We start from the raw sequence: 72,089 nt of genomic DNA, 5'->3' as shown, positions 1-72,089 counted from the left end.
ATGATTGAGGAAGAGGTGTACATAGATCAGCCCAAAGGTTTTGAAACCTTGGACCCTGAGTTGCATGTGTGCTAACTCAAGAGTGCATTGTATGGGCTGAAGCAAGCATCCTGTGCTTGGTACACCACGATAGATAGCTACTTCACTGGGATGGGATTCATGAAGAGTGAAGGGGATGCGAACCTATATCACGTAGTGGTGGAAGGTAAGTTGTTGATCATTATATTTTATGAAGATTATCTCATACTGACAAGTGAGGAGAAGCTCATAAAATCTTGGAAGGAGGGACTTGTAAGAGAGTTTGAGATGAAGGACATGGGTCTCATTACTTTCTTGGCATGGAGGTATGGCAGGGAGATGTGTAGTTGTTTGTATCTTAGGGAAATTATGCTAATGAGATACTCAAGAGATACCGCATGGAGAGAAGTAAACCCATGGATACTCCTCTATATGGTAATTGGACAAAGGAGGATGCAATTTTAGGGGAAGTAGTGGGAGTTATTGTTTACAGGAAGCCTGTGGGTTCACTCATGTACTTGGTGAACACACGACTAGATATGTGCTATGCAGTTAGCCAACTTAGTCAGGCGATGGTTAGGTCTACCAAGCTATATTGGAAGTCCAAAAAGCATGTATTGAGATACCTCATAGGCACTACTCAGTTTGGGTTATGGTATAGATGGAATGATCCAGGTGGATCTTCAGATATAATGGCATGGAAAAACTTAGAAATCAAAGTGATTAGAATGAAGTCAAATCAGGACCCAAATGTAGATCTCGTCTACCTAATTCCAACGGTGCAAAAGGTACTCAATCTGAGTCCAGATGATGAAGTTATCGCCCGAAGAAGGATGCTTTAGTCCTTAAGAAAATGAGGAATTTCCTTTGAAAAAGGAGTCTTAAGCCTTAAGGCCAAATTGCAACCGGAGGTTTCATATGAGTGGACTTAGGCTTTGAGCTGTGGAACCCCCGATCGCCAATCTCCGATTAGATTGGATCGGTGAATTGGAGACAATCGAAATCGGAGGTCTTACGTATATGGATATTGGCGAGCAGACAATGCGATTGGTGATTAGCCGGATCGGTGGAACCCTTATCAGTCACCTGGGGCGACATATGTGGGGGATGCCGACACCAATATCGACGATTGGCAATCGGCAGTCAGTCATTCCTGATAACCAGTATAAGGACACCCCCGATAGGCCAATTGCGACCTCAGCGCGGACCCGATATGGAATATGAGGCCGATTTGATGTTTTTTGAAGTTTGATAAATGGTTTTGATCAAATTTTTAGTGTTTTCTGGGATTTTGAGGTCTTATCGCCTCAACGATAAAAAGACCATTTTAAGAGATGGTTCACCCGTCGACCCTTCCACTCTACCAGCCTCTATCATAAGCCATACAAACTCCAATTTAAATGGGATCCTGTCCAAGAATCCATTATAAAAGAGGGTCGTTGGAAAGAGTGAGGGGAGGCATTGTTTTGGTGGCAGCACGCTGTTTCGTAGAAGGCCGAGAGCATCTATTGGTATGTTTTGAACAACTTACATACTCCAACCCCTTTTATTACTGCGGGAAGCTTTGGTGTTACATACCACTCCATATTAGGCATTCATTTCATAGCCATCTTGCAGATTGGAGGTATAAGCCTTGTATAGACAGTTTGATGAATGTAATTCTATTTATTCATGCCATTTAATAAGAAAGGCCTCCCCATTGTTGAGCTGGGCCCGGAGACACAGTCTAAATTAGAAAAACTCCGTTATCAAGCCTTGATGTCTTTTTTTGTGCCTTTTATGTGTTTCCTTCTTCTCTTCATATCTACACATTTATGTGTTAGGCTATAAATTTAATGTGATTCTTTTCTATACATCTATAAGCGAAAACATCCTAGATCAAGTGGTATCAGATAAGTGCTTTTTAGATGTGAATTACATGTTTGTATGCTAACAAGAGGTGGGCTTCAAAGAGGTGAAGGGAATCTAGAACCTTTTGATCCAGAGGCAGGGCGTGCACCTCGAAGAAGAAACATGGCTGAAGAGGAAGTTCGTATTGAAGAGGAGCACAATTTCAGAAAGACTTTCTATTCAATGGCAGAGAATATTAGTCAGCTGGTTATAAGATTGGAAAAAGCTAAAGAGAGGAATCCAGAAGGACAAGGTTCAGCACATGGGAATGATGGAGAATAACTCCCTCCTTCTCCTTCTAGTGGTGAAGGTTATTCTTCCCCTCACCACCATAATCAGAGAAATACAAAGGATGCATCTAAGAAACCTTTTTTTAAATTAGATGTTAAATTTGATCTTCTTGTGTTTAATGGTGAAAGTAACACAGAAAAGCTTAACATTTGGATCAAGTAGATTGAGGTTTATTGCAAGATTCAACAAATCGTAGAGGATGAGGCGAAAATCTAGCTAGCCTCTCTACAGGTGGGCAGCATAGCTCTCGTCTGGTGGGAGAGTAAATTGCAGAGCAGTAAAAATGTGGGTAAGCTCTTTTCCTCATGGTCTGATTTTACTTCTGCGTTAAAAGAACAGTTTTATCCCTTAGGATACAAGCAGAAAGCTTTGATGAATTGGCAATATTTAAGGCAAGGGAAAGGTAGGATGTTGAGAGTTTTACAAAAGAATTTAGGAAGCAAGCACTGAATTTGGGTATTGCACTTGATATACCTGAAGTTTTAACTAAGTATATTGGCTCACTACATATTTATATTTGGCATTCATTATTATTGTTTGAACCAACCACTATTGACGCAGCTAGTGTGAAAGCAATTCATATTGAGAACAGGGGCAAGAATGAAAGAGAGGACCAGTCCAGAAAGCCACCGTTCAAACCTCCCAATGGAAAATCCAAAGCGAAATGGAAATGGAAGGAGAAGAAAACAACAACAACCAAAGAGGGAGAGTGGCCTTATTGCAATCATTGCAAGAAAGAAGGCCACGATGATGATCACTGTTGGAAGCAACACCCAGAAAAACGCCCAAAGATGTATGGGGGAAAAGCAAAGTAGAAAATATTGGTAGTGGCACAACAAGACCTTGGATCAGATTTGGGAGATGAAGCACTGGTCACAGCAGCAGGAACAAAAGGTACCCTTACACCTCCTGTTGATTCTAAATCACATAGAAGCACCAGTTCCGTAGATGAGTCCCTTTCAAATGATAGAAAAAGAATTGAATTATTTCATATAAGAGTTGTAGTAAATCACACCAAAGTAGAAACTCTGTTTCATACTAGGTCCCAAGCAAATTTAATTGCAGAATCGCTGGTAAAGAATCTTGGCTTAGAAACAAAACCACACCCAAAGCCTTACCCGCTGGGATGGATACATGATAAAGCTAAATTGAATGTAACCCAACAATGCAAGGTAAAATTTGTGATTGCGTCTAAGCTAGTAGACAAAGTAGAAATGGAGGTAATCCCATTAGATATCTGTGGCATGGTATTAGGGAGCTCGTACCTCTATGACAGGAAAGCAGTCCTTTTCCACCATGAGAATAAACACCACATCACCAAGGATGGGGTAGAGTACATAGTGCAGTCTCATCAAAACAATATTAATGCCAACCTCATAAGCGTTGGGCAGATGAAATGGCTAGTGAATTCCAACAAGACATGCATGCTTATGGTTGTAAGGGAGAAGGAGGCCCAATTCACAGATGCGTTCCAGGGCTGCGATGGGTAGCGTAAACAGTAATTAATGCAATTAATTTTTGATTATATGGAATTGTTTCAGGAGTCGTAGGGACTACCTCCAAAGAGGGAAATCCAACACGAAATCTAACTGTTGCATGACGCCCCACCGCCAAATATCGGCATGTACAGGATGTCGGCAGTTGAAATGGAGGAGATAAAATGGCAAGTACAGGAACTGTTGGACCAAGGCGTAATCAGGCCAAGCTCCTCCCCATGCAGGTCACTGATTGTGCTAGTGCCCAAGAAGGATGGCAGTTGGAGGATGTGCATGGACTACTGCGCACTCAATAAAATATCAGTAAAAATTCGCTATCCCCTCCCACTCATAGATGATTTATTGGATCAATTAAAAAATGTTGTATATTTCACAAATTTGGATTTGTGCAGTGGCTATCACCAAGTTAGAATTACGAACCAGGACGTGTGGAGAACCGCTTTCAAAACCAAGTAGCGGTTGTTCGAATGGATGGTAATGCCATTCGGGCTTTGCAACACTCTAGCCACCTGTAGTCAAGTTATGAATAATATATTTCAGCCCTTCATTGATGAGTTTGTTCTTGTATATTTAGATGATATACTAGTTTTCAACAAGATTTGGTTTGAACATGTGAGTCATGTAAAGAAAGTGCTTGATGTGCTGAAAAAAGAAAAACTCTTTGTAAAATTTTCAAAGTGTGAGTTCGGAAACACCTCTTTGGGTTAACTAGGTAATATTGTTGGTCATGGTCAGCTAAAAATTGATCCCACTAAAGTTAAAGCAATTGTAAATTGGCCTAAGCCTACTAGTGTAACTGAGGTCCGTAGCTTTCTAGGCGTAGTCCAGTATTGGAAGATATTTATTGCTAATTTCTATGTTATTTCAGCACCCTTGCACACGTTGACAAGTGTGAAACAGGGCTTCCAATGGGGAGGAAGATAGCAAAGGTCCTTCGAAACATTGAAGGCAAAAATTAGCACCACGCCAGTCTTAGCCTTACCCAATCTCCAACAGCTATTTGAGATCAAAACCGATGTCAGTGGTTATGCCATGAGAGCTATACTGATCTAGCAAAAGAAGCCAATTTGTTACCATTCTGAGAAGTTTTCTCAAGCTGTGATAAAATATCCTGCCTATGACAAGGAGCTTCATGCCTTTGTGCAAAGTGTGAAAATGTGGAAACACTACCTGGTCGAAAAGGAGACCATCATCTATACAGATCATCAGCCCTTGGAGTACCCTTCAGTCACAAACCAAGTTGCAGCAAACTTGTCATTTCAGGTGGATGGGCTTTCTTCAAGAGTTTCATTTGGTAATAAAGTATAAGAAGGGCACTAGCAATAAAGTGGTCGATATGCTATCTCGCCCTCCTATTTCTGCTTCTGTTATTTTGAATAATTCTTCGTTGTCCTTTGAAAGTTATGCTAAACAATATGCTAACGATGATGATTTAAGGAGGTTTATGCAAAACTATCCCATGGTTCACAGGTGGAAAACTATCACTTGCAGGGGAAATTGTTGTATCACCTTGGTAAATTGTGTATTCCCACAGGAGAAAGAGTGCATGTAATTCGAGAGGCCCACACCTCTCTTGTGTCTGGACACTTTGGTGTCGAGAAGAATTTATGTCATGTACAAAGATTTTGCTTTTGGCCTCATATGAAAAACATTGTGACTCGCTATGTAAATGGTTTTGTGATGTGTTCTATTTCAAAGCCCTCTAATAGAAAACTTGAGCTCTACACACCACTCCCTATTCTAAGTCATCCATGGGAAAGTGTGTCAATGGACTTTGTAGGAGGTTTACCTTTGTCTAGGAAGGGTCACGACTATTTGTATGTCGTCATTGACCGTTTTAGCAAAATGTGTATTCTTATGCCTTGTAAAAACAAGATTATTGTAGAGCAGACTGGTTCTCTTTTCTTTCAACATGTTTGGGTCCACTTTGGATTACCCACGTCAATTGTGTCAGATCGAGACTCTCGCTTTCTTGGGGAGTTCTAGACCAGCTTGTGGAAGATGATGGACACCAAACTGAAAAGAAGCACGGCGTTTCACTTGCAAACCGATGGGCAAATAGAGTTTGTTAACCATACCGTGGTACACTTATTACGAGGCTATTGTGGGAAACATCCCAAGTTGTGGGATGAACATCTCCCTTATATACAACATTCCTACAACCAAGCAGTGTATTCATCGACAGAGAATTCACCATTCGAGACATGCTTTGGTTACCTACCAAAGGACCCTTTAGACATGGTCTTTGGAAGGGAGGATGGCTCCAGTGGACGTAATGATAAAGACAAAGCTCAACAATTCATTCAGCGAATCCAAATGATTCAGCAAGCAGTGCAATAGCACTTGGAAAAGAGTCAAGCCATTACAAGGCTTGACATGATAATCACTGAGTTGACCATCAATTCCAAGTGGGCGACAAGGTGTGGTTCCACATTAGTAAAGAATGTTGGCATTATGATACAAGTGTTGTCCTTGATGGCAACTCACTCAGAAGTAGGTACAAGTGATGGCAACTTAATCAGAGGACAGATCTTAGTACAGCAGGACAAGAAAGAGATATACGCAGGTTCATTAAGGAAAATCAGCGTATACACGCAGGTTGGTTTCCGTAAAATTGCGTACATGTGAAAACGTACCTTTGGTCCATGGCGGTTAGTCCTTGGAAGTTGTGCCTATGGTTTTGGACCATGGTGTCTCGACAGACGTGTCGATCCCTAGTTTTGAAGTTGATGGTATTGTGTTACTATGGTTTTGGACCGTGTTATTGTGAAGGGCCTAAGGCTATATAAGGAGAAGATCATTAGGCAAAGGGAGGTAAGCAAGGTGTGTCTGAAGAAGTGAGAAGATCTGGTATTGTTGGTTATCTATTCGGGACGCTTGGCAAGGGTCGGATCTGACAGCGAAGGTATAAGTAATTATCTCTAGATCTGCACGCGGGTTGCCTTTGGAGAAAGCGCGTATACACGCGGTTTTGGTATAGTGAAGTAGTTTATGCATAATAAGATTTGATATTTCAGGTTGTTGTTGATTCTGGTGGTCGTTGCAGAGTTCTGGGCTCTAGTTTGTGTTCTATGTTCTTGATGATAGGGTTTTAGTGATTCAGTATTGGGTGATCTAGAGAATTATGATGCAAGTATAAGTTGGTGATTGTATTGCAGCAGTGTTTGTTTTGTACTCATGGATCCAGTCTGAAAATTGATGAAACGTGGTCCCTGAAGGAAAGAAGGTTGTAGCCTTCTGTAGGGTCAGCACCTATGTACTAGTAAATGGATCGGCTAGTACAAGAGCTGAGGGGGTTGTAGCTCCCTTCCAGGAGAGACTAGAAAACGAGAGAGGGTTGTAGCACTCTGCAGGTTGTAGCCTGCGTACTGGTAAAGGACTGCACCAGTACATTGTAAAAGAAGTTTCTTATTAAAGAAGAAAGAGACGAATTGCAGCAGGTGGTTTTCACCCACATTGGGTTTCCACCTTATATCATGGTGTTCATGTGTGTGGCTTTTATGTGATGATCTGTTCTGTTATACTGCACATGTTTACTGTCAATGTGTTTAATAATGTTCTGATGCATTTACTGAAGATAAGCTAACTGAATCATAAGATTTCTGGATATACGCTAGTTGCTTTAGACACAGTAGCGTGTACACGCAGGTTCACTTAACTGAAGTAGCGTATATGTTTCTGAGCATGAAATTTGAAAAGTTTTATTGATCTGATAATACTGATTCACCCCCCCTCTCAGTATTATTTCCAACAATTGGTATCAGAGCAGGTTCTTCAGAGGAAGCTTGATCGCTTGAAGGAAAAGATCCATCAGAATGGCTAATCCAGAAAGAGAGGCACACATCAGGCCACCACTCTTTGATGGGAACAATTTTACCCACTGGAAGATAAGAACCACTGCATATCTACAATCACTTGGAGCAGAAGTTTGGGGAATCGTAGAAGGAGGATACAAATTCCCATCAGCAACTCCTACAGATCCAGCAGAGAAAAAACAATATGAGCTCAATGCCAAAGCTGTTACTGTCCTATTGAGTAGTTTGACACAATCAGAATTTATGAAGATCATGCATTTCAAATCAGCTAAGGAAATATGGGACAAAATCTTTACAAGCTACGAAGGAGATGATCAGGTAAAAAGAGCAAAGCTTCAAACTCTCAGAATCCGGTATGAAACTCTTAAGATGCATAGTAATGAAAGCATAGCTAATTATTTCCTGCGTATGGATGAGATTGTAAATTGTATGAGGGATCCGGGTGAAGAATTTGAGGAAGTTGTCTTAGTTGAAAAGGTTTTGAGATCTCTGTCTGCTAAATTTGATTCTAAAGTATCCGCCATAGAAGAAAAGGAGAATGTGCAGAAAATCACCATGTCACAACTTCACGGGATCTTAACTGCTTTTGAAATGCGACAAGAGGTACCATCAAAAGCCACATTCGAAGCGTCAGAGGAAGAAGATGAGGTAAATTTTGTCAAGAATCTTGAACTGGGAACTGGACGGTTCAAAGGTAAGCTACCTTTCAAATGTTTTCTATGTGGTAGAGTTGGTCACTATGCTGCTAGATGCCCTCATAACAAAGGAAAAATATCTGAAGAAGATGGTAGAAGCTATTATACCCATATTAAAAGTTCATTCAATGATAGTGAAGATATTAGAAGTCTCATGGCACATGAAAAGAAGAATGCTTCATCCAATAATAGTGAAGATATTAGAAGTCTCATGGCACATGAAAAGAAGAATGCAGAAACTGAAGAAGTTACCAAATTAAATGAACAATTGGAGACAGAAACCAGGGTAAGAGAGCAATTGCAGGATATAGTAAAGGAGCAGAGCATAACAATTCAGAGACTTGAATCAAAGATCCTCTCTCTAAAAGAAGATCTTAAAAAATCAAGAGAACAGGATAGAGAAGCTCTTGAAGATCAAGAACATGAAGTGATCAAACTAAAGTGACAAGTGGAAGAAGGAAGAAAAGATGAAGAAGACCTAAGGAATCAGTATCTGGAAAAGGAAGAACAACATCAAGTTGAGGTAAATATCTTGAAAGGTAAACTAGAAGAAAAGGATAAGCTTTTACGATTTCAAGATAGTACTAAAGTCTTGGATGATATTCTTAATAGTCAAAGGTCTCCTGCTATCAAAACTGGTCTTGGTTTTCATGAATATGTTGAAGGTGAATCTAGTTCACAAGGTGAGGCAAGAAACTCTAACGAGAAATCTGAAATGCTCAACAAGGAACAACCAAGGAAAGAAATTCCTCAAGGAAGATCCTTTACTCCTAACTATGGACGTGATAGACGATTATTTCCTCCACTGAATAATGTTGAATGTTATGTATGTCATAATCTTGGACATGTTGCAGCCAGAGGTAGAAGTAGAATGGTTCAAGACCATTACAAAAGATCATCGCATCCCAGGTATTTCAGAGGATATTGCTTTGCCTGCAATGAATATGGTCACAAAGCAATTGATTTCAATAGAAGGAACTTGAAATATGTAAGATGTTATACATGCAACAAATATGGGCATAAAGCAAGGGAATGCAGGAGCAGATTTCAAAATTCAAAACAAGAGGACCATACATCATCACAGTTCCAGGAATTGAAGAAGACAGAATTAGAGACAGAAAGGTGTGCCATAACTTAGTCAGCTGACATAACAGACACAGGGGAATCTGAAAGTGATGAATTTCAGTATTCCATCTTGCATACGCTGATATAATGAAGACAAGTCACGTATATATGCGAGTTACAGGCTGTAAAGTTGCGTATATGTAGAAAGGACAGCAGAACAGACCCAGGAAATGGTTCAATCATGGTTGGCTCAGGCTCAGGGGGAGCATAAAGGGCAGCAGAACAGACTCAGGAAATGGTTCAGTCATGGTTGTCTCACGCTCAGGGGGAGCATATACCTCAAATAATTCATTGTTGGCGTTATGGTTAGAAGTTGCTGATGAAACTAAATGATACATCTTGTTGTTTGATCAAAGGAATGGTACTACAGGCTTATGCGTATGGTATAGATCATTTATGATAAATGATAGTTATTGCTGGTCTTAGAACCTGCATCTGCTCAGGGGGGGCATGGATGGATTGATACAACTTGGCATATACAAAGGGGAGCCAAATCAGAAACTTCAACATGTACTCAGGGGGAGTATGGACAGCAGAAGGTATACCAAAGAAGAGAATATCTTGGTCCGCCCTTTGCCATTGATGTCAAAGGGGGAGAGTGACTTGGTGTGGTGGTTGCCATCAAGTCCAAAGGAGTAGATTGTTGGCATTATGATACAAGTGTTGTCCTTGATGGCAACTCACTCAGAAGCAGGTACAAGTGATGGCAACTTAATCAGAGGACAGATCTTAGTATAGCAGGACAAGAAAGAGATATAAGCAGGTTCATTAAGGAAAATATGCGTATACATGCAGGTTGGTTTCAGTAAAAGCGCATACATGTGAAAACGTACCTCTGGTCCGTGGCAGTTAGTCCTTGGAAGTTGTGCCTATGGTTTTGGACCATGGTGTCTCGACAGACGTGTCGATCCCTAGTTTTGAAGTTGATGGTATTGTGTTACTATGGTTTTGGACCGTGGTATTGTGAATTGTTGGAAATAATACTGAGAGGGGGGGGGTGAATTAGTATTATCAGATCAGTAAAACCTTTCAAATTTCATACTCAGAAACATATACGCTACTTCAGTTAATTGAACCTGCGTGTACACGCTACTATGTCTAAAGAAACTAGCGTATATCCAGAGATCTTATGATTTAGTTAGCTTATCTTCAGTAAATGCTTCAGGACATTATTAACCATTTTAATAGTAAACAGGTGCAGTATAACAGAACAGATCATCACACAAAAACCACACACATGAACACCATGATATAAGGTGGAAACCCAATGTGGGTGAAAACCACCTGCTACAATTTGTTTCTATCTTCCTTTAATAAGAAACTTCTTTTACAATGTACTGGTGCAGTCCTTTACCAGCAAGTAGGCTACAACCTGCAGAGGGCTACAACCCTCTTAGCTCTTGTACTAGCCGATCCATTTACTAGTACGTAGGTGCCAACCCTACAGAAGGCTACAACCTTCACTCGTTTTCAGCTGCTCCTGGAAGGGAGCTACAACCCCCTGGATCTTGTACTGGCTGATATGTTTACCAGTACATAGGTGCCGGCCAACGATCTTCCTGGGACCACGTTTCATACATTTTCATACTGGATCCATAAGACAATCACCATTGTAGTACAACCTGCATCATCAATCACTGAAACACCCAATACTGAATCACTGAAACCTTGTCAACAACATCATAACAACAACCAGATCCAACTCCATCTTCAAATATCATTCTTCACATTGTATACGCTACTTGGATGAACCCAACCTGCGTGTATACGCTCTTTTACCAAAACCAACCTGCGTACAGATCTGCAAATTCAAGCTTAAAACTCCGCAGCTATATCAGACATCAAAACATACCCAGATCTTAATAATAATAAACATGCGTCAGTAGATCTAGTTTTTCCACAGTCAAAGCATATGAAGATAATTATTCCAAGCCTTGAGATCTCGTTCCATCATCCTCCACATGAGTGAAACCTTGGTTCAGATCACCAACCCATAACTAGCATTTGGATCTCACACTTCCTTAGATCTTCGTCACTCACACACACTCACAACTGCTTCTGGCCTAATGATCTTTCTCCTTATATAGCTTTAGGCCCTTCACAATACCACGGTCCAAAACCATAGTAACCCAATAACATCAACTCAATACTAGGGATCAACACATCTGTCGAGACTCCATGGTCCAAAACCATAGGCACAAATTCCAAGGACTAACTACCACGGACCAAAAGTAAGCTTTCCGACATGTACGCTATTTTCCGTTCATGAAACTGCATGTATACCCTACTTGGTATATTGCGAACTTGCGTACACGCGACTTGGTATATAGTGAACCAGTGTGTATACGCGACTTGGGCTTAATGAACCTGCGTGTATGAACTTTCTTGGCCTGCTGTACTAATATCTGTCCTCTGATTAAGTTTCCATCACTTGTACCTATCTCTGAGTGAGTTGCCATCAAGGACAACACTTGTATCATAATGCCAACAATCTCCCCTTTTGGACTTGATGGCAACCACCACACCAAGTCACTCTCCCCCTTTGACATCAAGGGCAAAGGGCGAACCAAGATATTCTCTTCTTTGGTATATCTTCTGCTGTCGATACTCCCCATGAGTACCTGCTGAAATCTCCAAATGTGATCCCCCTTTGTGTATGCCAAAGTGTACCAATCTATCCATCCTGCTCTTGTTGAATTGTGTTGTTCATGCTCCCCTTGACTGTAGCCAAGATCTGCAAAAGATGTTCTTCAAGAAGAACAAATACTTATACATCATAGAAGACCTTCCTATCACAAAAAGACTCAATACATACATTCATCACCCAACCTAGTGGGGATATACCAATATTGACTCATCCACCTAACCATGTGGAGATACATTAAGAGTTTACTCAGGATAAGACATGAACATTACATCATTCATCCCAGGCATAGTGGGGAAACCAACATAGGCCGTTACATGACCTTGACATCATAAAAGAGATATCACAAAAGAGATACATGACATAGTGATGAAATATCTAGACCAAGACTTATGAAAACCTCCAGTAGCATCATGATCTGTACCATAAGCATCAGCCTGCAATACCATTCCTTTGGTCAAACAACAAGATGTATCATTTAGCTTCAACAACTTCTAACCATAATGCCAACAATGCATTATTTGAAGTGTATGCTCCCCCTGAGCCTGTGCCATAAGTATCAAGACATTTCCAGACATCCTCAGCAAACTGTAATTGTTAACCAAAAGAGCATATACTGGACTGGATCATATCAGACCCCTTTTCTGAGTCTGTCCCCACTGCTTTTTCACAAACTAACATATACGCAACTTTGCAGTGTGAAACTCGCGTATATACGCGGCTTTCCTTCATGAAACTTGCGTATGAGAATTAGAACACTGAAGTTTTACACTTTCATCTCCCCCTGAGTCTGTTATGTCTGTGCTATGCTGAGTACCCTGTGCTATGCCACATCTTTCTGACTGAACTTCCTTCTTCTTCCATATCTTCAAGAATGTTGATGATTTCCTTTTATCATGAGCTTTGTTCCTGCAATCTTTTTCTCTATGTCCATACTTGTTACATGCATAGCATCTTACATGTTTCATATTCCTCCTATAGCAATCAGCAGCTTTGTGGCCAAACATATTGCAAGAAAAGCAATATCCATGAAAGTACCTTGAATGTGATAATATTTCTGCAGGATGGTCTTGAAACCTTCTTCTTCTACATATGGCTACAACATGTCCAAGATTATGACATACATAACATTCAACATTATTCATGGGAGGAGTAAAATATTTTCTTTGAGGAGTCTCTTTCCTTGATTGTTGATGGGGTTGTCCTTTCATCTCCTTGTAGAGCCTTTCAAATTTTGCATTAGAGATTCTTGTCTTACTTTGTGAACCAGATTCATCTTCAATAGACTCATGAAAACCAAGACCAGTTTTGATAGCAGGGGCCCTTTGACTACTAATAATATCATCCAAGATCTTAGTACTATCTTGAAATCGTAATAGTTTATCTTTTTCTTCTAATTTACTTTTCAAGATTTTTACCTCAACTTGATGTTGTTCTTCTTTTTCCAGACATTGCTTCTTCAAGGTCTCTTCAACTTTCCTTCCTTCATCCAGATGATGCCTTAGTTTCAGGATCTCGTTTTCTTGCTCTTTATTCAGCGCTAGCAGCATTTTTCGAATTCTGGAGGCACATTCCAACTGATCTTCTAATCTGATGATTTCTTCTTTGAGGGCATTCTCCCTTTTGCTAGGTAGATCTTGCTAATCTATGGTTTGATCTGATGCGTCATGTGTTTGTCCATCTTCATTCTGAGGTGATTTAGGATCTAAATTCTTGCTTCCACTCAATAGCAGGTTGTCATTGTTCCTTTGAGCTGTCTTCTTCTTCTAACATGCTTTCTTCCCCATTGTTCTGCGAATCTCCTTCAAGCGATCAAGCTTCTCTGAAGGACCTGCTCCGATACCAATTGTTGGAAATAATACTGAGAGGGGGGGGGGGGGGTGAATCAGTATTATTAGATAAGTAAAACCTTTCAAATTTCATACTCAGAAACATATACACTACTTCAGTTAAGTGAACCCGCGTGTACACGCTACTGTGTCTAAAGAAACTAGCGTATATCCAGAGATCTTATGATTTAGTTAGCTTATCTTCAGTAAATGAATTAGAACATTATTAACCATTTTAACAGTAAATAGGTGCAGTATAACAGAACAGATCATCACACAAAAACCACACACATGAACACCATGATATAAGGTGGAAACCCAATGTGGGTGAAAACCACCTGCTGCAATTTGTTTTTATATTCCTTTAATAAGAAACTTCTTTTACAATGTACTGGTGCAGTCCTTTACCAGCACGAAGGCTACAACCTGCAGAGGGCTACAACCCTCTTAGCTCTTGTACTAGCCGATCCATTTACTAGTACGTAGGTGCCAACCCTACAGAAGGCTACAACCTTCACTCGTTTTCAGCTGCTCCTGGAAGGGAGCTACAACCCCCTGGCTCTTGTACTGGCTGATATGTTTACCAGTACGTAGGTGCCGGCCTAAGATCTTCCCGGGACCACGTTTCATACATTTTCATACTGGATCCATAAGACAATCACCATTGTAGTACAACCTGCATCATCAATCACTGAAACACCCAATACTGAATCACTGAAACCTTGTCAACAACATCATAACAGCAACCAGATCCAACTCCATCTTCAAATATCATTCTTCACATTGTATACGCTACTTGGATGAACCCAACCTGAGTGTATACGCTCTTTTACCAAAATCAACCTGCGTACAGATCTGCAAATTCAAGCTTAAAACTCCGCAGCTATATCAGACATCAAAAGATACCCAGATCATAATAATAATAAACATGCGTCAATAAATCTAGTCTGTCCACAGTCAAACCATATAAGATAATTATTCCAAGCCTTGAGATCTTGTTCCATCATCCTCCACATGAGTGAAACCTTGGTTCAGATCACCAACCCATAACCAGCATTTGGATCTCACACTTCCTCAGATCTTCATCACTCACACACACTCACAACTGCTTCTAGCCTAATGATCTTTCTCCTTATATAGCTTTAGGCCTTTCAAAATACCACGGTCCAAACCATAGTAACCCAATACCATCAACTCAATACTAGGGATCAACTCGTCTGTCGAGACTCCATGGTCCAAAACCATAGGCACAAATTCCAAGGACTAACTACCACGGACCAAAAGTAAGCTTTCCGACATGTACACTCTTTTCCGTTCATGAAACTGCGTGTATACCCTACTTGGTATATTGCGAACCTGCGTACACGCAACTTGGTATATAGTGAACCAGTGTGTATACGCGACTTGGGCTTAATGAACCTGCGTGTATGAAATTTCTTGGCCTGTTGTACTAAGATTTGTCCTCTGATTAAGTTTCCATCACTTGTACTTGTCTCTGAGTGAGTTGCCATCAAGGACAACACTTGTATCATAATGCCAACATTGTGAAGGGCCTAAGGCTATATAAGGAGAAGATCATTAGGAAAAGGGAGGTAAGCAAGGTGTGTCTGAAGAAGTGAGAAGATCTGGTATTGCTGGTTATCTATTCGGGACGCTTGGCAAGGGTCGGATCTGACAGCGAAGGTATAAGTAATTATTTCTAGATCTGCACGTGGGTTGCCTTTGGAGAAAGCGCGTATACACGCGGTTTTGGTATAGCGAAGTAGCGTATGCATAATAAGATTTGATATTTCAGGTTGCTGTTGATTCTGGTGGTTGTTGCAGAGTTCTGGGCTCTAGTTTGTGTTCTGTGTTCTTGATGACAGGGTTTCAGTGATTCAGTATTGGGTGATCTAGAGAATTATGATGCAAGTATAAGTTGATGAATGTATTGCAGTAGTGTTTGTTTTGTACTCATGGATCCAGTCTGAAAATTGATGAAACGTGGTCCCTCAAGGAAAGAAGGTTGTAGCCTTATGTAGGGTCAGCACCTACGTACTAGTAAATGGATCGGCCATTACAAGAGCTGAGGGGGTTGTAGCTCCCTTCCAAGAGAGACTGGAAAATGAGAGAGGGTTGTAGCCCTCTGCAGGTTGTAGCCTGCGTACTGGTAAAGGACTGCACCAGTACATTGTAAAAGAAGTTTCTTATTAAAGAAGAAAGAGACAAATTGCAGCAGGTGGTTTTCACCCACATTGGGTTTCCACCTTATATCATGGTGTTCATGTGTGTGGCTTTTATGTGATGATCTGTTCTGTTATACGCACCTGTTTACTGTCAATGTGGTTAATAATGTTCTGATGCATTTACTGAAGATAAGCTAACTGAATCATAAGATTTCTGGATATACGCTAGTTGCTTTAGACACAGTAGCGTGTACACGCAGGTTCACTTAACTGAAGTAGCGTATATGTTTCTGAGCATGAAATTTGAAAAGTTTTATTGATCTGATAATACTGATTCACCCCCCCTCTCAGTATTATTTCCAACAAAGAAAGGATGAACGGAGAAGGAAATAAGTTGTGGCCAATCTGCGATGGACCATTCACCATATTGGAGAGATTAGGAACAATGCCTTTCGTCTTGACTTGCCGGTATATATGCGGATGTAGTCAGTAGTGAATGTGGAGAACCTAAAGTTGTATGAACCACCTTTGATCATGGACACTGATGAGGTGGGCACAGTTCCCGTTATTGATGATTTTGCACCAGAATATCTCGATGAGTTGCTTGAAGACATCATCCTTGACGGAAGGACCAGGACTTCATGACGAGGAGATGTAGAGTACCTTCGAGTTGTATTCAAGCGAATGCATCCCAGCAAGGCCAGATGGCTGGGGAAACAGAAAGTGAGGGAATAATTCCCTCACTTTCCAATTGACTAATGAAAATATTTTGGTAGTCCAAAAGCTCCTCAATGGGGAGGATTGATCTAGGTGGATCTTCAGATACAATGGCATGGAAAAAATTAGAAATCAAAGTGATCAGAATGAAGTTAACTCATGACCAGAATGTAGATCTCATCTTCCTGATTCCAACGGAGTAAACAGTACTTCAATCCAAGTCCATATGATGAAGTTATTGCCCGAAGAAGAATGCTTTAGTCCTTAAGAAAATGACAAATTTCCTTTGAAAAAAAAATCTTAAGCCTTACGGCCAAATCACAGTCGGAGGTTGCATATGGGTGGACTTAGGCTTTGGGCCATGGAACCCCCAATCGCCAATCTCCGATCAGATTGGATGGACGGATTGGAGGCAATCGCAATCGAAGGTCTTACATATATGGATATCGGTGAGTGGACAGTGCGATCGGCAATTAGCCAGATCGACGGAACCCTTATCGGTCACCTGGGGTGACATATGTGGGGGATGTCAATGTGATCGACCGACGCTGATATCAGCGATCGAAGGTCAGTCGTTCCTGATAACTAGGACAGGGACACCCCCGATAAGCCGATTGCGATGTTAGTGCGGACCTGATATGGAATATGAGGCTGATTTGATGTTTTTTGAAGTCCGATAAACCGTTTTGATCGGATTTTCAGTGTTTTTCTGGATTTTTAGGTCATATCACCTCAACGATAAAAATACCATTTTAAGAGGTGGTTTCACCCATCAATCCTTCCACTCTACCAGCCTCTGTCATAAGCTAGACAAACTCTGATTTAAATGGGATCCTGTCCGAGAATCCATTATAAGAGAGGATTGTTGGAAAGAGCAAGGGAAGGCATTGTTTTGGTGGAAGAACGTTGTTTCACAAGAGGCCGATAGCATCTATTGGTTTGTTTTGAACAGATTCCATACTCCAACACTTTATATTGCTGCGGGAAGCCTTGGTGTTGCATACCACTCCATCTCAGGCATTCATTTCATAGCCATCTTGCAGATTGGAGGTATAAGACTCGTATGGATAGTTTGATGAATGTAATTCTATTTATTCATGCCATTTAATAGGAAAGGCCTCCCCATTGTTGAGCTGGGCCCAGAGATGTAGTCCGAATTGGAAAAACTCCGTTATCAAGCCTTGGTGTCTTCCTTTGTGCCTTTTATGTGTTACCTTCTTCTTTTCATATGTGCTCATTTATGTGTTAAGCTGCAAATTTACATGTGATTCTTTTCTATACATCTATAAGAGAAAACATCCTGGATCATGGAAAGAAGGAGTGAAGCTTGAAGGCTTCACCGATGCATATTGGGTAGGGAGACCATATGAAAGGAACAACACATCTGGAGGGATCTTCAGTATTGGGTCAGTGGAAATTTCTTGGTACAACAGGAAACAGAGATCGATTGCACTTTGTTCGGCAGAGGCAAAGTACATGGTTGAAAGTGAGGCAGCATTTGAGGCTATCTAGATGAGGAAGATCCTGGTTGGTTTTTTTGGTCAGCAGATGGATCCGAAAATGATTTATTGTGATAATAAGAGTTGTATCAAACTCTCTAAAAATGTAGCTTTTCATGATCAATCCAAGCATATTCATATCCAGTATCATCATCTCAGAGATTGTGTTGAGTCAGATCATGTTGTTAGATTACATTCCCATGGAGGAGAAAGACACTGACATCTTGACAAAGGCATCGTCAAGATGTAAATTTGAGTTTCACAGAGACAGGATCAGGGTAGCTGAAAATCCCTTTCTTGTTGAGAGGGAGTGTTGACAAATGGCAACAAGAAATTCCAATTCAATTTTTCCTTGAATTAAACTGTGAATTAAAATCCAATTCTATTCTCATAACAACTTAAAATAGTTAAATTAAGTTTATTAAACTTACTTAACTTAGGAAATTCGAGTTGGAAGTCTTTCAGTCGTCATGTTTATGTTATCCCTACTTCGTACAAGTCTAGTGTGAGTTAATTATGAGTTGTAAAATAAACAAATCTATTTCATGAGTCAATTCAGTTAAATTAGTTCTCAAACTGATTGAGAGAACTAATAGTGAGTTAACAGTTAGTGGTGTCACTAATTAAATCCATCAGTGCTACTCTATTTAATTGAATATTTACTCATCAAAAACTCATGCATGTAGATTCTGAGAAAGACCCAGTTGAGACTAGAGTGCAGGGATAGTGTACTATTTGTTTTATATGTTTTTTGAGTCGCACTGATAGTGCATGCATTCAGGAACTGGTCCTTAAGGGATTGCACATTTTTAAGAGGCCTTATTTCCCTTTAAATACAAGCTATCCTCCATAGGAATTACACATTTGAATAGAGACTTGGAGAGCTTGTGAAGAGGCTAAGCTTTGGCTTGAGCTTGCTTATCACTTGGAGATTGAATTCGCTGAGTGCTGGGACTGTTCTTGAGTGAAAAAGCATTGTAATTTCATCTTTATTTTCCTGATTAATACAAAACGAATAGTGGGGTTTTGAGTTGTGGCTTTCCCTAGATATTTATTGTGTTATGTGCCTTTGATTCTCTTCCTCTATTGATTATTGTTTTCTCGATGTTTATGGGCTTCTGTCGCAAAGAGTAGAAGTATATTCTTGTCTCTTTCTTTAGAAAATTACATTAGCTTGTGAATCTACGTGATTTTATACAAAATGTATGTGTGTAATGATGTAGGTCTTTACTTTATTGTTTTTCCAATTGGCTAATAGTAGAGTAATATATGTATGCATGGGAAGATAATTTCATAATTGTTGCTACACATGCACTTTTCATTCAAATATTTAGCCATTTAGTTTCATTTTGTAACCCCTTACATATGCAAACAAGGACAACGAGTGTGTTGGTTGCAGCATATTGTATCTCCACTACATGTGCAAGGGGATCTTGATCAAGAGAGATGAGATTTTGTTGTCTTCATTATGACAGCATGGTGTGTCAAAGCAGGAGAATCTATGATTTCATCCACCATTTGTCATTTATGTCAATGGGGGAGAGTGTCACAACCACTAGGAGGAAATGGAATAATGTTCAGTAAATTTGTAGAGAAGATTATCAGGTTGGTGGATGAGGTTATAGGTTCACATCAACACCAAAGGGGGAGATTGTTGGAATTTTGGCTGATTGATTGGTTGGCATTAATGTCGACCCAGATCATGGTTGTATCAGTTTTTGGTGAAACAATATTGAAGTGATTTCCAACAAAAGCAGATATGGGAAAGAAAATTTGATTTCTCTAAGTGTTATAACACCATAGTATTGGAATTTGATTGCTACAAAAATTCGTTGTCAGGTCATCTATTTGCTACTAGAATTTGATTCTTATTTTAATTCTTCCAAAATAATTGAAAGAAATTAATTACTTGGTTCATGGATGAACGTGTTGGTCCACTTTGATTTTTTCATAAATTAGTTTTTATTTAGTCTTCAATATTTTATGAACTTTAATCGTTTTTTCCAAATGGAAATGATTAGAATATTCCAAGCCATGGATAGCATGATGGAGGAGATCATGGCGTTATGGTTGATTCAGTCCAAAGAAAGAGAAATCGAAGTCTAAACCCATTCAATGTGCCCATGGTAATTGTTAGGCCAATGGGATGATGTTAATCATCAAAAGTTATTAATAAAGGGTTTGATCTAACATTTTGAGTGTGCAGATGATTGATCTAGCTACACTAGCACTTGCACCTATTTTTTTGGGCGGTTTCCTTATAATTTTTTTGGCACGGTTGTTGATATGATGGAGGCATGTATTCTTCTTAAATTTTATAGGAGCAATTAAAAGAAGAGTGTTAAGCTATGGTATGTTCTATGCTTATAACAGTTTACTTCTTTTTCTTATTATATTCCACCAATTAGTAATCACATGTACATAAAGTAAAGTGCAAATAGAACATTAAACGATCGACAGAAAACAAGCCAAGACAAGAGACACAAGATGTGGCGGCTAGCCAGGGAGAAACCCCACAATGTGTGGGGAAACCCTTTGATCAAATCTTATTTTATCTTCAATAATTCAGCAGAGAGAAATAGTACAATAAATCTGATTCATATCAGCAGTAGCAAACCCTAGATCAGCATCATCAGTATTAGCGGCTTCATTATCAAACTAGGGCAGACCATATCTCACAAACCGTTCGTCAGATTGACTTCATTAAACCACCAAAAGTTTTGGCTTCCAGAGGAGGTTCAGATGAAACTACAGCACAGTTCAAATGAGGAGATCTTATAGGCCACGCAAGTCAATCTTTACTTCTGCAGTTGCAGCTTCAGTTTCAGCAGTTTCCAGCTTCAAACTAGGGCAGTCGATATCTTGCAAACCGTTCGTCGGATTGACTTCATTCCACCACCAAAAGTTGCGGCTTTCAAAGTAGGTTCAGATGAACCTATAGCACAGTTCCAAAGAGGAGATATTCTAGGCCACGCAATTCAATCTTTACTTCTGCAGTTGCAGCTTCAGTTTCAGTAGTTTTCGGCTTCAAACTAGGGCAGTCGATATCTTGCAAACCGTTCGTCGGATTGACTTCATTCGACCACCAAAAGTTGCGGCTTTTAGAGGAGGTTCAGATGAACCTACAGTGCAGTTCCAAAGAGGATATCTTCTACGCCACGTAGGTCAATCTTTACTTCTACAGTTGCAGCTTCAAATTCAACAGCTTTCGATTTCACATGTGTGAGAGAGAGAGACCCATTTCAGCACAGTAGAGAAGAGGCTCATATCTGCGCAGTAGAGAGAGAGAGAGATGTGATGAGATGAGTGAGTCCAAATGAGGAAAACTCCTCTTATATTTATGCACAACGTTGTTGGGTGAATAGATGCGACTGTTGGGCTTTTGAGCCTACATGAGTTGTAGGTCGGCTTGATAATAATCCCATAAACAAAATAAATTCATATCTCCATGAATACTTATCGGAATTGGATGATCTTTATATCAATCCTACACCTCTCGACGAGAGGAATCTAATAAAAATATTATTAGCCATGAATAAGATGACCCACATGAAGTTTTTCACTGGTTGCCAATTTTAACACTCCCTCTCAACCATGGAGAACTTCATCTGCAATCTATCTATCGGTCGTTACTATTCATGTTAAGTTATGGTATGTTCTATGCTTATAACAGTTTAATTCTTTTTCTTATTATATTCCACCAATTAGCAATCACATGTACATAAAGTAAAGTGTAGATAGAACAATAAACGATCGACAGAAAATAAGCCAAGACAAGAGACACAAGATGTGGCAGCTAGCCAGTGACAAACCCCACATTGTGTGCGGAAAGCCTTTGATCAAATATTCTTTTATCTTCAATAATTCAGAAGAGAGAAATAGTACAATAAATCTGATTCATATCAGCAGTAGCAAACCCTAGATCAGTAGCATCAGCATTAGCGGCTTCATTATCAAACTAGGGCAGACCATATCTCACAAACCTACAGTCGGATTGACTTCATTCCACCACCAAAAGTTTTGGCTTTCAAAGGAGGTTCAAATGAACCTACAACGTAGTTCCAAAGAGGAGATCTTCTAGCCCACGCAATTCAATATTTACTTCTGCAATTGCAGCTTCAGTTTCAGCAGTTTTCGGCTTCAAAATAGGGCAGTCGATATCTTGCAAACCATTCGTCGGATTGACTTCATTCCACCACCAAAAGTTGAGGCTTTCAAAGGAGGTTCAGATGAACCTACAACATAGTTCCAAAGAGGAGATCTTCTAGGCCACGCAAGTCAATCTTTACTTCTGCAATTGCAGCTTTAGTTTCAGCAGTTTCCGGCTTCAAACTAGGGCAGTCGATATTTTGCAAACCGTTCGTCGGATTGACTTCATTCCACCACAAAAAGTTGTGGCTTTCAAAGGAGGTTCAAATGAACCTATAGCGCAGTTCCAAAGAGGAGATCTTATAGGCCACGCAAGTCAATCTTTACTTTTGCAGTTGCAGCTTCAGTTTCAGCAGTTTCTGGCTTCGAACTTGGGTAGTCGATATCTTGCAAACCGTTCGTCGGATTGACTTCATTCCACCACCAAAAGTTTCGGCTTTCAAAGGAGGTTCAGATGAAACTACAACGGAGTTCCAAAGAGGAGATATTCTAGGCAACGCAAGTCAATCTTTACTTCTGCAGTTGCAGCTTCAGTTTCAGCAGTTTTCGGCTTCAAACTAGGGCAGTCGATATCTTGCAAACCGTCCGTCGGATTGACTTCATTCCACCACCAAAAGTTGCGGATTTCAAAGGAGTTTCAGATGAACCTACAACACAATTCCAAATAGGAGATCTTCTAGGCCACGCAAGTCAATCTTTACTTCTGCAGTTGCAGCTTCAAATTCAATAGCTTCCGGCTTCACATGTGTGAGAGAGAGAGACCCATTTCAGCGCAGTAGAGAAGAGACTCATATCTGCGCAGTAGAGAGAGAGAGATGTGATGAGATGAGTGAGTCCAAATGAGGAAAAGTCCTCTTATATTTATACACAACGTTGGTGGGTGAATAGATGCGACTGTTGGGCTTCGGAGCCTACATGAGTTGTAGGTCGGCTTCATAATAATTCCATAATCAAAATAAATTCATATCTCAATGAATACTTATCGGAATTGGATGATCTTTATATCAATATTACACCTCTCGATGAGAGGAATCTAATAAAAATATTATTAGCCATGAATAAGATGACCCACATGAAGTTTTGCCCTGGTTTCCAATTTTAACACTCCCTCTCAACCATGGAGAACTTCATCTGCAATCTGTCTATCGGTCGTTACTATTCATCCATCAAATGCACTGCCTTGTACAACCTGACCCTTGCCCTGCTCTGCTCTATTTTGCCTGTTCTGCTTTTCCTTGTTCTGCCCTGCACTGATCTGTACTGTTTTGTTTTGTTCTGCTCTGCTCTTGCATTGTTCTGTTCTACTCTGCTTTTGTCCGAATTATGAAGAAGAAGAAATGATCGAGGATGTATCATACTGACTCAAAGTCAGTCTCAGAGTATGTACTACTGGTCCCAGACCAGTCTCAACCAACCCAAAGTCAGCGTCATAGTGAGTACAACTCCAATGGTCCCAAACCAATATCATCCTCCACTGACTCAAAGTTAGTCTCAGAGTATGTACCACTGGTCCCAGACCAATCTCAACCGACCCGAAGTCAGCGTCATAGTATGGTACAACTCCTACGACTGGTCCCAGACCAGTATCATTGATCCCAGATCAATGGAGGTCATCCTAGCGTAGGGAGTACAGTAGTTACAACGATGCGTCCATCGGTACTACTATGGTCCCTAACTTCATTTCCCTGCTCATTGATCAGATGAGAGGTACTTCCCATGAGTCCCAGACTGCATGGGTAGGATGCCTCGACAGGAGAACTAATCAATCCTGTCATCACAGGAGAACACATCAATCCTGCTACAATCACCATGGAGAACACATCAATCCAAGCTGCCATGGAGAACACATCAATCCTGCTACAATTGCCATGGAGAACACATCAATCTAGGCCTCACAGGACAACACATCAATCTTGCTACAATCGCCATGGAGAACACATCAATCCAGGCCTCACAGGAGAACTAATCATCCTGCTACACAGGAGAGCGAATCATCCTGTTCCACAAGAGAGCGAATCATCTTGTCCCACAAGAGAGTGAATCATCTTGTTCAAGTGCACACCACCAGGGGAGGGTGAGTCACCTTGTGGTCGTATGTTGCTCCAGTAATAACCGCAAGCCCTCAGAGCTCCCAGAGCTCAATGTATGCAACATGCAGGACCCTTGTACAAGGGTTTCTTACCGACTCCAAGTCGTTTGGGAAAATCACAGATTAGATCTTTCCTCGGGGCTTTGACAAGGTGTATAAACCTGTACATCATCTTAATGCGATGGAGCCTCCTTGCTCATCAAATTACCATATCCAAGATGATGACTATCTACTGGAGTAATCGACGAATACGGGATTCCTCAATAATTGAATCCTACCTCTGGTTGTTATAGAGAATCACAGTGGTATCCAATGTAAATCCAAACAACTCACTGAAGAGCTTTCGCAACTAGACTGCCTCACATGAGGTCATGCTAGCAGCAATATATCCTGCTTCGGCGGTGCTCAAATTCATCGACTTCTGCTTCCTGCTCATCCAGGATATCGAAGCAGATCCCAAGGTGAAACAACAATCGGAAGTGCTCTTACGGTCCACCACACTGCCTGCCCAATCAAAATTAGTATATCCAAGTAGTCTCACATCTCTTGGCAGTGTATCTTAATCCATGAGAGATTGTGTCTTGAAGACATCTCAGAAGATTTCTGGCATCAATGCAGTGAGGCTCAACCAAATATGAGCTCATAGTGCTAACTACAAAACATATGTTCAGACAGAGGTTCACCAAGAACATCAATGCAAATGAGTTTATGAAAATCAGAGGCATTTCCCAAATCTGGTCTGACATCACTACCATATAACTTCTAAAAGTTAAGATCCTCGAGGTAGTCATAGGCTTGCAGTCCATCACACCAAATCTTTCCAATATCTTTACCACATATTTCCCTTGAGATAGGAAAATTTCCCTTGGCTTCTGCCATACTTCAAGTCCTTGGTCCTTCATTTCAGAGGCCAACTCCCTCTTACATTTGTGAATGAGAGGGTCTGCACCTATTAGAAAGAGGTCATCCACATACAACACCAGTATGAGAGGCTTGTCATCTTCAACCATAAAGTAAAGGTTAGGATCGGCTTCACTCCTAATGAATCCCAGCTTCATCAAGTAGCTATCGATCCTCTCATACCATGCTCGGGGTGCTTGCTTCAGCCCATAGAGAGCCTTCTTCAACCTGCATACATGAGATTTTTAATCATAAATCTCAAATCCTTTAGGTTGCTCCACATAGACCTCTTCTTTGATAGAACCATGCAAGAATGCGGTCTTGACATCCATCTGATGTAGGTTCCATTTTTGTGAAGCCACGAGGGCTATGATCGAGTGGATGGTCGTATATCTGGAAACAGGTGCAAATATCTCATCACAGTCTATACCTTCCTTCCACGAGCAAAAAAACGAGCCTTATACTTTTCCGTACTTCCATCTGCTGCATGCTTTATCTTGTAAAGCCATTTTGAAGTAACAATTGTCTTGTCCAGGTTCTGGGAACTACTTCCCAGACATCATTCTTCATAATAGACTCATATTCTTCGGTCATAGCATCCTTCCATACTTAATGCTTGACGACATATGAGAATGATGAAGGCTCATCTTGTATGATTGTGCTCATGATGGTCAAACATCCTTGATACCTGTTAAGTTTCTTACTTTGACGGAAGGTTCCTCAGGGTGCAATCAGATCCATGGGTTCTTCTACATCAGGCATTGATTCATCATCCTTTTCTTTCGGTTCCCTGGTGTCGACTGCTTGAGAGCTCCTCAAAGTCGGAAGATTGTTCACCTTGCGGTGAACTTTTCTTCAGGAGTCTTGGAACCCAATGCTTGATGAGGGCATCAATTTTGTACATATACGACAGTGATTGTAGTTTCAGCCCGTAGAAACTTCAGAAGTCTTTGATCATGGCCCGGACAGCTTCCATCATCATGCGATTCTTCCTTCCCACCACACCATTCTTCTCAGGAGTATGTGGTGTAGTAGTCTCCCTCTTAATGCCAACCTCAGGTATGCCTGAGTGAACCAATTGTAATATATCAGAGGTCTTGTTTAGGCTTGAGGGGAATGGTCCCCTTTTAAGCTTTCCTTCAGCACATCCTGGACATACACCTTCTTTCTCTACTCAGAATTCGGGCATCCCTATCACCATTTGTCTTACACCGAGTATAGCTTTATAATGAAGGGGGGGAACCTCTAATGCCAAAGATCAGACTGAAGAGATGTGTCATAAGACATGACACCTAGCAGACTTCCATCGACCTGATATAATGAATCAACACTAAACCCAAGAGTAAAGGCATCTTTAACATTATTTTTCCATATACGTACCTTGCCATCATTAAAGGTTACCTTGTAGCCTTTGTCTTCCGTTGCCGAGATGGACACTAGGTTCTTTTTGAGGTCAGGTGCATTTAATACATCCTGGACTTTCTAGCCTTCTTGAATGGTTGTCCTCTTCCTCGATCCCTAGCTCTCCTCTTACCTTTGTTGTTGAATTTGTCATTCCTTTGATTTGCCATCAGAGGGATTTTGATCATCGTCACGGTGAGAGTCCTTTCTATCAGGGCATTCCCTTGCATAGTGACCTGCTTTATTGCAAATGAAACATCGTCCTTTTATTCCACCCTTAAATCCAGCCTTTCTTTTCGATTTAGACCCAGAATTATTTCTTTTCTTAGCATGAGAAGAAAAAGCAGCAGGAGGACCTTTAGGCATGGGCATTTCTTACACTTCTTCCCTTGTTTCTTCTTGAATCCATCTAGCCATTAATTCCTCGAAACAAAGAATTACATTATAGTTCAAAAGAGTAGTCCTGAAAACATGCCATTCAGATGGCAATCCTTCAAGAGTTGTGAGTGCCATTTCTCTGTCAGTAATAGTTTCCCCAATAGATAGGAGATAGTTCTTGATCTCGGTGATTCTTAAGAAGTATGCTTGCATACTTTCATCTTTACCCTTCTTGATTTCCCTCAACTTATTTCTAAGAAACAAAACTTGATTTGCATCATTAACCTTAAATAAACTCACCAATCTGTCGTAGATTTCCTTGGAGGTGTCTAGATCAGAGATGTAGGCCACCAAGAGCTTGTCGATAGAGTCCCGGGTGATCTTCTTTGTTTTGACTTCTCCATTTTTCCATTTATTCCAGGCAGCAGCAGATGCATTTGATGAAGGCTCAATAATATTGCCTCTTACATGGTCCAGCACTCCTTGATCTTCAAGGGTTAGATCGATAGACATCTTTCATCCGTGATAGTCAGCTTTCTCACGGAGCTTGTCTTCGGCAGGAAAGAATGTTGAGGACCCCATTGTTCTTTTAGGATAGCCTTGCCAATCTTCTCTTCAATGATTGCTCTTGCTCTTTCTCGGGCTTTGTCTTCACCTCATCTCTGATACCATGTTAAGTTATGGTATGTTCTATGCTTATAACAATTTACTTCTTTTTCTTATTATATTCCACCGATTAGCAATCACATGTACATAAAAGAAAGTTCAGATAGAACATTAAACGATCGATAGAAAACAAGCCAAGACAAGAGACACAAGATGTGGCGGCTAGCCAGGGACAAACCCCACAATGTGTGGGGAAACCCTTTGATCAAATCTTCTTTTATCTTCAATAATTCAGCAGAGAGAAATAGTACAATAAATCTGATTCATATCAGTAGTAGCAAACCCTAGATCAGCAGCATCAGTATTAGCGGCTTCATTATCAAACTAGGGCAGACCATATCTCACAAACCGTTCGTCAGATTAACTTCATTCCACCACCAAAAGTTTCGGCTTCCAGAGGAGGTTCAGATGAACCTATAGTGTAGTTCAGATGAGGATACCTTCTAGGCCACGCAAGTCAATCTTTACTTCTGCAGTTGCAGCTTCAGTTTCAGCAGTTTCTGGCTTCAAACTTGGGCAGTCGATATCTTGCAAATCGTTCGTCGGATTGACTTCATTCCACCACCAAAAGTTTCGGCTTTCAAAGGAGGTTCAGATGAACCTACAGCTCAGTTCCAAAGAGGAGATCTTCTAGTCCACGCAAGTCAATATTTACTTCTGCAGTTGTAGCTCCAGTTTCAGCAGTTTCCGGCTTCAAACTAGGGTAGTCAATATCTTGCAAACCATTTGTCGGATTGACTTCATTCCATCACCAAAGGTTGTGTCTTTCAAAGGAGGTTCAGACGAACCTACAATGCAGTTCCAAAGAGGAGATATTCTAGGCCACGCAAGTCAATCTTTACTTCTGCAGTTGCAGCTTCAAATTCAATAGCTGTCGACTTCACATGTGTGAGAGAGAGAGACCCATTTCAGCGCAGTAGATAAGAGACTCATATCTACGCAGTAGAGAGAGAGAGATGTGATGAGATGGGTGAGTCCAAATGATGAAAAGTCCTCTTATATTTATACACAACGTTGGTGGGTGAATAGATGCGACTATTGGGCTTCTGAGCCTACATGAGTTGTAGGTCGCCTTGATAATAATTCCATAAACAAAATAAATTCATATCTCCATGAATACTTATCGGAATTGGATGATATTTATATCATTCCTACACCTCTCGACGAGAGGAATCTAATAAAAATATTATTAGCCATGAATAAGATGACCCACATAAAGTTTTGCCCTGGTTGCCAATTTTAACAAAGAGGTTGTTTAGTGTGAGCATTACCTTGTAGCATAGATCATTGATTTTGACAATATGCACGCTCAAAAATATCTGTAATAGTGAATTTTGTGATTGCAGTGACGTTCAATGGTTGGAGTAAAGGGGACAATTCATGTTGCGATGAAAAAGTGTTAGTATGTGTTTGGAGTAATGATCACATATCTTGTAGTTGTTTATACATAGTGCACATATTCTTCATACTTATTTCATAAATAGAGATAGTGTATACACCATTTCACATACAGATCTTTGTGATGACAAGTCAAATGTGAGAGACCTATGAGTATGAGGTGATAACGCATATGTGATGGGCGAATAGAGAAAGAGTAACTATGCATATAATAAAATAAATACACCTATAGCAGTGCACATGCACAAACTTTGGGGACTAAAAAATGTGAGTGCCAAAGAGAAGCATGGATCGAGTGATTTTTTGTTGTAATTAAGCCTATAGCTCGGTGTATAGTTAAGTGTTAGAGATCTAGAGTGTATATGGGTTTTATACATGTAGCATAGCTTATATAGCTTGGTTATGTAGTTAACATTATTGTGATTGGAGGGGTGGAGAATGTGTCTGTTTATGGTTATTAATGTGTTGATTGAGGTTGCTGTTGAGCGTATGTGGCTAAATTGAGTGTATTTTTGTATGTTGCTATTTTTATGAGTATTTTATACACAAACACACACACACACACACACACACACAGATATATCTATATATATATATATATACACACATGTTGATTGTAAGGTCAAAGTTTGATGTTTTTCGTGATGGAAGAAGAATACTTGTTTAATGGTAGAGACATTATTCATAGTGCTCACTTATGTTTTATAGGGTCAATTTTTCATATGGTAGAGTTTTAATTATTTTTTATATTTGTCTCATTTGTTTGTATGGTATAACTGACTATCTATGAGATTTTTATCATTCTCTTGGGGCTTCATATGTTAATATGAGAAACAATATGAAGTTTTATGTTGATTGTCACAAGGAACTTATTTTATTGAATTGAAGGGTTGACGATTATGCTAAGATAAGTGAGTTTGAACTAGCTAATGTCTTTCTAAAAAAGTTGAAGTGTTGATGTAGTATATTGCAGAGAGATATGTTATGCAGTGTTGTATTGAGGACAACATTTTTTATTGTAGTGGAAAATAGGTTTTATGATTATTGTATCTTAGTTGCTGACCATATGGGCAGTGTTGAGATTAGGCTTGTGATGATATAAGACAGAATAATTCTAGTGCATGGAAAGAGAATTTGATGCTACTAGGGTTTATGGAAATTTGATATTTATGAATTTTGATATTTATTGGATATTCATGGCCTTTGTTTACTTGATATAGTGAATGGTTTTATATCATATAAATTGTTGATGTAAGTAGCTATGGTTTTCCATTAACTAATTTTGTTACTAAAGAGACATTTTGTTGTCATCTATGGAGAGGAAATTGTATGGTTAGATTGATCATAAAATCTGTGTGGGTCCAATTTCAAAATTGGATAAAATGTAGCCTACAATATTTGAGTTTTGTTGCAGGTTGAACTAGTGTGAATGATTCTAAAAAAAGCTCTACAAAATATTGAGGGTTGGAGCCTTCAGTAACATAGTGGTAACGTCCTTCTAGTGGTGGCCGAAGAATTTGATCAGGGAGTAGTATCTTCCTTGCAGTTGTAGCTGGAGAAATTATTGGAGGTGATGGCCTCCAACAGGTGGAAGCATGCACACTGGTAGAGTCCTGCACTAATGTATTATGTAAAAGGAAGATTTTAATTATAAGAAAGAAGGCAAACAAAACAAAAATTATGGTTTTTCCCAATTGGGTTTTCAAACTAATATTTGATGTCTCTATGTCATGATGTGTATGTTGACTTATTCATATGTTGTGCTCTGATAGTAAACATTCATTTATGATTTACATGGATGATCTTCTTATGCTTAGATCTATTATCATAATTTTCTGCTAGCTAACATTATAAAACAAGTGAAAACTAGGTAAAAGTTAAATATATATATTATTATGCAATCAACTCAAAAAAGAAAAGAAAAGATAGATTAATGACTTGAAAAATAGCCTCTTTGAGGGGGAAACCTCCTTTACATCTCCTCAGGTTTCTAAAGGCATCTGATTCCAACAAAGTGGTAAAGTTTTGAATGACACCACTTTTTATATTGTTGAAAGCAGCCTGTGTGGCATTGATCAAATCTACTTTCGAAAATGCCTCATAAAATCTAGAATTCATGTTTTAAATTACTTTTCTTTGTTGCATTCCTAATAATACCCTGCTGTACTGACAAGTCATACTATCTATTATTCAGATGGAAAATCTAGCATTCTTCTTGGTTGAACTGTGTTTGCTTCAGTACATAATGAGAAAGTACAATCCATAAAATTTGTGTTAAGGGTTTTGAACACTTATCCACTATGGAAGGCTTGTTTTTTGATGTGGTTTTTGAAATATTCAATGTATTTTTTAAGTTGTTTGTGCAAGCATTTTCCATAACAGTAGTGAAGGCTTATCTGGATCTCAAAATATTGTGCATAGGTGATGCTTTTCCCTCCTCTAGTTAGTCCATTCTTGTTTATTGTGTGTTTTTACAAACATTTTGCAGTATGGTCCACTTTTTATCGTTTTTTATAATATATCTCATGTATTTGATGCTTGTAGGCATTTAATCCGTAAAAAAACAACCCAAAAATCTCAGGAATAGACACCTATAAATATAAACTAGTCATCAAATTTCAAGGAACATTTTTTCATGGGGCTGAAATCCTATTAAAATTTGGAACTAAATGCATATTTTTATATTTATGAGATGTATACATTGTTTACTGAACTAGATTTGTATTTGTTCATATTGAAATCTTGTTACTATGTTTTAAATTGTGAGAAGCTTGATGGCTAAATGTTGTTTGCTTTATGATCCTTAGTTACCATTTGTGAAGTGTTTTAAGTAACTGGTTACGGCTGATGTTATGCTGGATCCTTTATCGAAGGTTCTTAATGTAGGTTCTGATTATATCCGGTGTGATAACTTGCCAGGTACCGAAGGGACTGTCACATGCTTTGCATCATATTTGGTGTGCACCTCAATTTTCAATTCCATTATGGAATTAGCTGGGAATATCAATGTAAGACTTAAATTCTAAATACTGGGCAACCAGACATTATGTTTATTTTATCAGCATTTTGTATCTTAAAATATAGTTTGTCATCGTTGTTTTATATATATTACGATATTAGTTTTCATTATTTTGTTTTATATTTTGCAGTACTATGATGTTCGAAAGGAGTGCAATGGTGGCCTGTGCTATGATTTTTCAAATATGGAGAATTACTTAAACCAGGGTTTCGTTAGGGATGCCGTGGGGGTTGGCAGCCGAAAATTTGTCTCCTGTAGCCCCTTGGTTTATGAAGCTATGCTTACTGACTAGATGAGGAATATGGAAGTTGGCATTCCAATACTCTTGGAGGATGGTGTTAAGTTGCTAGTTTATGCAAGAGAATATGATCTCATTTGTAATTGGTTAGGTAATTATATTGTATACATATAACATATTGTTTTTTTTTTGGACAATGACTTTATGATTTAGGTGTTAAGTCTCTTATTAACTTATTTGCAGTTGTGTTTTTCCGGCTTGTCAGTCTAATCTTCAAAATTGAAAAGTTAATTGTTCAAATTATGTGTCTTTCAAGCAATTAAAGATGGGTGAATTCCATGGATTGGTCTGGAAGTGAGAATTTCAAGAAGGCACCTACAAAATCCTTCCTTGTAGACGATAAGGAAGCAGGTTTAATAACCAGTTATGGACCACTCAGTTTTCTCAAGGTAAGGAATCTTATATTTTGCTGCACCAGGTCCACGATGCAGGTCATATGGTCCCAATGGATCAGCCAAAAGCAACCTTGGAGATGTTAAAACGCTGGACACAAGGAAGTATTACTGACGACAATTCTCAAATTTTAAGGACAGTGACGGAGATGGGAGAGAAGAATTTCGAGAGTTAGTTATCTGCTTAACTAGGAGAATTTCTCTCTTCACCTAGATTAATGTAAATATTTCTAGATTTGCAATAGTGTGCATCCCCAAAGATGTGTATTTTCTGATTTGGCAAAATAATTGTGCATTGGGACCATCAGTCTTGCTAACTTGTGTCAAATCTTTTTATGGCCACTTTTTAACTGTATAGAAATAATGCTTTTTATTGCTTACCAAGCCTTGTGGAATTATGATTATACATGGTGTTAAAGTTATATTCAAGAACATGAATAGTATGTCCTGTGTTCTTATTCCAACATGTTCTGATGTCCTAATGGATGCAAGAAATTGTAAATTGGATGAAAGAAATTGTAAATTCAACAAAAATATTTGGTTGAGAGAGTCTCAGGGAATTCAAAGCATGATGCTCTTAGCCTACATTCAATTTTATTGACAATGACATGAAAACATTTATGTTGTTTGCAATCATACAACGGATGCCAGTATTGTCTACTTATATTTGAATTGGAGGCTATGTGGTTTGGTTGTGTTTCACTTCTCGTTCGCTCTATTATTTTATTGTTGAATATGCATGTTTCCTCTTTTTGCCTCTTATCCCTTTATAAGCCTCTTGGACATTAAGTGCTTGGCATGGCAAGATATGTCCATAAAGCACATGGACTATCTAGGGTCCAACAATTAATAATAAACAGGAAACGTTACAACCATGGTTCTGACGTTGAACCTCTCCTGGCTGGGCGAGTAACTATATGTGTCTTGCAATGCATCTCCTCTCCGACAGAATAACCTCTCTAGCACTCACTAGCATTCCTCCAAGAACTCAAGAACTCAACATCTAGCACTCCATGACTAACGACTCGCTTGTCAAATGCATAAAGACAAGCTTATATAGATGAAGAAGGGAGGAGGATACGATGAACCGGGACACCTATTGTGGATTAACATTATCCCCAAAAGCCATTAAAGATGGAGATAGGATAGAACTCGACATAAGACTGATTTTTTATCCTCAAAAAGCTCCATGTAATGAAGGAAACAACAGTCGGACGTGCGTTAAGGCAAAAAGCATGACCAAACTTGGTTGGCGCAACTGCTACTCTAAGACAGAGCGCTAATGGTCGCGCCCTCTTTTGAGGATCTCCATGATTGGCGCTGGTAAGATACTGGGGACCTGCGCCAATGGAAAAAGAGCACTTTTCAGGGATAATCTGTAGAAGGTGTCTTAAGGGAAAATGAAGTACATACTCGGGGGAACATAATGCAAGTGTTTTTAGACTTTGTCACTTCTTATAACTCCCGGGATGAGTCCTCCAAGGTACGAAAAGAGGAGTAACAGGGATGGTGACAAATTACTGTGTAATAGATGCCCCCTAAAGCATGAAGTCCGAGAGGTGGAGAGGGGTGAAATGCTTTACAAGAACACACAAGAACACATAAGAACACATATAGTTACTGCCGCCGAGGATCTGTGTTAAGAGACATGACTGATAGTTCAATTACATGATGTACGTGGTATGGTCGCAACCATCCATAAGAGAGTACATAAATAATATAGATCCATAGTATGGACGCAGCCATCTGGTTAGGATCAATGAATTGACTCAGGTATGGTCGCAGCCATCCAGTGAATGAGTCAAGTATCAAGAATCACGCCTGGATTACAACAGACACAATCCAGGGTCTTGCGCTCCATCTCGACCCGAAAAAGAGTACATGTTCAAGCATGTGAATATATGAGCTGAAGTCGAACATGCATGAACATCGTCTGATTACCAGTCAATAGTGGAAACTGTTAACAGACGCGAGAGGTACCACCAATAATGACAATGGTCCTCAAGGTACTATAGGTACAATCTACGGCGCGTGAATTAATGATCTGAAGTCGAACGCTCGTAGAATCATTCGATCGGAGGCCAATGATGAAAACCTCACGTCGAACACGAAGAACCTGCCATTGAGGCATGCAGGCTCCAAGGCACCGGAAAGGAGTCTCTAGATCAACTTCCTGGATAATGAGTTGAAGTCGACAGGAAGTGACCTTGATTGAAGGTGGGCCATAATGTTTCCCACATCATCGACACGAGACAGAGAGATAATGTTGTGAATCAAGATTGTGCGAACTATCAGAGGGAGGTTGTTTCTTTGCAGAGGTCAACTTCTCTTGAACATATCGGCGGCACATTAATGGAATTGGCAGTATTCGACATCAACGTATCAAAGGTCATGATGACGAGGCAATGAGTGGATGAGAGGTCAAATAAGCTACCCAAGTCCATGGAAGCAAGTAAAAGATATGAGATGAGATATCCCTACCCTGGACACAAAAGCAGAAAAGTGCCATGTTCAAGAGCGACATACTACCGTCACGGTAATAATTATGGTTCAAAAATTTTCTTTCCCCCCCCCCCCCACCATTTCTGGCGAGTACCCCAGTTATTTTTAACAAGCTTGATGGGGATAGCATATGCTTGTGTTGTGACAAAATCCGATGTCATTAAGTTTTAAGGAGTCTGACAAAGGAAGAACTCGGCGTCTTTTCATGTTTAGAGAGTTTGAAAAGACAGCAGAAAAGGAAACTCCAGGGATGTCCTTTTTCGTAAAGTTGTGTCTCTCGGGCCCGAAAAAGTATAAAATAATACCCGAAAGAACCTTCCGATCATTATGATCGAGGAGTACTTTTCATAATTAGTGATTTCGACCTGAAAAAGTAAAAAAGAGGTCAAAACCACGTCGTTTCGTAACCATTAACGAGTTCGGAACGACAAAAACCCGGTAATCTTTTTATGTTTTAACGGTCGACAAAAAGAACTTAAAACGACCGCCCCTTATTACCATTTAACGAGTCAAGAGGAGCGACTCGGCAATCTTTTCCTCTTTAAATGGTCAGAAAAGAGCTGAAAGAAGACCTCCATTTTTATTTTCTTTAATGAGTCAAAAAGGAAAAATACTCGGCAATCTTTTCATATTTTACGAGTCAGAAAAGAGCGTAAAGGTGACTCGTCCTGAAGGAACGAGTGGTATAAAGGGTAGCGACTAGTTCCGGTAATGGTGGAACTTGCTCGAAACATGTAAAGGTTAAGAGGCTGGCTAATAAAACCACTCATCGCTGCGGTTCCTCAGGAAAGGAGAAACAACCAAGTGAAAGCATATGATCGGCCAAAGAGATGGTGGCGATGGAATGAAACAACCAAGGCTCATCTAGTATAATTTAGCAGATAAAAGGCAATCACGGGATGTAAATTAGGTATGGGTTCATTTTTACACAAGCTTGAACCATGGAGAACTTTGCTTGTTAAAAAAAAAATTTGTTGCATGCCCCCAGCATGATAATGTAAAATCGAGGTACATGCCCCCCAAGCTTCATGGCATTCACGGAGTGGATGGAATGAAGGTTTATTTGGAAAGACTCGATTTTGAAGGAGGATAGATGCCCCCCCCGGGCCTCAGTCACGCACCCGGGTCAGCTGCCATCATCAGAATGACGGGGTGGATGCTGGGGCATTTCCTGTGGAAATAAGACCATTTAGGAATGGTAGATGACTATATGTGAAGTGTGAACCGGGGAATGAAAGTTGGTCTACGACCTTGATCGTCCTTCCTTCATGCAGAAAGCACATCACTCTGAAGAGTGAGGACACAATTGCACGTATGCGATAAATATAGTCTCGTCCAAGGAGTAAATTGTAATCTAACGGACCTTGGACTACCATGACGCCCATTTGAACAGTCTTCCCTTCTAATGTGATAGGTACATTGGGAAGAATTCCTAAAGGTAGAGTGGTTTCTCGATAGAAACCTGTAAGGTTTCTCATCTCAGGCAGAAGCAGTGGGGAACCAAGTGCTTCCCAAGATGTTGAAGAAAGGATACTCACAGGAGATCCCTCATCAATAATTGTACCGGCCATAACCATGCGGTTGACTTGGACTATAATTCGAAATGGTATGTAGGCTGGTAACCGAGGATTGACTAGTTGATCCCAATTGAAGGAAACAACTAGGTTGCTTGGAGGTGGGACTGGATAGACAGCCGAATATGATTCTGATGGACTTTCTTCCTGGTGCCAAGGAATGAGAGGGATGCTCACTTGATCATTAGAGTCTATGTTGATGAATAGAATTTGGACGGTGGGATCTTCATTCTTTGCAGTGATAACATCATCTGAGGAGGTAATCTTTGAAGGCGAAACCGGGTCACTTGTAAGCTGGACCTTTTGACTTTTGTCTGGTTTGGATTCAGATGTAAGATCATCTAAGGCTGGAACTTCTGAAGGCAAAACCGGGTCACTTGTAAGCTGGACCTTTTGACTTTTGTCTAGTTTAGATTCAGGTGTAAGATCATCTAAGGATGGAACTTCTGTAGGCAAAAACGGGTCACTTGTAAGCTGGACCTTTTGAAAGACCGGGTCAGCTGTAATCTGGAACTGTGGACTTTCATTTGGTTTGGACTCAGGTGTTTCATCTTTGATGATAGAGTGGTGCGTAGATGATGAATGTAAATCAACACTCGTTCTGAACAGGGACTGGTCTGGAACAGGCGGAGCACAGCTAGGTTCAGGAAGAGAAGGCTGGACCAAAGAGGAATCATGCTTGATCACTTGGTTAGTGGAGAGATGATTTGCAGTTGCAAAAAGACGTTGATATCTAGCGGGTAGTTGGGGTAAGGGAGCTGACAGAATTTCCAAAAGACGGGAGGCTTCATCCATAAGTGGACAAAGGCGAAGGAGATGATTACCTTCACAAAGTCAACAAGGGAAACAAACCTTCCCTTTTCTCTTACCAACTGACAAGGTATCGTCGATTTGCAACGACAAGAGGTGAGTCGGGTCACGGGACCATATATCTAGGATCCTGGGAATACCAGGACAATCAGAAAGAAAATGGTCCTCCTTGCATAATCGACAAGGAGACTTAGCCTTCCGCAGAGGAGCAGAAGGTGGTTCCACTTCAGATATTTTCGTGGTAGATGCGACCTTTCCCTTTGGAGACTTCTTCTTTTTGGTCTTCTTCTTCTTCTTCTTAGCCACCTGGTTACAAAAATCCAAGGTTTCACCAGGCGAAGTAGAAGATGAGGACACAGCAATGGGCGAAGAAGGGAAGGGGTCCACCTTAGAATCAACATGGTGTTGTTCGGGTGGAGGAGGTGGTGGTGGAACAGGAGTCATCACACTTGAAACCACCGAGTTTGAAAACAACCATACAGGTAAACAATGGTCAACCCAGGCAAAGACAATGTTGCGATATACTGAACACCGACATTTCCAACAGAAGGAAATGGACGAGGGTTCCCATCAGGAGGAACACCTTGGCCGGTGGGCACCGGGAAGGTTGCCATTGAATGAAAAAAAATCCTACTCAAGCTAACGCAAATAAAATCTAATTGGGTAGATGTTATCGTGGCCAATAAATTTTAAGACATTGAACTTAACCTTTTCATTCTTTAAGAGTCGAGAAAAGGATAAAAGATGACTCTAGTCTCCTTCGAATATTTAATGAGCACGAAGTGACAAGACGCTCACAGGCACCTTTTCATTTAAGGAGTCCGAAAAGGATCAAAAGTGACTGCTCTGGAATTCTAGGTAGAGGGTGTGCCAAACTTTTTGAAAAACCACAGAATACTTTTTAGGGTACGGGTGGTCGATCTTCGTGAATGTTGTGTTCACTGCATTGCGAATCGTAGGGCGGCTGACATGGCTTCCTATGGATAAAGGCTTTATTCCTATAGGGGTCTCCCAATATATACGCGACGGTACGTGGGAGCACAGTCCGTATTGGCACCTATCGTTTCACCGTGGAGGAATCACCCAAACACTCGACGATAAACTACCAGGTTTAAAGACACCGGAACACGTCTCTAACCTAGACCTCTAGAGTATTTGCATTATGTTCCAATGCGTTGTTATGTTCATTGAGTTTATTTTAAAGTTTATCTTCAATTATGTTTCAGTTTTTGGTCCTACCGTATGTGATATCTCAAAAACTTCTTAAATGCAAACTATATGCCAAAATTGTATCATTTGATTCGATGAATTCTATCTATAGGAGGGTTGAGATCTTTACAAACGAAATGATCACTCAGCCAACAACAAAGATCCTAATGCAGCTAATAACAAGAAATGAAATTTTTTCTTTTTCTTTTTAATAGCAACAAATAACAACAAATGCTAACTAATATGATGCAGAAGATTTTTTGTTTTTCTTTCCTTTAAGATGGCATGATGCATTTAAACAAATTTTAAGAGATATGCACAATCCAAGTTCACTCAATGAAATAGAACCAATTCTGAAACACCAAAATGAACTATGCAAGCAAGGAAAAACACAAAGACTTTCACTGAACCATGTAATCTAAGTTCGAATGAAGTCAAGTGAAATCCAAAGAGGTTAGAAGTGAATCACTCAGAGTATAGAAGATCAAGCTTTAACAAATCACTGGATAGGTGCAGAACACAACCAACAAGTTGACTGGATAATCAAGAGGTCAAAACTTCCCACAGAAGGCTAGACATGCAAAGTCACTAGATGTCCTAGGGCTGAGATGAAAATCAATAGAAATAAGCAAACAGCTGAAGGATAAAGGCTAAGACCAGTCAAACAGAGGTTCAACACACTTCCAGAGGCTGTAAGAGATATAAAAAGAGACTGAAAGAGCTTTCCACCCACACACAGGCAAAATTTACAGGGCTGGCGTGACTGTCAGCCTGCAACTTGCGCTACCACAGGATTGGCGCGAGTTGCTTTTGAGCAACATGCGCCAACTGGCGCGACTGTCAGAGTAATAACTGCGCCAATTAAGCTTGCCGGCTAGAAAAAAAAATGATACGACCTCAGGTCGGGTTGACAGTGCTCAGATGGGTCAAACAGTAAAGAATAAACTCAAAACTGACTCGGGAAGCTCATTCACTCAAGCAAGCAGAAGAAAATTGACATGCAAGACAAATTCCAAATAGCTTCTCCCCAGTGTAGTCGCCAAATTGTTGGGTAGGTAAATCCCCTCTGCGGACAGAGGCGATCCCACTAGCCTAAAACAAAACTAGCCACAATCAAACCACGCTGCTACACAAGTTCCTAGTTATGCATCAAAGTTGAATTAAGAAGACCAACCTGGAATCCAATGCTATGATTGAAGCAGAGTTGATATTCCCGCTCCCTCGCTCCAGCAGATCATAAACGAACACCTGCACATGCAAAGGGAGAGACAGATACCAACCTAAAATCTACCAAGGCACAACTATATTTCAGTCAGAAAGGAAATAAATCAACACATCACCATAATAGACAATGAGATTGGAACTATAATAGCAGTCGCTCATCAATTAATAATAAACAGGAAAAGTTACAACCATGGTTCTGACGTTGAACCTCTCCTGGCTGGGTGAGTAACTATATGTGTCTTGCAATGCATCTCCTCTCCGGAAGCATAACCTCTCTAGCACTCACTAGCATTCCTCCAAGAACTCAAGAACTCAACATCTAGCACTCCATGACTAACGACTCGCTTGTCAAATGCATAAAGACAAGCTTATATAGATGAAGAAGGGAGGAGGATACGATGAACCGGGACACCTATTGTGGATTAACATTATCCCCAAAAGACATTAAAGATGGAGATAGGATAGAACTCGACATAAGACTGGTTTTTTATCCTCAAAAAGCTCCATGTAATGAAGGAAACAACAGTCGGACGTGCGTTAAGGCAAAAAGCATGACCAAACTTGGTTGGCGCGACTGCTACTCTAAGACAGAGCGTCAATGGTCGCGCCCTCTTTTGAGGATCTCCATGATTGGTGCTGGTAAGATACTGTGGACCTGCGCCAATGGAAAAAGATCACTTTTCAGGGATAATCTGTAGAAGGTGTCTTCAGGGAACATGAAGTACATACTCAGGGGAACATAATGCAAGTGTTTTTAGACTTTGTCACTTCTTATAACTCCCGGGATTAGTCCTCCAAGGTACCACAAGAGGAGTAATAGGGATGGTGACAAATTACTGTGTAACAGTTGAATATGCATGTTTCCTCTTTTTGCCTCTTATCCCTTTATAAGCCTCTTGGACATTAAGTGCTTGGCATGGTAAGATATGTCCATAAAGCACATGGACTATCTATGGTCCATCAATGCTTGCTGCTGCTGCTATCTACACTACTCGATGCACTTTGAGGAAGGATCCATGTTGGAACAAAACACTTACCCTTCATACAGGCTACTCTGAAGCAGACCTGAAGTAAGCCTTAAAAATTTTAAAGCATCATTCTTTTACTGATTTTACCTTTATAAAGAAATCCTACTCCTGCACATTTTAGATTTCTTCATCAATTACAGGCAGGCATTGTTGATCAGCTACGGCCAGAACATTGTGTCTTGATCAATTATATGTTGGAACTCAGCTACTAACACCCTATCTAAATTGAATCTTTATCTAATACTAACACGCATACTAAGCGTCTGGAGGCGTATGCACATTTTTTTAGCTCTGTATTGTGTGGAAGATTCCTGCTTATTATCTTACGAATCTGTTCCAGGTGAGAACGATACGGGCCAGCAGACATTCAAAATGATTTAATTTTTTTTTCTAAATAATTTTTTATATTGTCTCTAGAGAGACAATAGTTTGAATTATGGACATTTATTTATTTTTTAAATAATTTTTTATATTGTCTCTAGAGAGACAATAGTTTGAATTATGGAATTGTCTTTAAAAAGGCAAAAATGTAATTGTCTCTAAATAGACACAAATGAAATTGTCTCTAGAGAGACAAATCAAATTGTCTTTATAGAGACAATAATAATATGTGTTCTATATTGCCTTTATAGAGACAAATTTTTGAGACATTATATTTTAAGACACCTGCTTAGAGACAATATTTAAGACAATATTTGAGTTTCTTTTTGTATTAAGTTAAGACAATTGACTCAAATATTGTCTTAAAACCCCCCTACATGTAGTAGTGCATAAGCCAACATTTATGCTAACCACACCTTTAACACACTAAGTGGATGTTTAGTGTTAATTAACCATGCTTATCCCTAATTAAACCACGAGATTCAATTGGTAGTGGTTTTGGCAAGTCCGCTAAATCTGATGTTCTTCCGTTTTTTGCGGGGTTAATTGGAGTTTCTCTAGTTTTGGTGGAGTTTTCATAAAGAAAACTAAAGAGGCCATAAATTTGGCATATTTCGACCAATTTTGGCTGAAAAGGAGTCATTCCTAGATGATTTGGACTTTTTGAACATAATGGAACATTTTCTAGAGGTAGAAAGGCACCTTTTTATGTGGTTTTTCTATATTGAAATTTAAGGAAGCCTAGGGAGAATAGGAGAGGAGGTCAAGCCGAGATCAGGTGAAATCCAAATGATGAGCTTGGAGAGTCATTTATGGGGTTTTTGGGTTTTCTGAATCCAATGGAGTAGGTTGCAAAGCCATTGGATGATCCAGGTGGATATTGGTGGCCACCTGCCAAGTCTACCTGGACCCCCACCACTGTCTTTTTCAGCATTTTCAGTTTCCTTAATTGTAGCACAACTTACTATTTTTAGCATTTTTTCGGGTCCTGAACTTCCAGAGCCGTTTTGAGGCCCTAAACGACGTCTTTTTGGGAATCTAGGGGCAACATGGGTCCATCGACCAATGTTGCCCTTCCCAAAGTGGTAGTTCTCGGATAGATCTTTCTAACGAGCTATCGTACGCGTCAAACGGAGATCGTATGCCAAAGTTACGACCCCGGGAAATTGATGTACCAATTTACCCAAACGGGGCCCAGAATTTGGCGTTTCATCTTCTAGGGTTAGGTTTCGGGATATGAAGGGTTTTCCATTGTTTCTCAACAATAAATAGGCCTTCGAGCCTCATTGTAATACAGTTTTTAGAACAGTTCAGAGGCATGTAGCCATCACATCTCTTCTCAGAGATAAGCTACCATCGCCCTAACTAGTTTATTGCCATTTCTGTTTGTAAGCATATTTCAGTATTCTCCATTAATGAAATGAAGTATTATTTCCGCTGCATCTTTGTGTATATGGTTATCTCTATAATTTGTTGCGTTCCTGTTTAAATCCGGATCAGTGGTATCAGAGCGGTCTGCTTTTTCTCTGTTTTTCTTTGCATGTCCCCAACAAGGTCGGGATATAAGGAGTTAGGGCTTGAACTGGTTGAACCTTTGCAAGACCAGCCTCGCAAATCCTGACGGCCTCCCATGGCGGACGAGAAGAAAGATGAGGGGGTAGGAGATCCCATCAAAATCTTGCTCGAAGAAGCGCTCGAGCGACAACGGAACGCGATGATGGACAGCTTTGCACAGATCCTTCAGCGGCTACCCAGAAGCGGCGCATCGGCTTCCAACAGCTCCTCTGGAAACGCCACATCCTTTAAGGTACAAGTTAATTTTGAAATCCCCATATTCGAGGGTCAGATAGACGCCGATGCCATAGATAAATGGTTAAATCTGCTAGAGGGTTATTTTTCTGTTCATGAATTTTCGAGTCGGGAAAAGATTGTTTTTGCTCTTCTCAAAGCAGCCCCCCACGTCAAGGACTGGTGGGAAACCTACTACGAGCAGAAGGATGAAAGTACTGGCTCACTATTTTCAGCCTCACCCACCTGGGATTCATTCCGGGATGCCATCAAGGAGCAGTACTACCCTGTCGGAAGCTATGAAGATGAATACATAAAGTGGACCACGCTGCAGCAGGGAAGGGACCAAGACGTGCCGGAGTTCACCAATCTTTTCCATACCCTTCACACAAAGTTGGGTATCAAGGATTCAGAGCAACATTTGATACTCAAATACCGTGGCTGCCTACACAAGTACATCCAGGAAGAAATACAGTTCCTAAACATCCCCTCGCTCGGCGCAGCATACCGGTATGCCGTCAAGGTCGAGCAGAAGTTTAAACAAAAGAAGCGAGACTTTGGATCTACGAATCCAAAGCAGGGGAAAGGTGCCCCTAAACCACAGAACAAAGGACAAAGCCAAGGCGGGACAGCCCAAGACAACCAGCCGAAGCTGCAAGCAAAGAGCAATGCCGCGAAGCCGAGAAAGGACACTGGAAAATGGTGCGAGTTCCATAAGAGCTCCACTCACAACACAAGTGAGTGTCGGGCCAAGCAGTCACTGGTGGCTGAGCTAAAGGTTTCAGAATCAGATGCATGTTCCGACTCTGAGTCAGAACCCGATAAGGGGTATGAAAAAGGGAAGCAGATCATTGATGCGGATCCCAGCGCCACTGTTGCTACCACAAAGATCCAGAAAAATGAACCCGAAGATCCAGAGGAGGAGGAGCGTCTCTTCCACTCCCAGATGTGGGTAAAGGGCTCCCCGATACAGTTCATTGTTGATAGCGGGAGTCAAAAGAACCTCATTTCGGCAGAGGTCGTGAAGCGGTTGGGCTTACCGACCACAGCACATCCACAACCATACACCATTGGGTGGCTTCACCAAGGGCGAGATCTTCGCGTGAGCCAGCAGTGTCGCCTTCCATACAACATCAAGCCCTTCACGGATGAGGTATTGTGTGACATTGCTCCCCTTGAAGTTTGTGATGTATTACTAGGACAACCATACTTGTGGAAGCGACATGCTGTGTATGAATCAAGGCCCCGTGCTGTTATTATTACATTGGGAAATAAGTTGTTCAGGATACCAGAGGTAGCACCACCTGCCGCCATCTCTTTGATTACTGCAAAACAATGCAGTAAGATCATTTCCAAAATGAGGAAATTTGTTTTCCTGATGATACGCCCTCAAGGGAAGAAGAAGACAGTGGTCGCGGCCTCCAAACGGGGTCCCTCTGCACGGCAGCTACAGATGGACAAGATTGTGGAGGAGTACGAAGACATCTTCACCTCCCCGGCAGGGGTTCCTCTGCACTGTCAAGTCAAGCACTCCATCGATCTGACCCCAGGTGCGCCGCTACCCAATGGACCAATTTATCGGCGCTCCGTTCTGGAGAACAATGAAATCAAGAGGCAGATTCAGGAGCTCCTGCAGAAAGGTCACATCCGTCCGAGTTCTTCGCCCTGTGGGAGCCCGATAGTGTTGGTACAGAAGAAGGATGGGACGTGGAGACTCTGTATTGACTATCGGGCGCTGAACAAGATCACTGTCCATAATAGGTACCCGATCCCGCGGATTGATGACCTCCTAAACCAACTAAAGGGGGCGAAATATTTCAGCAAGATCGATCTGAAGTCAGGATATCACCAGGTACCAATTGAACCCTCAGATGTGTGGAAGACTGCCTTCAAATCCAAGGAGGGCCTCTTCGAATGGTTGGTCATGCCTTTCGGATTGACGAATGCTCCTGCAACCTTTATGAGGCTAATGAATGACATCTTGCGGCCATTCACCAACTCCTTTGTAGTAGTATACTTGGATGACATTCTGATCTTCAGCCAGAGTTGGGAAGAGCACCTCCACCACATCCGACAGGTTCTCCAAACACTGCGGCAACACAAGCTATGTGCCAATTTGGAGAAATGCACTTTTGGCATGACCAAGGTTCAGTATCTGGGATACATCATTGATGAACAGGGGGTGCATGTCGATCCAGCCAAGGTCCAAGTCATTCAGGATTGGCCCTCTCCAACCACTCTAACAGAGCTCCGCAGCTTTCTAGGTCTTGCCAACTTCTACCGCAGGTTTGTGTTGGGATTTTCTCATATTTCTTGGCCCTTGAGTCAAGTCACCAAGGGCGGGGCGAAAGCAAAATTCTTTTGGTCTGAATCTCAACAGAAGGCATTCAGGGAGTTGAAGGATCGCCTCTGCACGACACCAGTGCTCGCGTTACCAGATTTACAACAACCATTTGAGGTCGAGACAGATGCCTCTGACTATGCTATTGGGGCAGTCCTTACTCAACATGGACATCCAGTGGCATATCACAGTGAAACACTTTCAGACACAGTCCGGAAGTACCCCACTTATGATAAAGAGATGTATTCCATTGTACAGGCCTGCCGACAATGGAAGCATTACATTTTGGGGAAGGAAACGGTCATCCACACAGACCACCGACCTCTGCAGTTCATACAGACCCAAGGGAAATTGCAGAATGATCGCCATCAGAAGTGGTCTACATACCTGCAACAGTTTCACTTGAATATCAAGTATAAAAAGGGCAGCACCAATAATGTTGCAGATTGCCTCAGTCGACCACCGATCATGGCGCTAACCACCGTGCTCAACTCTTGCGGGCACGAGACTTCTGATTGGCCACTTCTCTACAAAAGCGACCCAGAATTCGGCCACACATACCAGACACTCTTGGAGGGTCGGCAGGTTGCAGATTTTCACCTCCAGGATGCCCTATTATGCCACCTCGGTCACCTCTGTGTTCCTTCAAGCGAGCGTGCCAAGATGATTTGGGAAGCACACTACAGTCGGGCTGCTGGGCATTTCGGGGTCGAGAAAACAGTGGCAGTACTGCAAAACTATTTCTATTTGCCGAATCTTCGACAGGATGTTGGGAAGTACATCCGATCATGTACTGCCTGTGCCATTGCCAAACCGACCATTAAGAAGCAAGGCCTCTATACCCCGTTGCCTACCCCTAGTCGACCTTGGGAATCCATCTCCATGGATTACATGTCAGGCCTTCCTTCCACTAAGCATGGAAATGACTGTGTTTTTGTGGTCGTCGACAGGTTCTCAAAGATGGCCATTATGATGGCCTGCAAGAAGAATATCACAGCAGAAGCCACTGCTAAACTCTTCTTTGAACGAGTGTGGGTGCACTTTAGGATCCCACAGTCTATCATCTCAGATCGGGACAGTCGGTTTCTCAGCACCTTTTGGTCCAGTCTCTGGTCAATGCTGGACACCAAACTCACGAAGTCCACAGCCTTCCATCCTCAAACTGATGGCCAGATAGAGGTTGTCAATAGGATGATTGTGCACATTCTGCGCATGTATAACTCAAAGCATCCACACACATGGGACGAGAGCCTCCCCTACGTTCAGCAAAGCTACAACCGAGCTCTTCACAGCTCCACTGGCCATAGCCCTTTTCAGGTGGGTTTGGGATTCCAGCCACTATGCCCCATTGATGTGGCCATGCCACTTGCAGCTACTCACATGAATTCAGCTCATGTCCAGTCCGAAACAGATAAGGCCACCAGCTTCATTGAGCGCATCCAACATATTCGCCAGCAGGTCCATGACATTCTTGAGAAATCAAATGCCAAGTACAAGCAGCGACATGATCAACATCGGGTGCCACACAAGTTTCAGGTGGGCGACAAAGTTTGGTTGCATTTGCAAAAGGAACGCCTTACTGGAGCCTATCGGAAATTGAGACCACTCCGATATGGTCCTTACACCATTACTAAGGCTATGGGAGACAATGCATTTGAGCTCAGCATTCCCCATTCCTTGGCCTGCACCCAGTATTTAATGTGGACCGCCTTCGGCCATACTTTCCACCATTGCTAGACACATCCGATATTGCAGAACAGCTCAAACCCACAGAATTAAATCCAGATTGCATGGAACAAGCTGCAACTGATCGGATCCTGGACACACAGATCAAGAACACTCGCCAACAGAATATCCAACTGTATCGAGTTGTCAAAGCGGGCCAACTCCTTCAGTAGGGCAAGTGGCTCACCAGGGAACAAGTTCAGCAGAAGTTTCCTCATTTCATGGAGGAGCTCAACGCAATGGGGACCATTGCTTCCTAAGGGGGGAGGAATGATCCAGGTGGATATTGGTGGACACCTGCCAAGTCCACCTGGACCCCCACCATTGTCTTTTTCAGCATTTTCAGTTTCCTTAATTGTAGCACAACTTACTATTTTTAGCAGTTTTTTGGGTCCTCAACTTCCGAAGTCGTTTTGAGGCCCTAAACGACGTTTTTTTGGGAATCTGGGGGCAACATGGGTCCATGGACCGATGTTTCCCTTCCCAAAGTGGTAGTTCTCAGATAGATCTTTCTAACGAGCTATCGTACGCGTCAAACGGAGATCGTATGCCAAAGTTACGACCCCGGGAAATTGATGTACCAATTTACCCAAACGGGGCCCACAATTTGGCGTTTCATCTTCTAGGGTTAGGTTTCGGGATGTGAAGGGTTTACATTGTTTCTCAACAATAAATAGGCCTTCGAGCCTCATTGTAATACAGTTTTTAGAACAGTTCAGAGGCATGTAGCCATCACATCTCTTCTCAGAGATAAGCTACCATCGCCCTAACTAGTTTATTGCCATTTCTGTTTGTAAGCATATTTCAGTATTTTCCATTAATGAAATGAAGTATTATTTCCGCTGCATCTTTGTGTATATGGTTATCTCTATAATTTGTTGCGTTCCTGTTTAAATCCGGATCATTGGAGCACTACAGGTGCATGTAATAGAATAATTTACCATTAATCCAAAGAGGGCCTAGCCATTGAAGTAGGTCCAAGGAGACGTAGCCCAGGAGGGGTGAAATCCTTTATCATCTTTGTGTTATGAGTTTTTATGTTTTAAATAGCTAATTAATCTCATAAATGTCTCATAAAAGAGACTCAATACTTGACACATAATTATTCACATTTTGGTTAATTTGAGACGATCCTAAACACATATTTTTAATATTGATGAGGGAGCTTGCGTAGCATTAACAAGTTTTCCCAACATTTTAGATTAAGCTAGTATCATAGAACTATTAGCTCATTTTAACCCTGAGATTTTTTGCCAAGGTTAGCTAGAAAATTAGCTATTGGTTTTGTATTTGTGCAAGGAGAATTTAACTGTGCAAGTTTATGTGATGACAACTTCAACAAGTGATGTTTCAATCCATATTCCTTACCAAGACTCTTTGATTTATATATGTTGCAATAGCTTATCATCATGAGAGATATGGTGCAAGAGATGAATGACAATAGGAAGGAGAATACTATACTTCAAGAGGAGTTGATGGCCATGAAGGAGGAGAAGCAAGAGCTTCTTGAAAAGATGCATGAGATGGAGATTCAACTTCATGATGCCAAGGAAACCCTAGCCAAGTATGTGCATGAAAATGAGGTATGCAGTTCAACTTTATCTTCAATTTCCTCTCAAAATGAATGTTTTGGTTCGTTTGAAATACACGTTAGAGGAATATGGTCCAAATTATTGATGAAGATAGTGTTATAAAACCAGCTCAAGAAAAGATAGAAAAGATAGATCAACGCCTTAGAATTCAGCCTCTTCAAGGAGGCAACCTCCTTTACATTACATAAATGAACAATTCTTGGATGATACAAATGACAAAACCTCCTTTCTATATATAGGAGTCTAAGGAGTCACAATATAATCCAGCTGACCTAGCAATAATAATATAAAGCCACAAAAATAACGATAGAGGGATTCTATGGGGCACAGAAATAACAACATGGGGGTAATAGGGACACAACAATATAAATAAGGGGTATAACTACAATAGTAATGGGGTAATCACTAGTATTGTAAGGACCCAACATGCCCCCTCTCCTTAAAAAAAAGTGTTTTCCTCAACGCCGGAGTAGTTCTGGATATTTCTGCATAAAATTCTCATCCTGCCATGTGGAATCTTTAGCGGATAAGTTCTTCCACTTGATAAGATACTCTGAAATTGATCGATTTCGTAGCTGTCGAGTTCTTGTTTCTGTGACTGCTTCCGGTTCCAATATAATTTTTCCTTCCTCGTCAAGTTTTGGAAATATTGTTTGAACTGGGAGCTTGTCGCCTATAACCTTCTTTAAACATGAAACATGGAAAACTGGGTGCAATCGAGAAGTTGCAGGAAGCTCCAATTTGTATGCCATAGTACCAATCTTTTGCAACACATTGTACGGACCATAATACTTTGGTGATAATTTAATATTATTCTTAGCTTGATTTAGGGACATTTGCTTATATGGTTGTAGTCGTAGGAATACCCAATCACCTACAACAAAACTTCTTTCACTGCGATGTTGATCTGCGTGTAGTTTCATTCTATTTTGTGCCAACACGAGGTTATCCTTTAAGAGTTGGAGGACTTGTTGTTGATGTTCGATGTGATGTTCCACTCCCTGAACCTTAGAATTTTCTCTTAAATATGATGTGATGGATGGTGGTTGATACCCATAAAGTGCCATAAATGGGGTCATTTTTGTTGTTGTATGGAAGGAAGTGTTATACCACCATTCAGCCAGAGGAAACCATTTGACCCATTGTGTCTGTTTATCAGATAAAAAGCAACGAAGATATCCTTCCAAACATTTGTTTACTATCTCAGTTTGCCCATCAAATTGAGGATGATAAGATGAGCTATGAGCTAACTGAGTACCAAGACAAGAAAATAATTTTGTCCAAAAATTTCTAGTGAAAATGGGATCTCTGTCACTTACAAAAATCTTTGGGTTTCCATGTAGCTTTTGAATTGTTTCCATAAATGCAGTAGAAAATGTACTGGCTTTAAATGGATGTGATAATGCACAAAAGTGTGCATACTTGGTAAGTCTGTCAACTACCACCATGACGACACTCTTTCCCTCAGACTTGGGTAAACCTGTGATAAAATCCATTGAAACCTCCTCCCAACGTTGGCTTGGAATGGATAAAGGTTGTAATAGACCCGGTGTCTTAATTGTTTCAACATTATTTTGTTGGCAAACCAAACATTCCGCCACAAACTTTTGAATATCTGATTTAAGGCCATCCCAAAAAAATTCCTTCTTAACCCTGTGGTAAGTTTTTAAAAATCCTGAGTGCCCTCCTAAGGGAGAAGTGTGCAATTCCATAAGAATCTTTTGTTTTAGCTGGGAATTCTTACAGAGGTATAAGCGATCTTTGTACCATAATGAATCATTTTGCCAGCTAAATGTATCAGGCGTACCAGAATCTTGTTGTAGCTTTCGAATAAGTGCCCACACTTCTTCATCATTCTTCCATTCCTCCCTTGCTTCGTTTATCCAATCTAGTTGGATAATAGAAATGGCACACAACAATGCTTCCACACCCTCATCCTTTCTTGAGAGTGCATCTGCCACCACATTTTACTTCCCTTTTTTGTAGATGATTTCAAAGTCATAACCCAACATCTTTGTGACCCACTTTTGTTGCTCTTCAGAGGATAATCTTTGTTCTAAAAATTATTTAAGGCTATCATGATCCGTTTTTACCTTGAAGTGTCTTCCCATTAGGTAGGGTCGCCATTTCTTAAGTGCATGGAGTATTGCCAACATTTCCTTCTCATAAATAGCTTTTCTTAAAAACTTTCCCTTGATTGGACGACTTTCAAAAGCAATGGGTCTTTCATCTTGCATTAGAATAGCACCAATTCCATTTCCTGAAGCATCACATTCCCAATAAAGGTTTTTGTGAAGTCCGGTGTAGCTAAGACCGGTGCTTGGCACATTGCCTCTTTAAGATGTTCAAAGGCCTTTGTTGCTTTCGGAGTCCATGAAAATGCATCTTTCTTCAATAATGTTGTTAGAGGTGCTACTATTCTCCCATAATTCTTAACAAACTTGCGATAATACCCTGTCAACCCAAGAAATCCTCGCAGATGCTTTATGGATGTGGGGATTTTCCATTCCTTAATGGCTTTAATTTTGCTAGGGTCTACCTTAACTCCTTCATGAGATACAATATGACCCAAATATTCCACCTCCTGGACTCCAAAGAAACATTTGGATCTTTTTGCATATAATTGTTTCTCCTCCAATAGTTGTAGCACCCTGTCAACATGTTCAACATGATCCTTCCAAGACTTGCTGTAGATTAGTATATCATCAAAAAATACTAACACAAATTTTCTAAGGAATTGTTTGAAAATTGAATTCATCAAACCTTGAAATGTTGAAGGTGCATTAGTAAGGCCAAAAGGAATGACTGGAAATTTATAATGACCCTCATGAGTTCTAAATGTCGTTTTCGGAATGTCTTCAATCTTCATTCTGATTTGATGATATCCCGAATGAAGATCCAACTTGGTGAAATAAATTGATCCATCCAATTCATCCAGTAATTCATCAATGACAGGAATGGGGAAATTATCTTTAATAGTGAGCTTGTTGATCTCCCTATAATCTGAACACATGCGCCATGATCCATCCTTCTTGTGCACCAATACTACTGGAGCAGAGAAAGAACTTTGACTTGGTTGAATTATTGTAGCCTCTAGCATTTCTGCAACCATACGTTCAATTTCACTTTTTTGGACATAGGGATATCTGTATGGCCTAATGTTTGGAGGAACACTTCCTGGAATCAGATGAATAGCATGATCAAGATCACACATAGGTGGGAGACCTTTGGGAGTCTCAAATACCTTGGAATGATTGTCCAGGACTTTTTGGAGATCTGGAGAAATAGATGATTCCGATGTGGAAACATCTAGCGAACATAATTGTGCAATTACACCTCTTTGCTCCTTTTTTAGAAGCTTTGTCATACCGTTAGAGCTGATTATCTTTCCTGGTTTCCCTGCAATACCCCTTAATTCAACTTCCTTTCCTTCCGTAGAAAATTTGATGAAAAGTTCTTGAAAATTAAAAGCTATTGTACCCAAGGATTGTAGCCATTGGACTCCTAATACAACATCAGCACCCCCCATTGGAATGGAAAGAATTGGGCTAGTCAATACATATTCTCCCATGGATAACTTGATATTTGGCACCTTCCAGAGCAATTTATTGTTCCTCCATTTGCAATCATCACTTGACACTCTGGTGCTGGATATAGGAAGCAATTCAATTCTTTTGCTACCCTACAATGAATAAAATTGTGGGTGCTTCCTGAATCAATCAACACTATTACCTTTTTCTTCTTGATTTGTCCTTCTATATTGATGGTTTGAGGAGTGGTAATTCCCGCCAATGCATTACAAGATATGGTCGGATTTATTTGTTCTTCATCTAGGCTTTGTTCCTGGATTATATCTTCTTCTTTTGACCTTTCTTGCTCCTTTTCTTCTTCCTCTTCACAATCTATGTAGAATAATTTCTTCTCAGCACACTTATGACCTTTAGTGTATTTGCTATCACAACTGTAACAAAGCCCTTTTTCTCTTTTTTCTTCCAATTGTTGTGGTGTCAACCTTATAGGTTGTGGAAGACTAGGGGAAACAACACTTCCGTCTTTATAGTTGTGAGTGGTATGCTTCCTGGTTGCCATAATTTTGCTTTCCATTTTTCTTGCTAACCTGAATGCCTTCTCTAATGAATCAGGTTCCCAAAGGCGAACATCATGTTGGATATTATCCTTTAAAGACCCTATGAACACATCAATCCTATGCTCTTCTGGAATATCTTTTACCCTTATGTTCAATTTTTGGAACTCCTCAATGTGCTCCATTACTGAACCCTTTTGTTTGAAACTTATCAATTGGCTAAAAAAAGTGTTTCTTTTTGTATCTTCATAATGTGCTATCGATTCTCCCGTAAAAATTGCCCAAGTGATAAAAATTTTACGAGAGCAAAGCCATTGATACCATACAAACTGATTTGGTTCCAAATATACAATTGCCATACATACCTTTTGTGTGTTTTGCACATTATTGAGATCGAAGAACTACTCCATCTGTAATATCCATGTGGCGGGATCCTTGCCATCAAACTTCCTCATATCGATTTTTGGAATATGGTGGGTCTTCGATCCAACATTAGAGTCTATGGAATCATGATTAACATTACTTTTGTTCACATCATGAGTTTCCTTTACAACCTTTTCACCATTAGTAAGTATTTCTTGTACAAAATTTGTCAAATCTGTCTTCAAATCTGCCATGTCTGTCATAAAATATGTCTTCAAATCTCCCATGTCTCTCTTCAAATCTGTCTTTGAATCATCCATCTTAGCTTCCATGCCCTTTATCTTAGATTCCACGCCATTTATCTTAGCTTTTGTTAGCTTTTGTGAGCATGACATTTGTTGCACTTGTTCTTGTAATTTTGATATATCATGTAGCATTTCTTCCTCTTCTTCATGAGTCATGCTAGAGATTTCAGGTTCCTTACTAGGTGTTTTCATTTTCTTTCCTTGGGGCATCAGTTACTGATAATAATGCTTTACTATGCCCTTTGAATTCCGTTAAACCAAGCTTACACAAAAAATTTAAAAAAACTACACACCTTTTTTCACTTTATAGAAGCCTGATATTGAATCTGATGTATCTCTATAATTTCGGATCATCCAGTTCCGCGTCCTCTTTCGAATGCCACAAGTCTGACCCAAATTGGATTCTTCAAGGAAGAGTTATGTGAAATCTCCCATAGTGACTTGTTTTAGACTAGTTCAGTAGAGCGAACTTGTACGACGTGCCACGAGTCACTGTTTCAACCTTTGGATTTGAAACATGCATACAAGAAACTACAAACCGTCCTCTTTCTATACCTTCTTACGAAATTTAAATCCAATCCCAGAGGGAAAGTTATGACGATTTTCCCCAGGTCACCTGTTTTGAATGTAATTCAGGAGTCTGCAAAAAGACCAACTTCCTCAGATCATATCTCCGCAAATATCACGCGAAAAGATCTAAAATTTGGACCCAAGATTCAGCATGATTTCTTCTCAAATGGGTTTTTTTTTGTGACTTCTGAAACGTCACAGAAAAAGGTTATAGCGAAAATTCCACGATGACCTGTTTGGAGCAGCGAAACCCTAGAATCCAAAGCTCTGATACCAAATGTTATGAAACCAGCTCAAGAAAAGATAGAGAAGAAAGCTCAACACCTTAGAATTTAGCCTCTTCGAAGGGGTAACCTCCTTTACATTACATAAATGAACAATTCTTAGATGATACAAATGATAAAACCTCCTTTCTATATATAGGAGTCTAAGGAGTCACAATATAATCCAGCCGACCTAACAATAATAATATAAAGCCACAAAAATAACAATAGAGGGATTCTATGGGGCACAAAAATAAAAACATGGGGGTAATAGGGGCACAACAATATAAATAAGGGGTATAACTACAATAGTAATGTGGTAATCACTAGTATTGTAGGGACCCAACAGATAGGCTACGATGGTAAAGGGTTAGGAAAACATGCACAAGGCATAGTTGAGCCAATTGTTGGTGAGGAAAGGCCTATGTATTTGGGTCTTGGCTATGGAAAACATGATGGAGAATGCTCCAAAGCCAAGAAGGCACATGGAGGTGTTCAAAGAAGGACTTTCATTACATTTTCATTACCTCAACCTTGTGAAGTTTGTGTTCAAGAGAAATGCAAAAGTTTTATATCCACTTTGAAAGAAGATGCTCATAAGCATGCAACTACTGGAAATGGAAAAAAAGAGGATGTTGAAAGCTCTAAGGTCATTGAAACCATTGTTGGTATTCCAAAGAGAGCCACTACCTCATCAAATTCACCTCCTCAAGCAGGTGACAAAGGTGAATGTGCTAGGTATAAATCTTCCTTTAATCAAGTTTCTTTTAGTTATGGTAAACATGGTAAATCTTCACATAATATTTGGAGAAAATTTACATGTTCCTTTTCTGGTTTGAATAACCATATTGTTTCGAGGTGTTCGAAGAGGATAACCATACACATGAAACTTTCAAACAAAAGAGACATAAAGCCAAAGGTCCATTGGGTAATGGAAAACATGTTGAAAAGAAGATGAAATTAGTTTGCACTCATTTCCATAAGAAGGGTCATCTTGTAGACAAGTGTTGGAATTTGCATCCAACAAGTCATCCATGACATTTGAAGAAGGTGGAGAGAGATTTTGGAAAGAATGGAGAAGAGGATTCCATAATTGATGTGGGTCAGGGTGATACACATGATGAAGTGCAGCTAAAAGAAGTGCCATTGAAATGCTTTGGAAAGAGATGGTTAGATTTCTTAACAAATTAAGGCCTTACATTTGTTTTGATAATTGATGCAAATCATGCTTTATTGATGCATTTCCTTGTTATTTGGATGCATTTATTTTCTCCTGAAAGTATGTTGCATATTGCATGAAGAAATATGTTGGAAAAGTAGAAATATGTTGACTCAGTTAGATGCAGCAAAGTTGGGAATTTGCAAAAAAAATTGCATGCATGTTGCATTATTGAACTTGCATGTTTATGCTAGGAAGGTGTTCGAAAGTGGAGTATGTTGACCACTTTATTGCAAAAAAATTGCTCATTTCAGCTCTTTAAGTACTCGTACATACCAATGGGATTCTTGTACTCGTGATTGTACTTGTGAGAGAGTTGAGAATTGTTGTACATGCATGAGAATTTGTGTGCGTGAACAATGGATTTTTTAGTACTTTCACTATGCTTGAACATGCATGAGTGATTGACTTGTGTTGGTTGATTGCATTGTTAACATGTATGTTTTCAACTTGAGAATGTTTATCATTTGCACATGCATGAGTGTCAAATTGTGTGGTAAATTGATTGTTACATGTATTTTATATTGACTTGGAAGAGATGATTTTGTCTCCAAATATGAAAGAAAGATGTGACGAATTGTTTCATGAGAATGTGGAATTCTTGTTGTAAATCATCAAGTTGTTGTACATGCTTTTGCTTTACTTGAAATTCAGTGGTTTTAAGTATCGTGTTTTATCAACTTGTTTTTAGTCGATGCTTTATACACCAATATGTAGGAGTACATGACGATGTTCACATGATGTGACATATGTTTCTTTGAAGAAGCAAATAGAAGAGGTCGTCAAGTTATAGTCTTGCATGAGTGTTTTTCACGGTTAATGGTGTTTCTTATGACAACATGTCATGGGATTTTGGAAGGTCCATGCTTGATAAAGAGGCTCATGATTAGCCTTCATTCTAAAATCATGACATGAGTAGCGTGTTAATACTTGAGGATGATGGAACCAAGAAACGAAAGTGGACAAAAATGCCAAAAACTTTGCAGCCATTGTAGACCATTTGACGTGTTGACGCCAAGAAGCAAAAGAGAGTGCAAATGCATTCTTCCAGATGTGGAATTTGGAACCATGGAGGTAAAATAATGGTAATTTATTTCCTTGTTAATACTGATGTTGGAACTCATTTCTATAGTTCACTCAAATGGACTTAACTTGGAAAAGTGGTTTCCAAGGAGAAGCTTGCATCGAATGCATGTTTTGGAAAGGAAGAACATGATTCTCAGTGGGATGGCCATCAGTTAGATTTCCAAGCACCGAGGGATCACTTTGGTACAACAGGGTGTTTAATCAACAAGCAACTAGCAAGTGTTGGATTGGGTCAACAAGAAAAGAAGAACATCGGTTGAAGTGCCAAACCATTTGTAAGGAAACACATGTCAGTGAACCCAATTGGTTGTGATAGATATTTTTCCAAGTAGAATTAATTGATAGAATTTGGGAAGTAGAAGAGTATTCCTCTCTCATCGTATAACCAACTTTGTGGGTCCAAAACCTTGTCAGTGGAAAAGAGTGATCAAGATCTAGATTAGGGGCAAAAATTTGCTCAAAAATCAAAGTGCTCGAAATCACTCAAAACTTAAATGATCGCGTCTTCCAAGGTGATACAATCCCAACACAACTCGTTTCACTCAAATTGGAGCTCATATGAGAAAGATTTCGCGTTCTGATTTTTTTATCAAACATGCAAATTTTGGGTATAGGCTGACTCGGATGGTGCCTAGGCATTCACACAACCCAGTCAGCAAAAATAATATTCCAAAGAATATTCCTTGGAATATTCTGACAGGTGGCTTAATTGGGTCGTGACATGTGTCGGCATGTGTCGGCCCACACAAGCCCAACGCATTACCGCTATGCCACACATGTGTTACTTAACAAATATGGGGCGCAAATTTTCTTTAATGTGATGGTACGTGGTGGTTGGGGGAGGTAATCACTAACATTAGCCCCAACGTGTCACCAACCTCGAAACCATAAGACATCATTAATGCTAACCACACCATTAACGTGCTAAGTGGTAGTTTATGTTAATTAATCGTGCTTATCCCTAATGAAACTATGGGATTAACTTGGCAACGGTTTTGGCAGGTCTACCAAATTTTGGGTTCCTCCATTTTTTGCGAGGTTAACTGGAGTTTCTCTAGTTTTGGGTGGAGGTTTCCTAGGGAAAACTGAAGAGGACATAACTTTGGCATATTTCTACCAATTTTGGCTCAAAAAGAGTCATTCCTAGATGATTTGGATGCTCTGAATAGAATGGAACAATTTGTAGAGGCATAAAGTAACTTTTTTAAGTGATTTTTCTACGTTTAAGTTTAAGGAAGCCTAGGGCCACCAAGAGAGCAGGTCAAGAGTAGATTAGCTGAAGTCCAATTGCAAATATTGGAGAGTAATTTTTGGGATTTTTGGGTCTTTTGAATCCAATGGAGCAGGTTTCAACTCCATTGGAGCACTGTAGGTGCATGCAATCATAGAATTAACCATTAATCCAAAGAGGGCCTAGCCATTGATGTAGGGCCAAGGAGATGTAGCAGAGAAGGGGTGAACTCCTTTATCATATTTATGTTATGAGTTGTTGTGCTTTACTTCTTTGCATTTTACTTGTTGTATATATGTTTAAACAGCTAATTAATCTCATAAATTTCTCATAAAAGACACTCAATACTTGACACACAATTCTTCACATTTTGGTTAATTTGAGGCGATCCTAAACACATATTTTTAATACTTATGAAGGAGCTTGCATAGCATTAACAAGTTATCAAAACATTCAGATCGCCTATGTAGCTGATAGTCAATCAAAACAAACTAAGAATATTGTGCCACTTCCTCATGTTAAGAATGTTGAAACAAAGCCTCTCATCATCTTTTGGAATGGATCCAATAAATGAAATGATAATCGGTATGTTAATTGTTTCTTCACCTTCGCTGTCGAGGGAGTAAAAAATATTAAAGTTGAGTATTCGGAAGAACCCTTTACAACATGTCATTGGATAGTGAGAATATACAAAGATAAGCCACCATATCTCTACCGGATAGATCGACCAGTGATCTCGAGGTTCATTATAGGGTATATCTATCCTAGAACCCTCATTCGTTATGGTTATGGGTCAATCACACAAAATCCTTTGCCAATGAAGTCCATTTTCTCGGCCTCACACTATCCACCTCAATGATGGCCCACCAACATTACATGGTATCTCTATCTTCTGCTCTTCGTTTATCATGATTATGCATCAACCACACAAAACCCTTTGCCAATGAAGTCCATTTGCTTGGCCACAGACTATCCACCTCACAATTGGTCCACAAGAATTACAGGGTATCTCTGTCCTAGGATCTTAGTTCATCATGGTTATGGGTCAACCATGCAAAACCCTTGCCATCGAAATCCATTTGCTTGGCCACACACTGTCAATTTCACATTTGGCTCGCAAGCATTATAGGGTACCTCTATCCTTAGATATTTGTGCATCATGGTTACGTGTCATCCAAAAACCATTGGTTATGGGTCAACCACACAAAATCCTTTTCTTGGAAAACAATTGGCCATCCACAAATCATCTTCAATAAAAGCTTCTCCATAGGGAATTTCATGTGATGGGGACCATTGCTTCCTAAGGAGGGAGGAACTATATGAATGGAAATACACCTATGGTATTTTCCTATCCATGGTATTTACCCATGGCAATGATCCGAATGGAAATCCTCCCATGTTATTTTTTTCCACCCATGGTAATATAGCTAAAAAATGTTATAAATAATGAGGCTCTTTTTTTTTAAGAGGATAGATTGTCCAGCATAATGTAGTTGCAACTATCAGTTTCCAATCTAATAGAAGTTGGTTCCTAATTTACTTTTCCAGTTTTGTTTATTTTGGTTCTTTTATTGGTGTGGAAACTACTCAGATCTTGGGGCCCTTCCCAAGATTCAAATCAAATAAGTAGTTATGAATCAAGAAACTACTGAGTACCTCATGAAATCAAAGAACCTAGATTTGGAAGAAGCGACAAGGGAAGATAATTTATTGATGGAGAAGCACCCACATATAGTCAAGTGTTGATAAAAATACTTCTTTGAAGGAGAGGGGCATGTTAAGCCCTATATAAGCTCCATGATAACCCTAAAAGATTGCACTAAGCTATAGATAAAGAATGATTACATCTCTATTGTTAAATTGTTTTGTAGGCTAGAACACCTCATGATCCTATTTTATTATAATTGTGCCCTAGTATCCTATATATACTAAGGAGACTTAGTTTTAGAATCATTAAATATTGTCTTGTACATTATATTCGTTGTAAAAAGAGCCCCCCCCCCCCACAAAAAAAGGGATTATAATTATTAGTTTCTTATCATTTTTAAGATACAAGGTTCATAACAATTCATATGTCACACATGCTCTTATTACTATTGTGGTTCTCATTATAGCTACTATGATATAATTTTCATTAGATATGCATATACATAGGTTATTTAATGTATGGAGGGAACCTAAGTGGATGCATTGGACTATGTAAATTGACTAGCATGCAAAAAATATTTTGATTATCGATTTATCAATAGCAGTGTGAAATTGCAGCTCGTTTGACAAATTAATCATCCTATTAGAGTAATTATGGGAAAATGAAAAAAAAAAAATTGGAATTCATAGTTTTCAACTTCGTAATGTGCTCTAGAGGGTTGTTTGGGACATTAAATTATTGTATCAAAGCAAAAGGTTATAACTCTAATCCCGCATAAGTGAAAATCACCATATTATAATACAAAAAATTTAGAACATAGATTTTCAAAGGATAACTATAATTTATGTGATAAAATTTTCCAAGTGAAATTAGAAGCGCCTTCAAGGATATTTATGGAATTGAGTTTAAGGGGTAAAACACCCAATATTAGCTACTAGTTGGTGAAACTAATTGTATAATGGCCAGATTGTATATTATTCATACAACCATGGGATGTTTTAGGAGAATCCAAAAAATATTGAGTAATAAGTTCAAATTCATGCCCACCAAGCATTAAAGGTGTTGAACTTAGAGTGCATAGGAAAAAAATGGCCCACATAGGGACTAGTTTGGACTAAAAGTCTTGAAATAGAGCTTCAATATTAGCCCATGCAATTAATTACAAAAAATTGAGCAAAATTCGAAATTCAAGAAAACTATTAAAAATATCAAAATTTTAATTTTTTTCATACACAACGTGGATGCCACATGACAGTGATGATGTGGATATCCTCAGTGGTAGGTCCATAGTGGCATGTGTTAAGTGTAAGTGATAACCATGTGGATGAATTTCTATCATGCAAAATATTATGCTTATAGTGCATCTTAATTATGTTCAAGGAAAATCTAAGTGCATGCCAATTATTGCAAACGAGACAAATTTCCTTAAATAGAGTGATTTAATTATGAGCAATGTAAATATACGAACATGGAAGGACTTAAATGCACTCTAGACAAACCTAAAGGCACAACAAAACTTAACTACCCACAAGAGATATCTACACACTTCATTCCAAGGAAAATATACACATGCAATCTAACTTAATTGCACACAAACAAATGCTACATGCATGAAATGACATAGTTACATGCAAGAAAGATCTATGTATGTGGTTTGGATTAATTATGTGCAAGGAAAAGTAATTGCAAATAAACCAACTCTACATGCATGACATGACTTGATTATCTAGAAGGCTAATGTAGATATAGATATGACTTAATTATGTGCAAGGAAAATCCTTGACACTAATATGACTTAAATGAAAAGAAAAAAATGATATATTTGTAACCTGACACTAATATGACTTAAATGAAAAGAAAAAATTGATATATTTGTAACCTGATTTAATTGTATCCAAAATAAATCTTTGTAACATAACCTAATTGTGCATAAGGCAAATCTACATGTATGACACAACTTGATAAACCTAATTGTGCATAAGGCAAATCTACATGTATGACACAACTTGATCAATTACAAAGTTTATGTATACATGCAACCTAACTTAATTGCAATCACGAAAGATCTATGTTCATATCAGACTTAATTGCATTGCAGGCCACATAAATTTATATGTGCTATACAGCGTAGTTGTGTGAAAGGCACATCATGACTTAATTGAACACACGGAAATTTTACACGTGTCTATGCATATAGGTCAACTTAATTATATTCAAGAAGAATATGTGTGTAGGACGAAGAGAAGAAGTGCCGAGGGTGGACAAAGTAGACAAGTTGACTTTGGGAGCTAACATGGCACCATATTCCATGTGGAACTCCACATGTGCCACGTCAAGATGAGATACGGAGACCTCATAAACAGAATTCTATAAAATTCGATCACAATTTCAAGATCCTAAACATTGTTTTCCAAAAAATTTCTAAACCTTGTTTCCTAGGAAGGTTGTGGGCCTAGGTGTATCTTTCGGATACAGCGACTTGCAACGATGTACAGTGAACCTCGTGCAATATTCTCGCAACTTAAGTTGCCACATATTATCGACAGAGCAGAATATCCCGCAATTTTCTTGAACAGTCACAATATACGATGTTTAGATGAGGATAACCATCGCTCCCTCTATTTTGTTGCTGAAAATGAAGATTTCGCATTATTCTAGCAACTTAAGTTGCAACACATATCTATAAAGCAAATGATCCCGCAGTTTTCAGGTGTAGGTAGTGAGCAGGAAGTCCAGCTGGATATACGATCACGCCCTCTATTCCCTTCCTGAAAATGAAGGTTTGCTCACCAACCCGACCCATGTTTCAATAATTTGTATCTAACGATAATGGCTAGTTAGATTGAGATCTTGTGTATTTGACTGTGAGATTGTGTGCTTTTGTTTTTGTAGGCAATTGTATTGAAAGTGGGATTGAACTGTAATGACTACAAGAAAGTCAAGAGGGTTCTCAGAGACGTTGAAGGTAGAGTCTGAAAAATTGTACAAATAACTGTGACTAGGGCTAGTGTAAGAGGACAAAAAAAACTCGAAACTAGGATGGTTATTCACCACATTTCATGCAATGTTTCAGGAATCGAGTCCCTCCGTGTCGACAGAGCTCAAAGGACACTGACCGTAATCGGCGATGTTGAAGCTTCCGAGGTTCTCAGGAACGTAAGGAAAGTTAGAAAATGTGCTGAACTTTGGGCCACTGGCAACATTTCTGCTTCTTCCTCGGACAAAAAAACTGGCCTTGGTAACTCCCCTACGTGCATTGGCTGCTACACTAACAACGATCTAAGCAACATATTCGTGAAAATGTTTCGAAGATCTGGGTTGATCGTGTGAAATGAGTCTCTGCTCTCACACATGATAGATGCTCAAATATAGTGCAGTGTTGATTTCCATTATAACTTATGATGTAATGCTCTATGATTGATTTTATCATGGAATGCAATTTGTGTGTAAATGGGACGAGAATGATTGATAATACATTTCGTCCATGAATATATGGTGATGTGATATATGTGATCTTTTCTCTAGCAATATATCTAATTTCTCATTTGTTAATTACGTTGTGCAGAAATATTATAGGTTTTTGCTGGAATATGGTGAAAAACTATTTAGCTTACTTTTGATCTTTCTTGTTTTAAATGGGTTTTTGATTTTAGGTTGAAAAAACCTTAGATGTGTACTCATCAAACTTGTCATTCCAAATAAGATCCCAAATTATATTATCATATATATATATATATAGAATCTAGAGAGTAATTTTTGTTTGTTTATCCTGAAGTAAATTGAATCTAGGCTAACATGAACCCCAATACTGGATAAATATATCCAAAAAAATAAAAAGCCTTTGACCCTAGGCCCAGATGAACACATTGTAATTTACCCATAAACATAACTCCCAAAAACCCTTCTAAAATGTATAACAAATAATCAGCTCAGATATATATATACTCTTCCCATAAATATGTAGAATCTGGCCAGTAATTTTTGTTTGTTTATCTTGAAGTAAATTGAATCTAGGCTAACATGAACATCAATAATGGATAATTATATCTAAAAAAATAAAAAATATTTCGGTTTGAACCTCGGCCCAGATGAACTCAATGTAATTTACCCATAAATATGACTCCCAGAAACCTTGTAAAATGTATAAGAAATTGACTACCACCTTCTTAATAACGTTTTCTTTTAATGCTCCCATCGCACAACGAAGAATTCTTAAACAAAGATTTCTTAAACAATAGTGTACTGTTAACGTACATTTTATTGACTGACACTATTTCCTATATTTGCTGCACGGCAGCGGGCAATGCGGTGGGCTCATCATGTCCAGTGGAGTCAATGCTCCGAAATTCACATTATCTGTAAATTAGTAACGTCTCCTGCATCGTGGTTGTGATTTTCAAAATACAGACAGAAAAATAATAAAAAAATTCCACAAATTAAATTAATTTTCATATAATTTTAAAGGAAATTGATGGAACAGCTCGTGGATTTCATTATCCGTATGCCCGGGTCTTAAATTTTTTTCCCTACGCTGATTTGCGCTTTTATTCAAACACATCCTTAATGGCTTGAGCAACGGGGAAATTACCTGCTCCCAGGTCACTACAATTGATGTAATGAAAGGTAGGGTAGCTAGCTTAGCATGAATGTCTCTGTCTGATCGTCGTTTTGGATTGTAATTTTCTACTTCTTTGTCAAATTTGTATATATTTATTTATTTTAATTATTGATTTATCTGGAGCTAAGAGAGATTAAATGTCAATTTTGAAAAAAAATTACACGTCAAAAAATTTAATCCCTTTTAGTACTTGGTAAATAACTAAAATAGATCTACAGTAGCAATTTTTTAAAATAGATTTATAGTACCAATTTTTCATTGTTTGAATTGTATTTTTGAATAATTTATTATTATTAATATTTTTTATTAGAAATTGAATGAGTTACACATTTTCCTATTATTAAAAAGTAACTACATTATTTTATCTTGAATTACTTTTTGATTTCCAGCCTTGAAATATTTTGCTAACTTAAATATTACTTTTAAGGCTCTCACTAATTACTAACCCATGATACTTGGTATTCAAATATGAATCATACAATTCACTCAATTCCACATTAATTGTCAACTCAAAGCTCTACTAGTTATTTCAAAGCTATCATGTAAAATATATGCAAGCCACACTTTCACCTACTCTCCTACTCAGTATTGAACATTCAATTATGAACTTCGCAATTTGTAACAACAAACAATAACTCTAACAACAAATAAGAGTAACAACAAGTAATTACTATAACAACAATGTATGACTCACAACAAGACACTGATAATCAAAAATTCACAACAACACTGATAATCATTCACAACACTGATAATCATTCACAACAATAGATAACTTAAGAGAAATAAACATATGCACACATCTATCCAACGATACTTCCTCAAGGAAGTAAGCCGAACTCCCTGATCAAGGCTGTGGCAATATCATGAAGTCACAAAATGCTGAGAAGGTCAGAATTTCATTAATCAAAAGGGTATTACAACTTACGATCTTACATACTCAAAGTTAATGTAATTCTAGGTGATCTTAACTACGAGCGTTCACAACCACGTAACTATACTTATACAATTTCTTAGCACTAACATCTCCTATAATTATGGCAGATGTCTCCCTACAATTACATAGTGGTTCCCAAAGAAAAACATAATATAAGGATAGCGGTGCGTTGATTGAGAGGTTGATCCATCATTGCAGTTGTTGTCTCAGGATAGCATTTCTAGCTCGATGGTCACCATTCGTTAAACCATGATCCTCATCATTCTTCCTTAAAATATGCAAAAATAATCGAATTAGCAAGCCACTTAGTTAACAATCCCCAATGACTATGCTTCTTTGATTAATGATTCTAATGACATGACAAGAGGTATACCTCTGTGATTTATAATGTAAATTGATCAACAATGGTGTAAAATGGATACAAGAAACATGGTAAAAGTGGGTAAAAACATCCAAATTTAGCCATCAACATCTCCCCCAACTAGTATTTTTGCATGTCTTCATATATGGGTTGAGGTTGGGGTGATCAGCATGAAGTTGTGCGAGATCATATTTTGCAACCATTTCTTGCAACCATTTCTATTCTGAGAGGCTTATATCCATCTTTTTAAAGGACTTCCTTCCACCAAACCTCACCTACCACCTAAGCTAGGGTATACTGATCAGATGGCAGCCAAATAATGGGGAACTAAAACCTCAAACCGAACCATCGAACCCCACGAATCTGCATGCACCCAATATACCAAGGTATTTTGTTTAAAGCCCCAGAAAAGTAGAGCTCCCTAAAAGGTTCACGCCTCCTGACGGTTGATGACGATAACGTCCATTGTTTCATTCATAATCAAATTCGATTTTTAAGGAGACAAGGTAAGAAACGTAAACTCAGAAAATCGAAATTGATTTTATAACTAGTCAATTGTCCAGAAGAGTCCAAGAAATCTTTGAATTTGATTAGATTACAATGAGTGATTTCTTTAAAACTTTCATACCTTTTCACCATGTATAACAACATACAAATTATGAATAAAGAAGAAATTGATTAAAGGGATTAGTCATGTAAATTTTATTGTTGGAGATAAACTATTGTGGTAAAGAAAAATCAATTTCATTGCTGGAGATGGATTGTTGGTGGAAAAAATATTGGTGGAAAAAATAAATTGAATTGCCCAAAGACAAAAGGTTTGTAGGTTGATTTACATTTCAAGAATTCAATTTTTGATAAGGGTAATGACCAAAAGATTATTTTTTGAGGTATCTTTCCAGAAATTGATTTCTAAGAAAAATTATTTAAAAACAAAATTGATTTCTGAGGTTTTGAAGAATCACGGTATTTTCCAGAAAGGTGTTTTGAAAAAAATTAAAATAAAGCCTTCTCTCCACAAGCACCAAAAAAAGGTAGTGTCTCATCTCAGAAATTTGACATTAGAAGTTCAGGAATTGCTCCTTATTTTCAGTAATCAAGAATTTTCATTTCACTTCAGTATCTTTCCTTGTTTTTGTGGGTATACAGCAGTGGTCCAAGTCAACATTCCATTTCAGAATTTTTGTTCCTATTACTCCATAATGCATTTCCCAACCACAAATTTTTGATTGATAGGTGAATAATACTACAAAGGGAAGCACTTTAAAGAGAAATGATGGAATTTCTTTTTAGAAAAAGAGAGAAAAGGAAGGAGAAAAAGTAAAGAATGCCATTTACAAGGAAGGAGAAAAAGGACATGAAGGCATATATATCTTTTTACAGGAAGCTCAATAGGAAGCTTCATATTCAAGGATAAGAGCCATAGGTACATCAACAGGTCAGTCAACATATAGGGACGAAATATGAAAGAGGCCGAGGCAAGCATGAGGAGATGCTTGAACATCAGAAAGGTGGAGATGTTGGCCACCAATTTTGGTCATTTCTTCCTTTCCTAAATCCATTTATTTACCACCATATTCCAACCTATTTCAGCTATATATGCCTCATTTTAGTCCCATTTTGCATATTTAGGTAACTAAATTAAGTTTTTCAATTTTTGGATTTTTTTTTGTAAAAGTTAGGTTTTAAGAGTAAATTTGGACTGCATTAAAAATTCTCGTAATAGCTCCATTGAAGTTATATGTGTAGGAAACTTGGGCAATATTTGAGTGCATATTTTTAAGGCTTGGAAACCACTTATGAAGTAACAACTATTGGTTCAGTCAAACTGAGAAAAAGCAGGCCTGGTCAACATTGGTCAAACTTCACCTCTCATTGAGGAATCCTAGTAAAATGGGGCAGATTTCTTATCTTGTGGGATTTTTCCAAATTCTGGTCAAACTTCACCTCTCATTGAGGAATCCTAGTAAAATGGGGTAGATTTCTTATTTTGTGGGATTTTTCCTAATTTTTTGAACCTGACTTGATGAGTTTGACCTGTATGGATGGATTGACTTGATGAGTTTGACCTGTATGGATGGATTAGGATTGACAAGCATGGAAAATTTTAGGGGCTAATGTTCGCCCAGTGGGCTAATTTTCCATGATTTTTACACAAAAAAGATTCGCCAATTTCCAATTTTATAAAAGACGATTCGCCCAAATTTTAGAATATAAAATTATTTTAGCTTAAAAATCGCCAACATTATATAGAGACTATATATAAAATAATTATAAATTTGATTAATTTTACAAATATATCAATAAACATTTATAATTTGCATATTAGGGATTAGTGAGATTCGCCAATGTTTTAAACTTCAAGAAAATTTTCCATCCTTAAAATTTTCCTTGTTGACAAGGCTATTAGAGCCATTATAGCAAAGTTTGTTAATGATTTGCCTATTTAAACACAGTTTATGGACCATTTGGGGGAGGAGAATGGTAATTTTGTATTAAGATTGTTGAAGACTTTTGAGATAATTTGAAGAATCATTTCTATTGTTCTATTTGTTTGTTATGTTGTGGGTTCTTTATTAAGTTAGTTGTAGTTGAAGACTTCTTCAGATCTACAAGGCAAGGTTGGAGGGCCCCCATACCATGCTAAGTACACCCTGGTTAAATTTTGTATAAATTAGCACAATTTTGATTCAGTATTTCTTTTTTAGTTTTATGATTCAGCTACTTAAATGTGTTATGATTTCTGTATGACTTTTGGATGATTTTGGTTTAAAATCTAATTTCCGTATGAAAGGACAACCAAGGATTTAAGTTAAATTCTCTTCCTATCAAATTATGAATCATAACTAAAAATCATCCTTTTGCATTTGTTGAATTGTATTTTGAATTCCAATTTATGATTTGATGCAACATTAATGTTTTTGGAGTAAAACTGTGAGTAAGGACAACCAGGACCTCCTAAGTTAGGAGCCTCTTCTCTTGCTTTCTACACCTTACAAACTGTTGCTCTTTAGTTTCTCTTCTTGAGGACAATACTGTGGGGAAGGACAACCAAGACCTCCTAAGTTAGAATCATCTTCCTTCGATTACTACATTTTGAATAAGAGACTTTTTAGTTTCTTTTAACTTAGAATTTATTTGTAATATTCATTTCCTTTAACCTTTGAGCCTTGCCTTCCGAAGTCTACGAACCTGGATTGACAAGTAAAATAACCGCTTTAATTTACTTATTAAATTGACCTAGGAATGTTGAGAGTAATTCCTTAAATCAAATTAAAGATGCTGCTATGAAGGACCCTGAATAAGAATTCTCGTGGCAACAAGCTAAACAAATACAGCATTATGGGAAACAAAGTAATTATGGAATAAATCAAAACCAATTGTTGACATTTAGAGGGAGGATTTATGTGCCAAATCAAAAGGCTATCAAGCACTATGTGTTACATGAATATCACAAGAGTCCATATATGGCACATCCAGGCTACCAAAAATTATTTTCTAGAATTAAAAAGGGTTATTTCTGGCGAGGTATGAGAAAATATATTGTAGAATACCTAGCTAAATGTTTGGAATGTCAATAGTTTAACGCAGAACATCAGTACTGGGATGGTATAATTCACCCACTTCATGTTCCCGAATGGGAATGGAACACAATTGCATTGGATTTTATAATAGGGTTTCCTAGATCCGTGAGGCAAAATGATTCCATCATGGTGGTGGTGGACAAATCAACAAAAAAACACATCTTATTCCTATCAAATCTACTTATAAAACTGTAGAAATTGTTCATATATTCATGAAACATATCTTTAGACTGCATGGGTTGCCTAAAGTGGTGATATCTGACAGAGATGTTAAGTTGACCTTTGCTTTCTGGAAAGATTTATTTGTTGGTTTGGGAACTCAAATTCAATTTATAATTGCTTACTACCCACACACGGATGGGTAGACTGAACGAGTAAACCAAGTTTTAGAAGACATGTTAATGATGCATGCAATGCAACAACTAAGTGGGAAGAATATCTTCACTTAGTTGAATTTTCATATAACAATAGTTATCATCAATCTCTAAAAATGATTCCATTTGAGGTATTGAATGGGAAAAGATGTAGGACACCAACTAATTGGAGCAACCCCGGGATAAATTAATCTTGGGACCCAATATATTGGTGGAAATGGAGCAAAGAGTGAAGAAGGTATGCCACAAGAAAGTATAGAGAGTTTCATGTTGGTGATCATGTATATGTAAGAGTGAAGCCTAAAATAGTTCGTTAATATGTAGGGGTTGTATGAAGTTAGCTCATCACTACTGTGGACCCTTTCAATTTTTGGAAAGAATAGTTCCAGTAACTTATGAACTTGAATTGTGTGGTCATATACGAATTCACAATGTGTGTAATGTGTCAACGTTAATATATATGTATGTATGTATGTATGTATGTATGTATGACCCAAGACATATCATTAATTTGTAGGATCTATACGAAAAAGAAACATTAACAACCATTAGCTTTATTTTATTTTTTTAATCAATTGATCTGGTTAATGATTTATACGTGCATGATGATGTAGGTCAAATCGAACAGAGAGTTCCTAGTAGAACCTCTACAAATTGTAAAGTGGAGAGAAATAATGTTGCGGAAGCGATCTATCAACGAAGTTAAAGTGTAATGGAAACACTGTAGCCTAGAGGAAGCTAATTGGGAAGATGAGAGATTTGTATGGAAAGCTTATCAAAGTTTTATTCAAGATTGGGTAAAGACTGAGGACGGTGTTGCACATATGGGGGGAGAGATCTAACACCCCGAGTTGCCTTGGTTAAAAAAAATAGTTAGAATTCCTATTGAATTACATATGAGGAATTGGTAAATAGTAGGTTCGTTAAGAACCTAATGAAGTTTGATATACTCTCACAAGAAAAGTTTATTGTTATTTCATGATTAATATTGTTTTTATCTGAAAGGAAAACTAACGAGAGGACCCATTATATTTCCTAACTTCCAGACGGTTGGGGAGAACATGTATTCCCTACTCCTTGGGGATCTAAATGGAAAATTCAGGAGGAGAAGGGTTTGGCTGGTTCTTGTTGATAGAAAGAATTACAACAAGTTAGTTGAAGGCAGGATGTTGCCTAAGAGGAAATTCCTGAGCTAGTTGGAACCAATGGAAGGCTTTGAGTCATATAAAGTAGACAGTAAATTTTGGTCAGGTTAAGTAATACCTTTGTGCCATTAAATGAACCTAAAGAAACTTATGTTGAACCCATTATCTGGAAGTTGGGAGAGCTCGGGGGGAGAACCAGACCTAATATTTTATCTCATTGGTATGGAGGAGTGGACTTATTGAAGGAATTTTTCAGTCAGAATGTCAAGATGGAGATAAGTATTACAATCTGTAATTTGTTTAATTTTACAGTTCTTAACACAATAGATGAAATGAAAAGAATTATTTATGTGTAATTATTGTTTCCTGGATTATAGATTGAGCAAAGAAGAATGGCTGTAGGGATAAGTCTAGGGGATTTCCCTTTTATTTATAAATGGATTTAATGCATAATATATTTGATTGTTGTACATGGAAATACATTCATAGTTTTAAACTAAGTTAGTGTTTATTTTTCTAAAGGATGTCTTGGGCAAAAATGCTTTGCATGTGTTGTATTTATAGTAATTGATAGAGAGAATCTAGACATGAAACTAAACAAGGAAAAGCACTCTAAAATAAATTTATGTAATAGCAATTAGATAATTACCATGGGAAAGAGGTTACCTTGGAGAAGTAAAGAATCAGGATTAATCAAGTAGAGTAGAGTTTTCATGGTCATATAACTGGGTCAATATTTGTTAGGAGTCGAGTTAGTTCTAGAAGCGAGCAGTTACCTACTATAGGAATAGTACTGAAACCTATGTGTAGGATAACCTAACAAAAGTGTGTATGCTGAGCAGCAAAACTTTAGAACAAAACTATAGAAGAGGAAGATATCAGTAATCTATAATTTTCCAGAAATGAAATTGTTGTACCCTTGACTTATTGTACTAAAAAGAAAACAAAGAGATTTATTTACCAATAATTAAGGAAGTGTTAAGTCAAAAAATGTGAATAACCAACACCACTATAATCATCAATCAAAACCGTGTGAACAATTACCCTTTTCTTCATAAACCTACTTGACATGATTGAGATGAGGCATGAAGAATCTACTGTAATGCCACAATATTGGAACAATTAATTAACAAATAAGGCTCTAATTTAAGAAGAGTATAAATCAAATAGTTACATCCCTGTGTTAGGACAATAGTAAAACATATAATTTTTTGCTCGTAAATAGAGGATTGAATTGCCCAGCGTACAAATAT

At 39.0% G+C, this 72,089-nt stretch overlaps 1 pseudogene; it reads left to right on the top strand.

Annotated features, from left to right (window-relative positions):
• The first annotated feature begins 32,017 nt into the window (after positions 1 to 32,017).
• On the top strand, positions 32,018 to 63,147 carry LOC149235286 (serine carboxypeptidase 3-like; annotated as a pseudogene).
• Positions 63,148 to 72,089: the final 8,942 nt, after the last annotated feature.

Source organism: Pinus tabuliformis, chromosome 8, assembly GCF_031772625.1.
Source record: "Pinus tabuliformis cultivar Carrire ecotype Pingquan chromosome 8, CPIR1, whole genome shotgun sequence".
NCBI lineage: Eukaryota > Viridiplantae > Streptophyta > Pinopsida > Pinales > Pinaceae > Pinus > Pinus tabuliformis.
This window is presented reverse-complemented; position numbering and strand designations above follow the sequence as displayed.